The sequence below is a fragment of the Leuresthes tenuis genome, unplaced genomic scaffold (genome assembly GCF_036924035.1).
Source record: "Leuresthes tenuis unplaced genomic scaffold, fLeuTen1.0.hap1 SCAF_22, whole genome shotgun sequence".
In the NCBI taxonomy this organism is placed as follows: domain Eukaryota; kingdom Metazoa; phylum Chordata; class Actinopteri; order Atheriniformes; family Atherinopsidae; genus Leuresthes; species Leuresthes tenuis.
Window position 1 is genome coordinate 20,400,867 of NW_027325376.1, and position 64,973 is coordinate 20,465,839.

The 64,973-nt window shown below is 43.0% G+C and overlaps 8 non-coding genes across 8 annotated transcripts; 1 reads left to right on the top strand and 7 right to left on the bottom strand.

The window, feature by feature from the left end:
• Nucleotides 1-7,849: 7,849 nt before the first annotated feature.
• Nucleotides 7,850-7,962, bottom strand: LOC140282444 (U5 spliceosomal RNA). Its single transcript, XR_011909878.1, has one exon. It is a non-coding gene; the product is annotated as a U5 spliceosomal RNA (small nuclear RNA).
• Nucleotides 7,963-8,350: 388 nt separating this feature from the next.
• Nucleotides 8,351-8,541, bottom strand: LOC140282488 (U2 spliceosomal RNA). The gene has a single exon (XR_011909917.1). It is a non-coding gene; the product is annotated as a U2 spliceosomal RNA (small nuclear RNA).
• Nucleotides 8,542-10,959: 2,418 nt separating this feature from the next.
• LOC140282470 (U5 spliceosomal RNA) lies at nt 10,960-11,073 on the bottom strand. The gene has a single exon (XR_011909900.1). It is a non-coding gene; the product is annotated as a U5 spliceosomal RNA (small nuclear RNA).
• Nucleotides 11,074-35,197: 24,124 nt separating this feature from the next.
• LOC140282464 (U2 spliceosomal RNA) lies at nt 35,198-35,388 on the bottom strand. The gene has a single exon (XR_011909895.1). It is a non-coding gene; the product is annotated as a U2 spliceosomal RNA (small nuclear RNA).
• A 308-nt stretch (nt 35,389-35,696) lies between these two features.
• LOC140282478 (U5 spliceosomal RNA) lies at nt 35,697-35,806 on the bottom strand. The gene has a single exon (XR_011909908.1). It is a non-coding gene; the product is annotated as a U5 spliceosomal RNA (small nuclear RNA).
• Nucleotides 35,807-36,108: 302 nt separating this feature from the next.
• LOC140282418 (U2 spliceosomal RNA) lies at nt 36,109-36,299 on the bottom strand. The gene has a single exon (XR_011909855.1). It is a non-coding gene; the product is annotated as a U2 spliceosomal RNA (small nuclear RNA).
• Nucleotides 36,300-38,711: 2,412 nt separating this feature from the next.
• LOC140282415 (U5 spliceosomal RNA) lies at nt 38,712-38,827 on the bottom strand. Its single transcript, XR_011909852.1, has one exon. It is a non-coding gene; the product is annotated as a U5 spliceosomal RNA (small nuclear RNA).
• A 23,307-nt stretch (nt 38,828-62,134) lies between these two features.
• Nucleotides 62,135-62,248, top strand: LOC140282439 (U5 spliceosomal RNA). The gene has a single exon (XR_011909874.1). It is a non-coding gene; the product is annotated as a U5 spliceosomal RNA (small nuclear RNA).
• The last annotated feature ends 2,725 nt before the right edge of the window (nt 62,249-64,973 follow it).

Consider the following 64,973-nt stretch of genomic DNA (forward strand, 5'->3'; position numbering starts at 1 on the left):
GGACGTTCACACCTTCTTGCAGCCGAACATCTCCGCTTCCGCTTTTGATGGTATATATTCGGGCATTCGAACCTTTTCTTAACCGGTTTTTACAAATTATGGTTGGACAATCAGACCTTGCAGTCTAACACCTCTGCTCCCTGTTTTGATCATGTATGGTCTGGCAATACTACCTTTTCTTACCCGTTTGTGAGTAATTATGGCTGGACATTCAAACCTACTTGCAGTCGAACAGCTCTGCTGCCGCTTTTGATTATGTTTGGTTGGATATTCTAACCTTTTTTTAACTGCTTTTTACAAACTTTGGTCGGACGTTCATACCTTCTTCCAGCCGAACACCTCCGCTTCCGCTTTTGATCATACATTGTCGGGCATTCGCACCTTTTCTTACTCGCTTTTTACAAACCATGGTCGGACTTTCACACCTGTTAGTAGCCGAACAACTCCGCTCCCGCTATTGATTCTGTACAGTCGGGTATTTTAACCTTTTCTTACCCGCTTTCTACCAACTATGGTCGGACATTCACACCTTCTTACAGCGGAACACCTCCGCTCCCTCCTTTGATGGTGTATGTTCGGGCATTCGAACCTTTTGTTACCCGCTTTTTACAAACTATGGTCAGACTTTCACACCTTCTTGTAGCCGAACAACTCCGCTCCCGCTATTGATTGTGTACAGTAGGGTATTTTAACCTTTTCTTAACTGCTTTTTACAAACTTTGGTCGGACGTTCACACCTTCTTGCAGCCGAACATCTCCGCTTCCGCTTTTGATGGTATATATTCGGGCATTCGAACCTTTTCTTATTCAGTTTTTACAAATTATGGTTGGACAATCAGATCTTGCAGCTGAACCACCTCCGCTCCCTGTTTTGATCATGTATGGTCTGGCAATACTACCTTTTCTTACCCGTTTGTGAGTAATTATGGCTGGACATTCACACCTACTTGCAGTCGAACAGCTCTGCTCCCGCTTTTGATTATGTTTGGTTGGATATTCTAACCTTTTTTTAACTGCTTTTTACAAACTTTGGTCGGACGTTCACACCTTCTTCCAGCCGAACACCTCCGCTTCCGCTTTTGATCATACATTGTCGGGCATTCGCACCTTTTCTTACTCGCTTTTTACAAACCATGGTCGGACTTTCACACCTGTTAGTAGCCGAACAACTCCGCTCCCGCTATTGATTCTGTACAGTCGGCTATTTTAACCTTTTCTTACACGCTTTCTACCAACTATGGTCGGACATTCACACCTTCTTACAGCGGAACACCTCCGCTCCCTCCTTTGATGGTGTATGTTCGGGCATTCGAACCTTTTGTTACCCGCTTTTTACAAACTATGGTCAGACTTTCACACCTTCTTGTAGCCGAACAACTCCGCTCCCGCTATTGATTGTGTACAGTAGGGTATTTTAACCTTTTCTTAACTGCTTTTTACAAACTTTGGTCGGACGTTCACACCTTCTTGCAGCCGAACATCTCCGCTTCCGCTTTTGATGGTATATATTCGGGCATTCGAACCTTTTCTTAACCGGTTTTTACAAATTATGGTTGGACAATCAGACCTTGCAGTCTAACACCTCTGCTCCCTGTTTTGATCATGTATGGTCTGGCAATACTACCTTTTCTTACCCGTTTGTGAGTAATTATGGCTGGACATTCAAACCTACTTGCAGTCGAACAGCTCTGCTGCCGCTTTTGATTATGTTTGGTTGGATATTCTAACCTTTTTTTAACTGCTTTTTACAAACTTTGGTCGGACGTTCATACCTTCTTCCAGCCGAACACCTCCGCTTCCGCTTTTGATCATACATTGTCGGGCATTCGCACCTTTTCTTACTCGCTTTTTACAAACCATGGTCGGACTTTCACACCTGTTAGTAGCCGAACAACTCCGCTCCCGCTATTGATTCTGTACAGTCGGGTATTTTAACCTTTTCTTACCCGCTTTCTACCAACTATGGTCGGACATTCACACCTTCTTACAGCGGAACACCTCCGCTCCCTCCTTTGATGGTGTATGTTCGGGCATTCGAACCTTTTGTTACCCGCTTTTTACAAACTATGGTCAGACTTTCACACCTTCTTGTAGCCGAACAACTCCGCTCCCGCTATTGATTGTGTACAGTAGGGTATTTTAACCTTTTCTTAACTGCTTTTTACAAACTTTGGTCGGACGTTCACACCTTCTTGCAGCCGAACATCTCCGCTTCCGCTTTTGATGGTATATATTCGGGCATTCGAACCTTTTCTTATTCAGTTTTTACAAATTATGGTTGGACAATCAGATCTTGCAGCTGAACCACCTCCGCTCCCTGTTTTGATCATGTATGGTCTGGCAATACTACCTTTTCTTACCCGTTTGTGAGTAATTATGGCTGGACATTCACACCTACTTGCAGTCGAACAGCTCTGCTCCCGCTTTTGATTATGTTTGGTAGGATATTCGAACCTTTTTTTAACTGCTTTTTACAAACTTTGGTCGGACGTTCACACCTTCTTCCAGCTGAACACCTCCGCTTCCGCTTTTGATCATACATTGTCGGGCATTCGCACCTTTTCTTACTCACTTTTTACAAACCATGGTCGGACTTTCACATCTTTTAGTAGCCGAACAACACCGCTCCCGCTATTGATTGTGTACAGTCGGGTATTTTAACCTTTTCTTACCCGCTTTCTACCAACTATGGTCGGACATTCACACCTTCTTACAGCGGAACACCTCCGCTCCCTCTTTTGACGGTGTATGTTCGGGCATTCAAACCTTTTCTTACCCGCTTTTTACAAACTATGGTCGGATATTCAAACCTTCTTGTAGCCGAACACATCCATTCCTGCTTTTGATGATGTATGGTTGGGCATTCGCACCTTTTCTTAACCATTTTTCAGTAATTATTGGTGGAAATTCAGACCTTCTTGCAGCTGAACACCTCCGCTCCCGCTTTTGATGGTGTATAGTCGGGCTTTCGAGCCTTTTCTTCCCCGGTTTTTACAAATTATGGTTGGACATTCAGACCTTGCAGCCGAAAACCTCCGCTCCCTCTTTTGATCATACATTGTCAGGCATTCGCACCTTGTCTTACCCGTTTGTGAGTAATTATGGCTGGACATTCACACCTACTTGCAGCCGAACACCACTTCTCCCGCTTTTGATTATGTATGGTCCGGCATTCTAGTCTTTTCTAACACATTTTTCAGCAATTATGGTTTGACATTCACAACTACTCAAAGCCGAACACTTCCGCTCCCCCATCTGATGGTGTATAGTTGGGCATTCTCACCCTTTCTCATCAGCTTTTTGCAAATTATGATCTGACATTCACACCTACTTGCAGTCGAACAGCTCTGCTCCACCTTTTGATTTTGTTTGGTTGGATATTCAAACCTTTTCTTAACTGCTTTTTACAAACTTTGGTCGGACGTTCACGTCTTCTTGAAGCCGAACACCTCCACTTCCGCTTTTGATGGTGTATATTCGGGCATATGAACCTTTTCTTACCCGCTTTTTACAAACCATGGTCGGACTTTCACACCTTCTTGTATGTGAACAACTCCGCTCCCTCTTTTGATTGTGTACAGTCGGGAATTTTAACCTTTTCTTACCCGCTTTTTACCAACTATGGTCGGACATTCACACCTTCTTGCAGCCGAACACCTCCGCTTCCACTTTTGATGGTATATTTTCGGGCATACGAACCTTTTCTTACCCGCTTTTTACAAACCATGGTCGGACTTTCACACCTTCTTGTAGCCGAACAACTCCGCTCCCGCTATTGATTGTGTACAGTCGGGTATTTTGACCTTTTCTTACCCGCTTTTTACCAACTATGGTCGGACATTCACACCTTCTTACAGCGGAACACCTCCGCTCCCTCTTTTGATGGTGTATATTCGGGAATTCGAACCTTTTCTTACCCGCTTTTTACAAACTATGGTCGGACATTCAAACCCTCTTGCAGCCGAACACCTCCGCTTCCACTTGTGATGGTATATATTCGGGCATACAAACCTTTTCTTACCCGCTTTTTACAAACCATTGTCGGACTTTCACACCTTCTTGTAGCCGAACAACTCCGCTCCCGCTATTGATTGTGTACAGTCGGGTATTTTGACCTTTTCTTACCCGCTTTTTACCAACTATAATCGGACATTCACACCTTCTTACAGCGGAAAACCTCCGCTCCCTCTTTTGATGGTGTATATTCGGGAATTCGAAACTTTTCTTACCCGCTTTTTACAAACTATGGTCGGACATTCAAACCTTCTTGTAGCCGAACACATCCACTCCTGCTTTTGATGATGTATGGTTGAGCTTTCGAGCCTTTTCTTCCCCGGTTTTTACAAATTATGGTTGGACATTCAGACCTTGCAGCCGAAAACCTCCGCTCCCTCTTTTGATCATACATTGACAGGCATTCGCACCTTGTCTTACCCGCTTTTTACAAACTTTAGTCAGACATTCACACCTTGCAGCTGAACCACCTCCGCTCCCTGTTTTGATTATGTATGGTCTGGCAATACTACTTTTTCTTACCCGTTTGTGAGTAAATATGGCTGGACATTCACAGGTTCTTGAAGCCGAACACCACATCTCCCGCTTTTGATTATGTATGGTCCGGCATTCTAGTCTTTTCTAACACATTTTTCAGCAATTATGGTTTGAAATTCACAACTACTCAAAGCCGAACACTTCCGCTCCCCCATCTGATGGTGTATAGTTGGGCATTCTCACCCTTTCTCATCAGCTTTTTGCAAATTATGATCTGACATTCACACCTACTTGCAGCTGAACACCTCCGCTCCCGCTTTTGATTTTGTTTGGTTGGATATTCGAACCTTTTCTTACCCGCTTTTTACAAACTATGGTCGGACATTCAAACCTTCTTGTAGCCGAACACATCCACTCCTGCTTTTGATGATGTATGGTTGGGTATTCTCACCTTTTCTTACCCATTTTTCAGTAATTATGGGTGGACATTCACACCTTCTTGCAGCCGAACAGCTCCGCTTCCACTTTTGATGGTATATATTCGGGCATACAAACCTTTTCTTACCCGCTTTTTACAAACCATGTTTGGACTTTCACACCTTCTTGTAGCCCAACAACTCCGCTCCCGCTATTGATCGTGTACAGTCGGGTATTTTGACCTTTTCTTACCCGCTTTTTACCAACTATGGTCAGACATTCACACCTTCTTACAGCGGAAAACCTCCGCTCCCTCTTTTGATGGTGTATATTCGGGAATTCGAACCTTTTCTTACTCGCTTTTTACAAACTATGGTCGGACATTCAAACCTTCTTGTAGCCGAACACATCCACTCCTGCTTTTGATGATGTATGGCTGGGTATTCTCACCTTTTCTTACCCATTTTTCAGTAATTATGGGTGGACATTCACACCTTCTTGCAGCTGAACACCTCCGCTCCTGCTTTTGATGGTGTATAGTCGGTCTTTCGAGCCTTTTCTTCCCCGGTTTTTACAAATTATGGTTGGACATTCAGACCTTGCAGCCGAAAACCTCCGCTCCCTCTTTTGATCATACATTGTCAGGCATTCGCACCTTGTCTTACCCGCTTTTTACAAACTTTAGTCAGACATTCACACCTTGCAGCTGAACCACCTCCGCTCCCTGTTTTGATCATGTATGGTCTGGCAATACTACCTTTTCTTACCCGTTTGTGAGTAATTATGACTGGACATTCACAAGTTCTTGCAGCCAAACACCTCTCCCGCTTTTGATGATGAATTGTCCGGCATTCTTACTTTTCTAACACATTTTTCAGTAATTATGGTCGGACATTCACACTTACTCACAGCCGAACACCTCCGCTCCCAAATTTGATGGTGTACAGTCTGGCATTCTCACCCTTTCTCATCAGCTTTTTGCAAATTATGATCTGACATTCACACCTTCGTGCAGCTGAACACCTCCGCTCCCGCTTTTGATGGTGTATAGTCGGGCTTTCGAGCCTTTTCTTCCCTGGTTTTTACAAATTATGGTTGGACATTCAGACCTTGCAGCCGAAAACCTCCGCTCCCTCTTTTGATCATACATTGTCGGGCATTCGCACCTTGTCTTACCCGCTTGTTATAAACTTTAGTCGCACATTCACACCTTCTTGCAGCTGAACCACCTCTGCTCCCTGTTTTGATCATGTATGGTCTGGCAATACTATCTTGTCTTACACGCTTGTTATAAACTTTAGTCGCACATTCAAACCTACTTGCAGCCGAACACCACCTCTCCCGCATTTGATGATGTATGGACCGGCATTATTACCTTTTCTAACACATTTTTCAGCAATTATAGTCGGAGATTTACACCTACTCACAGCCGAACAGCTCCGCTCCCCCATTTGATTGTGTATAGTCGGGCATTCTCACCCTTTCTCATCAGCTTTTTGGAAATTATGATCTGACATTCACACCTACTTGCAGTCGAACAACTCTGCTCCCGCTTTTGATTATGTTTGGTTGGATATTCAAACCTTTTATTAACTGCTTTTTACAAACTTTGGTTGGACGTTCATGTCTTCTTGAGGTCGAACACCTCCGCTTCCGCTTTTTGATGGTGTATATCCGGGCATATGAGCCTTTTCTCACCTGCTTTTTACAAACCATGGTCGGACTTTCCCACCTTCTTGTAGCTGAACAACTCCGCGCCCACTATTGATTGTGTACAGTCGGGTATTTTCATCTTTTTTTATCCGCTTTTTACCAACTATTGTCGGACATTCACACCTTCTTACAGCGGAACACCTCCGCTCCATCTTTTGATGGTGTATGTTCGGGCATTCGAACCTTTTCTTACCCGCTTTTTACAAACTATGGTCGGACATTCAAACCTTCTTGTAGCCGAACACATCCAGTCCTGCTTTTGATGATGCAACTTTTCTTACCCATTTTTCAGCAATTATGGGTGGACATTCACACCTTCTTGCAGCTGAACACCTCCTCTCCCGCTTATGATCATGTGCGGTTTGATATTCGAAAATTCTCTTTCATGTTTTCTAGCAATTATTGATGGACATTCAGACCTTCTTGCTGCTGAACACCTCCGCTCCAGCTGTTGATGGTGTATAGTCGGGCTTTCGAGCCTTTTCTTCCCCGGTTTTTACAAATTATGGTTGGACATTCAGACCTTCTTTCAGCCGAAAACTTCACCTCCCTCTTTTGATCATACATTGTCGGGCATTCGCACCTTTTCTTAACCGCTTTTAACAAACCATGGTCGGACTTTCACCCCTTTTAGTAGCCGAATAACTCCGCTCCCGCTATTGATTGTGTACAGTCGGGTATTTTAACCTTTTCTTACCCGCTTTTTACCAACTATGGTCGGACATTCACACCTTCTTACAGCGGAACACCTCCGCTCCCTCCTTTGATGGTGTATGTTCGGGCATTCGAACCTTTTCTTACTCACTTTTTACAAACTATGGTCAGACATTCAATCCTTCTTGTAGCCGAACACATCCACTCCTGCTTTTGATGATGTATGGTTGGGCATTCGAACCTACTCGTTGCCCGCTTTTCATTAATTATGGGTGGACATTCACACCTTGTCGCGGCCAAACACCTCCGCTCCCTGTTTTGATCATGTATGGTTTGACATTTGCACCTTTTCTCAACCGCTTTTTACTATGGCCCACCCGCTGCAATGAGCACACTTCAGCCCTTTTAAATGGTATAACTTTGCACTCCCGCACGCTCCAGCAAGCACCATTCAAGCAAAACCTTTGCACTCCAGCTTCAAACATCGGCACAGTCGCAACAGGTAAGGCGACTCTACTCAGAGAAGTCACTCTTCACAGTAACAAGATTTTTTTTGCACAGACAGAAATGGCTTCACCCGCAAAGGTAAAGCCTGCTAAAAATAGAAACAACTCATTAGTGCTGCTCTCCAGGGAAAGTCTAATAAAATGCGAAAGAGTTGTACGTTATGAAGAGAAACCAGAGTACGATTATCCGTCACTGCGGGAGCAGGGCATCAGGCTAGTTGGCATAGCCACCTTCCCCATGGTGAGCTTTGCTTGATTGAGACGCTTTCTCCCCCCCCTTGCTCCTCGGCTGACCAAGTAGGAACAATCGGGCCCTATTCGATGGCTGCCTTGTCTTTTACTATGTGCAAAAGACAAGGCAGCCACAAACACCACGGGAACACCGTATTGAGGCTTTGTTCTGACCGCTCATTCGGTGTTGCGTATCTTTCAAGCAATTCTCCCGGTTAGCCCGCACTCGGCTCGCTCCCAGAGCCGTGTTAAAGTCTACTTCGCATTCACTCTCTTTTCTCAGCAGACTAATAGAAACTTCCATCCTGCACCGCTGTTTGCTTTTTCACAAGAGCAGAGAAGAGAGCACCATTCCCAGCGGCACTGCAGTACCGGGTCGATGCTTGGAGTAAACGGAGCAAGCTCCTTTTTCAACTCCTATTGCTAAAAATCCATTTAAGATGTAGTCCTCGTACAGAGGACATATCAGATATTAAACTGATAAGAACAGATACTACACTTGATCTTAGCCAAAAGGCCGAGAAGCGATAACTGTCCACTGGTTCACGTCCGAGGGCCCTTCCTGTTTATGTTTATGTTTGTGTATTTAGCAGACGCTTTTATCTAAAGCGACTTACAATTGAAGATTTAACAAGCTATATAAAGCTAACAATAAACTACATAGAAGGAACCCACTAGTCTGACTATGTGAGAGGTGACAGAGTAGAGATAGGGTGTAGGCATAGAAAGAAGTGCAGAAAGATAAAGTGCAGAGATAGAGGGGATAGGGAAGTACAAGGTAAGTGCTAGGATAGGAGATGCTCTCTGAAGAGCTGGGTTTTCAAGAGCTTCTTGAAGACAGACAGGGACGCCCCTGTTCTGGTAGCGCTCGGTAGGTCATTCCACCATCGTGGGACGACACGTGAAAAGAGTTTGGATTGTCTTAGGCGTGGTGTAGGCACTGCTAGACGACAATCCTGGGACGAACGGAGGGACCGAGTTGTGACATAAGCCTTTGCAAGAGCATTCAAGTAGATGGGAGCCGTTCCATTAAGCACTTTGTAGGCTAACATCAGTGACTTGAATTTGATGCGGGCGGCTAAAGGTAGCCAGTGGAGTTCAATGAACAGAGGGTTGACGTGTGCTCTTTTAGGCTGATTGAAGACCAGACGCGCCGCCGCGTTCTGGATCATCTGCAGAGGTTTCACAGCAAAGGCTGGGAGACTAGTTAGGAGAGCGTTGCAGTAGTCAAGGCGGGAGATGACCATGGCCTGCACCAGGAGCTGGGTGGCATGTTGGGTCAGGTATGGTCTGATCTTTCTTATGTTTAGTAATACAAAGCGGCATGAACGAGCAACCGAGGTAACGTGATCTTTGAAGGTTAGTTGGTCATCAATCATGACACCCAAGTTTCTAGCAACCTTTGATGGAGCAAGAGATAGGGATTCGGTTTGGATGCAGATGCTGTGTTGTATGGTTGGTTTGGCTGGAAAGACAAGCAGTTCAGTTTTTGGGAGGTTAAGTTGGAGATGATGGGCTTTCATCCATGCTGATATGTAAGAGAGACAGTCTGAGATTCGTGCTGAGACCGTGTGGTCATCAGGTGGGAATGACAGATAGAGCTGGGTATCATCAGCATAACATTGGTATGAGAAGCCATGTGATCGGATGATCTGTCCCAGTGAGTTGGTGTATATGGCAAAGAGAAGAGGTCCCAGTACTGAGCCTTGGGGGACCCCTGTGGCAAGGTGGAGTTCTCGCTGCAGAAGTGTGACCAAGCCAGGATACTTTGAAGGACCGACCAGTGAGGTATGATTCAAACCAGGAGTGTGCTCTCCCTGTGATGCCCATGCTTGAGAGCATGGACAAAAGAATACTGTGGTTGACAGTGTCAAATGCAGCCGATAAGTCGAGCAGGATAAGTACAGAGGACTTAGCTGTCGCTCTGGCTTCTTTTAAGGCTTCTGTCACAGCTAACAGAGCCGTCTCGGTGGAGTGTCCACTTTTAAACCCAGATTGGTTTGGGTCAAGGAGGTTGTTATGAGAGAGGTAATCGTTGACCTGCTTAAAGACCGCCCTTTCAATGATTTTAGACAGAAACGGGAGGAGAGAGACCGGCCGATAATTCTCCACATGAGTTGGAGGGAGGGAAGGTTTCTTGAGCAGCGGTGTAACCTGAGCTTGTTTGAAGGTGGTAGGAAATGTGCCCGATGTCAGTGAAGCATTAATCACATGCGTGACTGCTGCAGTTACAGTAGGAGCAATGGATTGGAGAAGATTAGTAGGAACGGCGTCCAGCGGGCATGTAGTAGGACGGCTAGATGTGAGAAGTTTAGACACACTGCTCTGAGTCAGAGGGGTAAATGAGGAAAATGATGCAGTAGGACTTCTGCATGCAGCTTTTGTGGTAACAGGTTTGGTAAACTGTTTGCTTATAGCTGCCACTTTGTCAGTAAAAAATGAGGCGAAGCTGTCTGCTGTTAGATTGGTAGCAGGTGGCGGAGGCGGAGGATTAAGTAGAGTTTTGAAGGTGGAAAAAAGTTTCCGGGTGTCAGTAGTACTATGCATCTTGTTGATGTAGAAAGACTTTTTTGCATCAGTGACACTGGATGCGAATGATGACAGTAGCACCTGGAATTTAGCTAGATCTGCCGGATCTTTTGACTTTTGCCAATTCCTTTCGGCAGCCCTTCCTGGCACAATGCGCACTGGTAGCGGTGTTCTTTTTATGGCCATAGGTGGCCAGAGTGTCACTTTGCACCTCCGCCCACCCGCTGCAATGAGCACTCTTCAGCCCTTTTAAATGGTATAACTTTGCACTCCCGCACGCTCCAGCGAGCACCATTCAAGCAACAACTTTGCACTCCTGCTTCGAACATCGGCACAGTTGCAACAAGTAAGGCGACTCTACTCAGAGAAGTCATTCTGCACAGTAACAAGATTTCTTTTGCACAGACAGAAAGGGCTTCACCCACAAAGGTAAAGCCTGCCAAAAATAGAAACAACTCATTAGTGCTGCTCTCCACGGAAGTCTTTAGTAAAAGGTGAAAGACTTGTACGTTATGAAGAGAAACCAGAGTACGATTATCCGTCACTGCGGGAGCAGGGCATCAGGCTAGTTGGCATAGCCACCTTCCCCATGGTGAGCTTTGCTTGGTTGAGACGCTTGCTCCCCCCCCTTGCTCCTCAGCTGACCAAGTAGGAACAATCGGGCCCTATTCGATGGTTGCCTTGTCTTTTACTCTGTGCAAAAGACAAGGCAGCAACAAAAACACCACGGGAACACCGTATTGAGGCTTTGTTCTGACCGCTCATTTGGTGTCGCGTTTCTTTCAAGCAATTCTCCCGGTTAGCCCGCACTCGGCTCGCTCCCAGAGCCGTGTTAAAGTCTACTTCGCATTCACTCTCTTTTCTCAGCAGACTCTTGGGATTTTATCTATAAAATGAATTCCTTCACTCAAACTATGTTAAAACTGCTTTGTCCTTCATATTTACCATGTCTAGAAAGATTTAAACAAAAAAAAACAACGTTGTACTTTGCAATAAAAGAAAGAGCAAATCTAAAGTTTCAGTAATCCGAGAATAAGCTTACTTTCATGAGTTCTTCATGATTTCGGATTTTGCTATAAAATGAATTCCTTCAGTCAAACTAAATTAAAACTGCTATACCGCTAATCTGTTACATGTAAGGCAGATGTCAAATTCACCGAAATAGGATCTAAGGGTATTCTGCCAATCGAGCTGTAGCAGCTTTGGTAAAAGAGTATAAGTTGAAGAGTTTGTGAATAAAGGTGTGCGCACACATAGTGAGCTGTAGGAAAATAGGCAGAGAGCAATGCCGGCAGGGGTATATGTTCTTGTATGTTGTCTGACTGTTTGATTTGAATGTGTTGTGTAAGTGTCCTTTTGAATATTACATGTTTGGGCTTTGACAAGCTTCACTGTGGTTTTTAACTGTGTGGTGTGTCCTGAAATGTTATATGTTTGGGCTGTGTGACATGCTTAATGCTTGTCAGTAGCTACCCACTTATTCATATATAGCAACTGACAACATAAGAAGTCCGGACATACTTTGATAGTAGTTGTAGAAGTATCCTTATTGATTATAGATAAACTAATTCATAGTGATAGAATAGTAGATGAACAGGTGCCTGCACATGTCTCACGAAAATAAAATGGGTGTATGATTGCTGACGGCAGAGCAATACTGCCAAACTTATGAGTTCTTGTGGCAAACTTGATTCAGTGTCTTGACGTGTATACGCTGTTTTGCTGACTTGATTGTCACAAGAAACAAAGTGTGTTTGATAAGATCCGACCATTTTATTACGGGAGGATCAGTATGTATGGATTCGGATGTGACTGATAAACCCATTCGTATCTTAAGCATAATCTAATACGTGAGACAACGCCCTGGCACACAATCAAAAAAAAAAAAGAGAGAGCGGTTTTGTGTCCCCACAGTCCATAATGTAGAAAAGAGAGAAAAAAGCCTTTCTGATTTGGTGTGTGTGCTCACAGTGCAGAGTGTAGAGAAAAGAGAGAAAAGAAAGCCGTTTTGGTGTCACGGGTGTTGTGACTTACACACACACATTTCTGAATTGAGAAAATAAATTATTTTAGAGGAAGCAGTAGAGTTTAGATCCCACATTTGTTGATAGGCATTCATTTATTTTTTCTTTTAATCAGTTTTAAAGTGAATACTAACTGAGAAATGAAAAAGGTGAAGAGTTTAGAAGCTTGGTTCAAGAGCAAAACTTGGTTTATGATCAGCTGAGTCTCTAAACAGAACAGCAAAGGGCTTCATTGAACATTTAAAAAAGATTCAGATTGTTAGAATATCCAGAATCTATAGGAATGGTGGTGATTACTCTTATTTTCTAGAATGGAAATAACTGCACCATGTCTGTTTTATGAATTTAAGGGGCTAAAAAGTTTTGTTCTCGTTTTTGTATGATTAACCGAATGTATGTGAGAGTCCAAACAGACAGAAGGGTTACGGCCGAGCGCTGGACCTTCCAAAAAAGATGAGACAGGCTGGACCCGTGCCATACTAGTTAAGACCTGCCTGTGGATAACAGGTTCTTTAAACTCTCACACACACAAACTCACACACACGTTCGCACACATACACCCATACACACACACATTCTTGAGCTTGCTGCAAGATTAAACCTTTGCATTAACTGACTCCAGCAACTCTGAGTCTCATTGAGAGAATTTTCTCAACAATTGGGTCCTCAAACCAGATCTCGACGTTTTTTCCGCCGTCCAGGGTCGGAGCTGAAACCGTGCACGGGGGAGTCCAGTACTCCAAATGAAAGACCCCCTGCTGAATTGCGGTAATTAGGGGCCAGTGTCCACTGAAAGGGGGAAAAAGTGACGAGATCGTACTTTTGAATCAATGGCCAGAAGCCATTGGCAGTGCAGGCATCAACAATTATGGTGTTATTTCACCCATTAACACTTAAGGTACCTCATGCAGTGGCTGTGATATGGTTACTTAACAAAATATCTTTACCAGACATCTCTCCTACATAACTGTTCTTCTTTCACAGCCACACCTTGTTGTCGAGAGATATGCTACACTTAATCCATCCACACTGCTACCTACCCCACAGATGGAAAGCCTCATGATTGTATGTCAGAAATAACCATCAGTGTTTTACCCAGGCCAGACTTAACTGATATACGTTATGAAAATGTAGAAATAACTATATATATTCGACAGGTCAACCAAAAAACCCTGATGGCACAAATGGTACAGGATTTGCAGTAGTAACAGAAACTGAAGTTTTCTTAAAACAACCACTACCAAAAAATTACTCTGTTCAAGCAGTCGAATTGGTAGCTTTAACTGAAGCTTGTAAATTAAATAACAAAAAGGTTGTTAACGTTTACACTGACAGTCAGTATGCCTTCTCAACTGTACATGTGCTAACACAGCATTGGAAAAACAGGTATGTTGACATCCACAGCTAAATGTTTAAACTGCAAATATTTTAGCATTATTAGATGTTATTCAATTGTCATCTACAATAGACTCGTATGAATGACCGGAAGGAAAACCATACTGCCAAAGAGTTTGTTTAAATATGCTGCAATTGAGCCATGGACCATGTCATGTCTCAACAGGAGGGATGGAAGCAATAATGAACAAGGTTTTTACAGCATATGGTTTTACTAATTATTGAAATTTTTTTTTTAGAATAAATAAATGAATAAAGTTTTGTCTAGCAGGTCAAATATGTGCAAAATACAATCCACAGGGCAATCTAAGACCAAAACAAAGATAATTCCGTAAGCCAGTGTATCTTTTTCAACATATTTGTTTGGATTTCATTATTGTGTAGATTTCATTGAACTAAATTAATGTTAAGGGAAACACAGTCATCAACTGACATGATGAAGAAAAAAAGAAAAAGAGAAGAAACCTTAGCAGAATACAAATATTAACAAGTAGAGAGATTTCTTCTGTTTAGTCTGTTCCAGTTGAACCGGTGAAGGAATCTCTGAAGACAGTAAAACCCAGGGACTGGATCATCATCAAAGTGATAAAGAAAAAGAACTGGTCCAGCCCAAGGGGGGAAGGTCCATTTCAGGTTCTACTTACATCACCCACAGCAGCTGAAGGACTTCTTGGATTCACTTATCACATTGTACCACGACCTTTAGAAGTAGGGAAAGATTAGTTACCCACCACTGTTTTCTGAGGCAAAAGTGTGACTACAAAGGGGAATTCTCTCTACAGGAGGGAGTTCATCTCAACCTCAGTGAAGAAAACAACGGCTACCATGAGAACATAGGGTGTGACTAAAATAAGACAGGGAAAATGGATGGACAAAGGCCGTGGCATCCATTCAGATTACCAGGATTTTGTGGGTTAAGAGGAACCAGCTGTGTATTATTAATCATTACTCTTATTATAGTATTCCCAATTTTATGGTATGAAGCATGGATTAGCAGAAATAAAGATGATGCAGGACAGAGTACCACCACTGTCCCCTTGACATAGAAAGTGCCACACTAGTAATAACATTTATTTAAACTTGGAGATAAATGGAGAAAATAATCTCATATACAATAGCTGAGACAGAAAAAACAGAAAACTTTTGAAGACACGATTAAAACAACATTAAGAACACACAATAAGCTTAAAAGGAGTGACAAATCTGCGACTGCGAAGGCATAGAAGTCTAATTAAAAACAGGAGCAGTAGGACAGACTTTTGTGAAATCTGAGTAAGCTCTGGGAATCAAATTTAGATAATGATCAGACTTGGCCTTTCTTATTTCTGCTGTACATTTATTTCTAAGCTTCCTAAAAGCAAGGCAATGACCCGGGTCCCTCATATGCCCAGCTAGCATCCAAGGTTTATTTATTTTTTAAGTAATTTTAAGTCATTTTTTAAGTTCTGCCGAAAGCCAGGGACTAGACCTGTTCTAAGTTCTATACTTTTTAAAAGGGGCGTATTTATCAACTATGGAATTAGAAGATTTACAAAAAGTGCTAGATCTTCATCTGGGATTTTAACAGTGTCATGAGTATAACTATTCAACAGATCAGTTAAAAAAAAGCCTGCTCATGGAGATGTTTCAGGATCTGGATACCAAGCGTGGACCTAATGTTTTAATTTTTGCAATTCTGATAGAGGCTATTGAGCAGTGATAACTAACACCAAGTTCAGATACTGCGGATTTTCTACCTTTGATTTGTTAAGATTGAGCCAATCAGGGACAACCTTGAAGGATCTCTTAAGTTTGGTTTTGTAGGATCAGTAATTACCTGAGAAAGGTTGATATTGGTACACACCTTTTTTAAATGATCAGAGGCAGAGTTCAACTTGTTTAAATTAAATTTGCCACACAGAGATTGGGTTTAGGCCACATGCACACAGAATGACATCAACAAATATAAGAAATATTGAACATTTACACATAGATTTTTGAATACATGCAGAGGAATGATACTTTGAAATGTGCTCATTGCGGAGTTACGATCAGTTGAGTAATGAAGGTTGAACTATTCTGGAAAAGAGGTTCTATTCCCAGCATCATGATGGACACTCCTGATATAGAAGGTTTCGCTAACGCATTGGAATTGTTTTACTATTTTCATATGCATGTGCAATGAAGAATTGATTGCTGCTGATAAATGCATAGAAGAACAGCTTACACATAGATGCTCACATATAGGCTGCTGAATGCAATGAAGACCTGCTTATCCAGCAAAGTTCAATGTCAATGTGTAATATTCAATTAGGATTTACAAAACAGTGAAGTTAAACAATGAATGGGTCCATAGTCGGTATGAGAAGACTACAGGAATATTTACCTGGGTGTACGTTCAAACAGAGATGAGAAAATTGCGATAAATAATTGTTTGTTTGTTTGTTAGTATGTATATGAATGTTATGTGTATAAACTGTGTTGAGTTGTAGTTACTCAGTAGTGTCTCAGTGAAACAACCGACGGGGGTAGCCTTGCGGTGACAACAAAAGCAGTGTTTTACTGATCAGTCAGGTTGCTCCAGTGTACTCCATACAAACTGGTTGGCTACTGAAGGGATAGAAAATGGGGAATACTTGTTTTAAAGCAAACAAGGAATTAGATGGGAAAAATACATGTTTTAACGGGACCCAGACAATATTAAATACTCAGACAGATGGAAGAAGAAGTGTAGTTTTGTAGGAAATCACAAAATTATTACATAAAATTAGTGAAATCAATTGAAGAATGCCTTTCTGAAGAGCTGTTTACCACAGATGAGCAGCTTTGCGACCAAGCACATTGTAGATCGCTTTACTGCCAAAATGATCTAATTTAATGGATTGGTTTAGATATGCATTACAGCATTTTAAGAACAAAGAGAGAAACAAAAAGGGACAACGCTTCATGGTGGAAGGTGATGTATAAATAACTGTGTATATGATGAAGGAGAGACCATTTGAGCAGCACAGCCATTTCGCAGCACAGGGACAGCAGTCCAAGTTAAAGGATCTCCCACATGATATCACCTGTCACACTGTGTAAGGCATCAAAAGAAGAAAAAATCACCAAACTCAAGGACAAAGAGACGAAGACTCCGGTGAACGAAGAGAGAGGACTGACAAACCACAAATACAAAAGGATGCTCGATATCAAGATCCAGAAGAAGAGACTAACAATGCCACGAACACATACGATGCTGGGAATGATGCTAGCAATGAACAGAGAAGAAGATTCAGTGTCATCAATCTGCAACACGTGCCTCTAATGAGGGGGTGAATATAGAATCCTCAACGATTACAACGGGAACTGTGACAACAACAAGGTTTAAACCATTTTGATACATATTGTAACCTATTGGCTAAGGAATAGTGCTGAAAATGAGGTAAATCTAATCCACCACTGTCCTTGGTCTTCTGTAGGGTTTTTAAACTAATACGTGGTGGTTTGTTTTTCCACAGAAATTTGGAGATGCATGAATCTAGTGACTTAAACCAAGTAGCAAATGGTTTTATGGGGATCATTGAGAACAAATAGTTAACTTTTGGTGGTATCATCATTTTAATGGTTGTAACTCTCCCCATAAGTGATATAGGTAAGGACTTCCAACGAGAGAGATCGTCCTCTACTCTCTTTAATAATTGCACATAATTTAGCTTTGTTAGCTCTGAGAGCCTGGAGGAAATGTTTATGCCTAAATATCTAATATTTCTTGACTGTAAAGTGATCGCAGGTATATTATGGACCCTACAGTTAATGGGCAGAACTGTGGTCTTAGACCAGTTGATAGAGTAGTCAGAAAGTGCTGAGAAATTATTTATGAGTGTGATCGTGTGAGTGAGAGACGTCTGTGAGTTCTGAAGGAAAAGTAATACATCATCAGCATAAAGACTTATTTTATGCTCAATATTTTGGGATTGGATGCCTTTAATATTTCTATCTTGTCTGATAGAAGCTGCTAAAGGTTTGATGAAAATAGCAAAAAGTGAGGGAGAAAGTGGGCAACCCTGTCTTGTACCTCTCTGCAGACTGAAGCTTGGAGATGTATGATCATTTGTCCTGACACTTGCATTTGGGGAGCTATATAATATCCTTATCCAGTTGATGAAGTGTGACCCAAATTCGAATTTGTTTAATGCTGCGAACAAAAATTTCCAGTTCACTCCATCAAATGCTTTTTCTGCATCTAGAGAGTCGATTGTGGTTTCCAAGTTGTTGATGGTAGAATAGTCTATGAGATTAATGATCCGGTTTGTGAACGAACTGTTGTGCCTACTGCTCTTCAGCCTGTCAAATGAAACGTAGAATTTGAAACGTGACAAATGAACAAAGACCCAAGGAGTTGAGTCGTAAACGAATCAATACTGTTTCCTGTGCGAGGACCCGTCAGCTGAGGAGTTGAGTCGTGAACGAATCAATACTGTTTCCTGTCCTGCTGACTGAGCTTATGAAGCTGCCGCCTGCCATGTGGTGAGGAAGGGTACTGCATGAAAATGAACGAATCACTCACTGAGACAACTCGTTACTCCCGAGTCATATAAAAAATTAGTTCATATCGAACGAATCGCTCACGAATGACACATCACTATCTATTTGACGAGTTATGCACGAATTCAGATTTTCCTATAAAATGAAATCCTTAACTCAAACCAAGTTAAGACTGCTTTGTCCTTCATATTTATTCATGTCTAATCAAGTTTCAACGATAAACAACGTTGTACTTTGTAGAATGAGAAAAACCTTCTTCAGCAATAAGCATCTTTCGACATATGACGAAATACAGATTTTGCTATAAAATTAATTCCTTCTATCAGCCTGACTTAAAACTGTTTGTCCTCCTTATTTATCCACTTCAAATCAAGTATCAACAATTAAAAAAATGTTGTAGTTTGAGAAAGAACAACTTAATCTTCAGCAATCAGTATAAAAAGAGGGTAAGAAAAGGTGCAAATGCCAACCATACATCACTAAAAGGTGGAGCGGAAGTATTTGGCTGCAAGTAGGTGTGAATGTTCTACCATAATTTGTAAAAAGCGGGTAAGAAAACGTTCGAATGCCCGACTATATATTAACAAAAGCGGGAGGAGAGGTCTTCGGATGAGAGTGGGTGAGAATTTCCAACCATAATCTATAAAATGCGGTGAAAAGAAGAAAAGGTTAAAATACCCGACTCTACACAATCAATAGCGGGAGCGGAGTTCTTCGGCTACAAGAAGGTGTGAAAGTCCGACCATGGTTTGTAAAAAGCGGGTAAGAAGAGGTTCGAATGCCCGAATATATACCATCAAAAGCGGAAGCGGAGGTGTTCGGCTCCAAGAAGGTGTGAACGTCCGACCAAAGTTTGTAAAAAGCAGTTAAGAAAAGGTTCGAATATCCAACCAAACATTATCAAAACCGGGAGTAGAGCTGTTCGACTGCAAGTAGGTGTGAATGTCAGATCATAAATAGCAAAAAGCTGGTGAGAAAGGGTGAGAATGCCCGAATTTACACCATCAAATGCGGGAGTGGAAGTGTTCGGCTGTGAGTAGGTGTGACTGTCAAACCATAATTGCTGAAAAATGTGTTAGAAAAGACTAGAATGCCGGCCCATACATCATCAAAAGCGGGAGAGGTGGTGTTCGGCTGCAAGTAGGTGTGAATGTCAAGCCATAATTACTCACAAACGGGTAAGAAAAGGTAGTATTGCAAGACCATACATGATCAAAACAGGGAGCGGAGGTGGTTCAGCTGCAAGAAGGTGTGAATGTCCGACTAAAGTTAGAATATATTAACAAAAGCGGGAGGAGAGGTCTTCGGATGAGAGTGGTTGAGAATTTCCAACCATAATCTATAAAATGCGGTGAAAAAAAAGGTGTGATAGAACACTAAAACGTGGAGCGGAAGTGTTCGGCTGCAAGAAGGTGTGAATGTCCGACTATATTTGGTGAAAAGCAGGTGAAGCAAGGTCTGAATGCCCAACCTTACATCATCAAAAGCGAGATCAGAGGTGTTTGGCTGCAAGAAGGCCATAGTTTGCCAAAAGCGGGTAAGGTGCGAATGGCCGACTAAATATCAATAAAAGTGGGGGCCGAGGTCTTCGGATGCAAGTAGATGTGAATATCCCACCAAGAAGGTGCAAGAAGGTGTGAACGTCCGACCAAAGTTTTTAAAAAGCAGTGAAAAGCGAGAAAAAGCTTTTCGTGAGTTCTGCATGATTTGGGATTTTGCTTATAAAATGCATTCCTTCACTCAAACTATGTTAAAACTGATTTGTCCTTCATATTTACCACGTCTAGAAAGATTTAAACAAAAAAAACAAAAAAACAACGCTGTACTTTGCAGTAAAAGAAAGAGCAAATCTAAAGTTTCAGGAATCCGAGTATAAGCTTGCTTTCATGAGTTCTGCACGATTTCGGATTTTGCTATTAAATAAATTCCTTCACTCAAACCGATGTTGTTCTTTGTTGAAGTCGATCTAGACATTGATAAATATGAAGTTAAAAGCAGTTTTAACATAGTTTGAGAGAAGGAATTCATTTCATAGCAAAATCCCAAATCATGCAGAACGTATGAAAATAAGCTTATTCTCGGATTCCTGATCCTTCAGTGTTGTTCTTTCTTCTACTGCAAAATACAATGTTGTTCTTTGTTGAAGTCGATCTAGACATTGATAAATATGAAGGACAAAGCAGTTTTAACTTGGTTTGAGTGAAGGAATTCATTTTATACATAAAATCCCAAATAATGCAGAACGTATGAAAAGAAGCTTATTCTCGGATTCCTGATCCTTCAGTGTTGCTCTTTCTTCTACTGCAAAATACAATGTTGTTCTTTGTTGAAGTCGATCTAGACATTGATAAATATGAAGGACAAAGCAGTTTTCACTTGGTTTGAGTGAAGGAATTCATTTTATACATAAAATCCCAAATCATGCAGAACGTATGAAAAGAAGCTTATTCTTGGATTCCTGATCCTTCAGTGTTGCTCTTTCTTCTACTGCAAAATACAATGTTGCTCTTTGTTGAAGTCGGTCTAGACATTGATAAATATGAAGGACAAAGCAAAGCTTGCACAAGTAAATAAATGAATAAAGTTATGTCTAGCAGTTCAAATATGTGCAAAATACAATCCACAGGGCAATCTAAGACCAAAATGAAGATAATCTTTTTCAACATATTTGTTTGGATTTCAAATATGTTATAGTTATAGTTATAGTCGGACTCACCTCAACGCACGGCTTGGGCTCTGGAACCAGTCCTCTTGAGAGGGGTTGGACTCTCTTCCACTCTGGAGTTGCCCGTGGTGAGAGGCGCAGAGCAGGTGTGGGCATACTTATTGCCCCCCGGCTGTGTGCCAGTACATTGGGGTTTACCCCAGTGAACGAGAGGGTAGCCTCCCTCCGCCTTCGGGTGGGGGGACGAGTCCTGACTGTTATTTGTGCTTACGCGCCAAACAACAGTTCAGAGTACCCACCCTTTTTGGAGTCTCTGGGGGAGGCACTGGAGAGTGCTCCTACCAGAGACTCCCTCGTTCTGCTGGGGGACTTCAATGCTCACGTGGGCAATGACAGTGAGACCTGGAGGGGTGTGATTGGGAGGAACGGCCCCCCCGTTCTGAATCAGAGTGGTGTTATGTTGTTGGACTTCTGTGCCAGTCATGGACTGTCCATAACGAACACCATGTTCAGGCATAAGGGTGTCCATATGTGCACTTGGCACCAGGACACCCTTGATCGACTTTGTGGTTGTATCATCGGACTTGCGGCCGTATGTCCTGGACACTCGGGTGAAGAGAGGGGCGGAGCTGTCAACTGATCACCACCTGGTGGTGAGTTGGCTCCGCTGGTGGGGGAGGATGCCGATCAGACCTGGCAGGCCCAAACATATTGTGAGGGTCTGCTGGGAGCGTTTGTCAGAATCCCCCATCAGAAGGAGCTTTAACCATATCCCGGGGGAGGTGGGGGACATTGAGTCCGAATGGGCCACTCCATTGCCGAGGCAGCTGATCGGAGTTGTGGCCGTAAGGTTGTCGGTGCCTGTCGTGGCAGCAACCTTCGAACCTGCTGGTGGACACCAGTGGTGAGGGAAGCCGTCAAGCTGAAGTTGGAGTCCTATCGGGCCTTTTTGGCCAGTGGGACCCTGGAAGCAGCTGATAGGTACCGACAGACCAGACGGGCCGCGGCTTCGGCGGTTGCTGAGGCAAAAACTCGGGCCTGGGAGGAGTTCGGTGAGACCATGGAGAACGATTTCCGGACGGCCTCGAAGAGATTCTGGTCCACCATCCGGCGTCTCGGGGGGGGGAAGCGGCTCACAGTCAACACTGTTTACAGTGGGGACGGGGCTTTGCTGACCTCAACTAGGGATGTTGTGAGTTGGTGGGGGGAGTACTTCGAGGAACTCCTCAATCCTACCAACACGTGCTCGGAAGAGGCACAGTCGGAGAGCTCGGAGACGGGGCCTCCCATTTCTGGGGCTGAGGTTGCCGAGGTGGTCAAAAAGCTCCTCGGTGGCAAGGCCCCGGGGGTAGATGAGGTCTGTCCTGAGTTTCTCAAGGCTCTGGATGTTGTAGGGCTGTCTTGGCTGACACGCCTCTGCAGCATCGCGTGGACATCGGGGACAGTGCCTCTGGGATGGCAGATTGGGGTGGTGGTCCCCCTCTTTAAAAAGGGGGACCGGAGGGTGTGTTCCAACTATAGGGGTATCACACTCCTCAGCCTCCCTGGTAAGGTCTATTCGGGGGTATTGGAGAGGAGGATCCGTCGGATAATCGAGCCTCGGATTCAGGAGATGCAGTGTGGCTTTCGTCCTGGCCGTGGAACAGTGGACCAGCTCTATACCCTCGGCAGGATCCTGGAGGGTGCATGGGAGTTCGCCCAACCAGTCTACATGTGTTTTGTGGACTTGGAGAAAGCGTTCGACCGTGTCCCTCATGGAGTCCTGTGGGGGGTGCTCCGGGAATATGGAGTTCCGGACCCCTTGATAGGGGCCGTTCGGTCTCTGTATGACCGGTGCCAGAGTTTGGTCCGCATTGCCGGCAGTAAGTCGGATACGTTTCCGGTGAGAGTTGGACTCCGTCAGGGCTGCCCTTTGTCACCGATTCTGTTCCTAACTTTTATGGACAGAATTTCTAGGCGGAGCCAGGACGTTGAGGGTGTCCGATTTGGCGACCTCAGAATCGGGTCTCTGCTTTTTGCAGATGATGTGGTTCTGTTAGCGTCGTCAGGCCGTGACCTTCAGCTCTCACTGGAGCGATTCGCAGCCGAGTGTGAAGCGGCTGGGATGAGAATCAGCACCTCCAAATCCGAGACTATGGTTCTCAGCCGGAAAAGGGTGGAATGCTCTCTCCGGGTCGGGAATGAGATCCTTCCCCAAGTGGAGGAGTTCAAGTATCTCGGGGTCTTGTTCACGAGTGAGGGACGAATGGAGCGGGAGATTGATGGGCGGATCGGTGCGGCGTCTGCAGTGTTGCGGGCTCTGCACGACCCGTCGTTGTGAAGAGGGAGCTGAGCCAGAAGGCGAAGCTCTCTACTTACTGGTCAATCTTTGTTCCCATCCTCACCTATGGTCACGAGTTGTGGGTAGTGACCGAAAGAACAAGATCGCCAATACAAGCGGCCGAAATGGATTTCCTCCGCAGGGTGTCTGGGCTCTCCCTTAGAGATAGGGTGAGAAGCTCAGTCATCCGGGAGGGGCTCGGAGTAGAACCGCTGCTCCTCCGCATTGAGAGGAGTCAGATGAGGTGGCTCGGGCATCTGGTTAGGATGCCCCCTGGACGCCTCCCTGGGGAGGTGTTCCGGGCCCGTCCCACTGGGAGGAGACCCCGGGGGAGACCCAGGACACGTTGGAGAGACTATGTCTCTCGGCTGGCCTGGGAACGCCTCACGGTCCCCCCGGAAGAGCTGTAGAAAGTGGCCGGGGACAGAGACGTCTGGGTTTCTCTGCTCAAGCTGCTGCCCCTGCGACCCGACCCCCGGATAAGCGGCAGATGATGGATGGATGGATGGATGGATGGATGTTTGGATTTCATTATTTCATTATTGTGTAGATTTCATTGAACTAAATTAATGTTAAGGGAAACGATTCTGCTCAGTGACAACAGAGGTTTTTACCAAATGGACTGAAATATTTCCATGTGCACAAGCAGATGCACTCTCAGTAGCAAAAGCACGGGTAAAATAAATCATTTCTAGATTTGAAATTCCTGAAAAGATCTTCAGTGATAATTTGACACACTTTGTAAACAATGTCTTCTCACTGATGGCAAAGAACTTAAAATAGACCTTAGAAACCACTGTGCATATCATCCACAATCAGCAGGTTTCGTGGAGAGACACAATGGAATAATTAAGTCAAGACTGAAAAAAATCATGGAAGAAATGGGAAATATTGGGTTTACTGTTTACCATCCTAAAAATGCATCCTCCAACTAGCACAAGATGAACTCCATTTGAGAAAAGGTATGGAAGATCATTTGTACTCCCACAGTCAAAACACAGTCATCAACTGACATGATGAAGAAAAAAAAGAAAAAGAGAAGAAACCTTAGCAGAATACAAATATTAACAAGTAGAGAGATCTCTTCTGTTTAGTCTGTTAACTATCACTATCTATTTGTATCTATTTGCTCAGCCTGTTACAGCTCCAGACAAAGAGGTGTAGCCATTCTGATAAATAGAAGAGTAAATTTAACCATAAACAACACAGTTATAGATCCAGAAGGTAGATTTCTAATAGTTAATTTATCTATTCAAAATATGAATTTATGCATTGCAAATATATATGGTCCAAATGTGGATGACTCCTCATTTTTTCACTCCTTTTTCACTTCACTCTCTGATCACTCAGATAACACACTCATCATAGGAGGGGACTTTAACATGGTATTAGACTCAGGAGTAGACAGACTCAGTACTTCAGGAAGTCAGCGGAACTGGCAATCCACGAATATTGTTAAACAGTATATGAAAGATTTTGGTCTTTGTGATGCTTGGCGCTCCCACCACCCCACTCTTAGAGAATACACCTTCTTCTCACCGGTACACCACTCATATTCAAGAATAGATTATTTCTTAGTTAGCAGTTCCTTGATGAGGGATATTTCAGACACCAAAATCCACCCCATCACTATCAGTGATCACGCTCCAGTTTCTATCACTCTGAAGAATAACAGTTACACCACCAGCTAGGAATTGGAGATTTAATACATCATTACTAAAAGACCCTGATTTTATTAATTATTTCAAAAGGGAATGGTCTGTATATTTAGAAAACAATGACCTGCCGGGAATGTCAGCTTGTACTCTCTGGGAACCCGGAAAAGCAGTTATGAGAGGCAAAATAATCTCTTTTTCATCAAATAAGAAAAAGAGGGAAAGTTCAAGGATATCAGATTTAGAACTCAGGATTAAATCATTAGAAATTGTCTACAGTACCTCCAAAGAGGAACACATAATGAATGAACTAAGAAAAGCTAAACTTGAATTAAACAAAATTATTGATAAACAAACACAGTTTCTGATACAAAGACTTCGCTTGGAGAACTTTGAGCACGGCAATAAATCTGGAGGGTTCCTAGCTAACCAACTAAAGAGAAACAAAGAGAAAACAACAATCACTTCTGTTAAAGACTCAAAAGGAAATGTCACCCATGACCCCGATGTAATCAATAATGCTTTTAGGGACTTCTATAAAACCTTATATTCATCACAAAATGATCCATCAGACAGTAACATAGATCAGTTTCTTAGTAATATCAACTTTCCAAAATTACAAATCGAACAGGCAATGGCTCTGGATTCACCTCTTTCAATAGCAGAACTCCATGAAGCCCTTCAATATATGCCTAGTAACAAAGCCCCGGGACTAGATGGTTTTCCAGCAGAGTTCTACAAAGAATTTTGGACTGTTTTGACACCTGCATTTCACAAAATGGTATTACAAGTTAAGCAGAATGGAAGATTATCCCCACACATGAACTCTGCTAACATTATCTTGCTACAGAAAAAAGGAAAAGACCCCATACTTCCATCCAGCTACTGCCGGACCTAATTTTCAGCAATAAGCTTCTCTCGAGGAGATATGAAGGAATACAGATTTTGCTATAAAATGAAATCCTTCTATCAAACTGACTTAAAACGGTTTGTCCTTATTTCTTCACTTCTGATGAAGTTTCAACAATAAACAACAAACTTTGTATTATGAGAAAGAACCAGACTCATTCTTCAGGAATCCGAAAATAAGCTCTATTTTACGAGTTATGCACGAATTCGGATACTCCTATAAAACGAATTCCTTAACTCAAACCGAGTTAAGACTGGTTTGTCCTTCATATTTTTTCATGTCTAATCAAGTTTCAACGATAAACAACGTTGTACTTTGTAGAATGAGAAAGAACTACTTCAGCAATAAGCATCTCTCGATATATGACGAAGTACAGATTTTGCTATAAAATTAATTCCTGACTTAATTCCCTGACTTAAAACTGTTTGTCCTCCTTATTTATCCACTTCAAATCAAGTTTCAACAATTAAAAAAATTTTGTAGTTTGAGAAAGAACAACTTAATCTTCAGCAATCAGTATAAAAAGAGGGTAAGAAAAGGTGCATATGCCAACCATACATCACTAAAAGGTGGAGCGGAAGTATTCGGCTGCAAGTAGGTGTGAATGTCCGACCATAGTTTGTAAAAAACGGGTAAGAAAAGGTTCGAATGCCCGACTATATATTAACAAAAGCGGGAGGAGAGGTCTTCGGATGAGAGTGGTTGAGAATTTCCAACCATAATCTATAAAATGCGGTGAAAAAAAAGGTGTGAATGCCCCATAGAACACTAAAAGGTGGAGTGGACGTGTTCAGCTGCAAGAAGGTGTGAATGTCCGACTATATTTGGTGAAAAGCAGGTGAAGCAAGGTCTGAATGCCCAACCTTACATCATCAAAAGCGAGATCAGAGGTGTTTGGCTGCAAGAAGGCCATAGTTTGCCAAAAGCGGGTAAGGTGCGAATGACCGACTAAATATCAACAAAAGTGGGGGTGGAGGTCTTCAGATGCAAGTGGGTGTGAATATCCCACCATACAAGTATGGTGGAGAGGAAGCTGTGAATGGCCGACCATAGTAAAAAGCGGGTGAGAGAAGGTGCGAATGTCAAACCATACATAATCAAAACAGGGAGCTGAGGTGTTAAGCTGCGACAAGGTGTGAATGTCCACCCATAATTAATGAAAAGCGGGAAACAAGTAGGTTCGAATGCCCAACCATACATCATCAAAAGCAGGAGTGGATGTGTTCGGCTACAAGAAGGTTTGAATATCCGACCATAGTTTGTAAAAAGCGGGTAAGAAAAGGTTTGAATGCCCGAACATACACCATCAAAAGAGGGAGCGGAGGTGTTCCGCTGTAAGAAGGTGTGAATGTCCGACCATAGTTGGTAAAAAGCGGGTAAGAAAAGTTTAAAATACCCGACTGTACACAATCAATAGCGGGAGAGGAGGTTTTCGGCTGCAAGAAAGTCTGAATGTCCAACCATAATTTGTAAAAACTGGGGAAGAAAAGGCTCGAAAGCCCGATTATACACCATCAAAAGCAGAAGCGGAGGTGTTCAGCTTCAAGAAGACGTGAACGTCCGACCAAAGTTTTTAAAAAGCAGTTAAGCAAAGGTTCGAATATCCAACCAAACATAATCAAAAGCGGGAGCAGAGCTGTTCGACTGCAAGTAGGTGTGAATGTCAGATCATAATTTGCAAAAAGCTGATCAGAAAGGGTGAGAATGCCCGACTATACACCATCAAATGCGGGAGCGGAGTTGTTCGGCTGTGAGTAGGTGTGAATCTCTAACCATGATTGCTGAAAAATTTGTTAGAAAAGGTAAGAATGCCGGTCCATACATCATCAAAAGCGGGAGAGGTGGTGTTCGGCTGCAAGTAGGTGTGAATGTCCATCCATAATTACTGAAAAATGGTTGAGAAAAGGTACGAATGCCCAACCATACATCATCAAAAGCAGGAGTGGATGTGTTCAGCTGCAAGAAGGTTTGAATATCCGACCATAGTTTGTAAAAAGCGGGTAAGAAAAGGTTCGAATGTCCGACTATACACCATCAAATGCGGGAGCGGAAGTGTTCGGCTGTGAGTAGGTGTGAATATCCGACCATAATTGCTGAAAAATGTGTTAGAAAAGGTAAGAATGCCGGTCCATATATCATGAAAAGCGGGAGTGGAGGTGTTCGGCTACAAGAAGGTGTGAACGTCCGACCAAAGTTTGTAAAAAGCAGTTAAGCAAAGGTTCGAATATCCAACCAAACATAATCAAAAGCGGGAGCAGAGCTGTTCGACTTCAAGTAGGTGTGAATATCAGATCATAATTCTCAAAAAGCTGATGAGAAAGGGTGAGAATGCCCGACTATACACCATCAAATGCGGGAGCGGAAGTGTTAGGCTGTGAGTAGGTGTGAATATCCAACCATAATTGCTGAAAAATGTGTTAGAAAAGGTAAGAATGCCGGACCATATATCATCAAAAGAGGAAGCAGAGGTTTTCGGCTACAAGAAGGTTTGAATGTCCGACCATAGTTTGTAAAAAGCGGGTAAGAAAAGGTTCGAATGCCTGACTATACACCATCAAAAGCGGGAGCGGAGGTGTTCCGCTGTAAGACTGTGTGAATTTCCGACCATAGTTGGTAAAAAGCGGGTAAGAAAAGGTTAAAATACCCTACTGTACACAATCAATAGCGGGAGTGGAGTTGTTCGGCTACAAGAAGGTGTGAAAGTCCGACCATGGTTTGTAAAAAGCGGGTAAGAAAAGGTTCGAATTTCCGAATATATACCATCAAAAGCGGAAGCAGAGGTTTTCGGCTGCAAGAAGGTGTGAACGTCCAACCAAAGTTTGTAAAAAGCAGTTCAGGAAAGGTTCGAATATCCAACCAACCATAATCAAAAGCGGGAGCAGAGCTGTTCGACTGCAAGTAGGTGTGAATGTCAGATCATAATTTGCAAAAAGCTGATGAGAAAGGGTGAGAATGCCCGGCTATACATCATCAAAAGCAGGAGAGGTGTTTGGCTGCAAGAACCTGTGAATGTCCAGCCATAATTACTCACAAACGGGTAAGAAAAAGTAGTATTGCCAGACCATACATGATCAAAACAGGGAGCGGAGTTGGTTCAGCTGCAAGAAGGTATGTATGTCCGACTAAAGTTTATAAAAAGCGGGTAAGACAAGGTGCGAATGCCCGACAATGTATGATCAAAAGAAGAAGCGGAGGTTTTCGGCTACAAGAAGGTTTGAATGTCCGACCATAGTTTGTAAAAAGCGGGTAAGAAAAGGTTCGAATGCCTGACTATACACCATCAAAAGCGGGAGCGGAGGTGTTCCGCTGTAAGACTGTGTGAATGTCCGACCATAGTTGGTAAAAAGCGGGTAAGAAAAGGTTAAAATACCCGACTGTACAAAATCAATAGCGGGAGCGGAGTTGTTCGGCTCCAAGAAGGTGTGAAAGTCCGACCATGGTTTGTAAAAAGCGGGTAAGACAAGGTGTGAATGCCTAACAATGTATGATCAAAAGAGGGAGCGGAGCTGTTCGGTTGCAAGGTCTGAATGTCCAACCATAATTTGTAAAAACCGGCTAAGAAAAGGCTCGAAAGCCCGACTATACACCATCAAAGCGGGAGCGGAGGTGTTCAGCTGCAAGAAGGTGTGAATGTTCGACTAAAGTTTGTAAAAAGCTGGTAAGACAAGCTGCGAATGCCCGACAATGTATGATCAAAAGCGGGAGCGGAGGTTTTCAGCTGCAAGAAGGTCTGAATGTCCATCAATAATTGCTAGAAAACATGAAAGAAAATTTTCAAAAATAAAACCGAACATGATCATAAGTGGGAGAGGATGTGTTCAGCTGCAAGAAGGTGTGAATATCCACCCGTAATTCCGTAAAAATGGGTAAAAAAAAGGTGCGAAAGCCCAACCATACATCATCATAAGCAGGATTGGATGTGTTCGGCTACAAGAAGGGGTGAACAGCCAACCAAAGTTTTTAAAAAGCAGTTAAGAAAAGGTTCGAATATCCAACCAAACATAATCAAAAGCGGGAGCAGAGCTGTTCGACTGCAAGTAGGTGTGAATGTCAGATCATAATATGCAAAAAGCTGATGAGAAAGGGTGAAAATCCCCGACTATACACCATCAAATGCGTTAGCGGAGTTTTTCGGCTGTGAGTAGGTGTGAATCTCCGACCATAATTGCTGAAAAATGTGTTAGAAAAGGTAAAAATGCCGGTCCATACATCATCAAAAGCGAGAGAGGTGGTGTTCGGCTGCAAGTAGGTGTGAATGTCCAGCCATAATTACTCACAAACGGGTAAGAAAAAGTAGTATTGCCAGACCATACATGATCAAAACAGGGAGCGGAGTTGGTTCAGCTGCAAGAAGGTATGTATGTCCGACTAAAGTTTATAAAAAGCGGGTAAGACAAGGTGCGAATGCCCGACAATGTATGATCAAAAGAAGAAGCGGAGGTTTTCGGCTACAAGAAGGTTTGAATGTCCGACCGTAGTTTGTAAAAAGCGGGTAAGAAAAGGTTCGAATGCCTGACTGTACACCATCAAAAGCGTGAGCGGAGGTGTTCCGCTGTAAGACTGTGTGAATGTCCGACCATAGTTGGTAAAAAGCGGGTAAGAAAAGGTTAAAATACCCGACTGTACACAATCAATAGCGGGAGCGGAGTTGTTCGGCTCCAAGAAGGTGTGAAAGTCCGACCATGGTTTGTAAAAAGCGGGTAAGAAAAGGTGTGAATGCCCAACAATGTATGATCAACAGAGGGAGCGGAGGTTTTCGGCTAAAAGAAGTTTTGAATGTCCGACCATAGTTTGTAAAAAACGGGTAAGAAAAGGTTCGAATATCCAACCAAACATAATCAAAAGCCGGAGCAGAGCTGTTCGACTGCAAGTTGGTGTGAATGTCCAGCCATAATTACTCACAAAATGGTAAGAAAAGGTAGTATTGCCAGACCATACATGATCAAAACAGGGAGCGGTGGTGGTTCAGCTGCAAGGTGTGAATGTCTGACTATAGTTTGTAAAAGGCGGGTAAGACAAGGTACGAATGCCCCAAAATGTATGATCAAAAGAGGGAGCGGAGGTTTTCGGCTGCAAGGTCTGATTGTCCAACCATAATTTGTAAAAATCGGATAAGAAAAGGCTCGAAAGCCCGACTATACACCATCAAAAGCGGGAGCGGAGGTGTTCAGATGCAAGAAGGTGTGAATGTTTGACTAAAGTTTGTAAAAAGCTGGTAAGACAAGGTGCGAATGCCCGACAATGTATGATCAAAAGCGGGAGTGGAGGCTTTCAGCTGCAAGAAGTTCTGAATGTCCATCAATAATTTTTAGAAAACATGAAAGAAAATTTTCAAAAATCAAACCGCACATGATCATAAGTGGGAGAGGATGTGTTCAGCTGCAAGAAGGTGTGAATGTCCACCAATAATTACTGATAAATGGGTAAAAACAAGGTGCGAATGCCCAACCATACATCATCAAAAGCAGGATTGGATGTGTGCGGCTACAAGAAGGGGTGAACGTCCCACAAAAGATTTTAAAAAGCAGTTAAGAAAAGGTTTGAATATCCAACCAAACATAATCAAAAGCGGGAGCAGAGCTGTTCGACTGCAAGTAGGTGTGAATGTCAGATCATAAATAGCAAAAAGCTGGTGAGAAAGGGTGAGAGTGTCCAACCATACATGATCAAAACAGGGAGCGGAGGATTTCAGCTAGGACAAGGTGTGAATGTCCACCCATAATTAATGAAAAGCGGGCAACAAGTAGGTTCGAATGCCCAACCATACATCATCAAAAGCAGGAGTGGATGTGTTCGGCTACAAGAAGGTTTGAATGTCCGAGCATAGTTTGTAAAAAGCGTGTAAGAAAAGGTTCGAATGCCCGAACATACACCATCAAAAGCGGAAGCGGATGTGTTCGGCTACAAGAAGATGTCAAAGTCCAACCATGGTTTGTAAAAAGCGGGTAAGAAAAGGTGCGAATGCCCAACAATGTATGATCAACAGAGGGAGCGGAGGTGTTCGGCTGTAAGAATGTGTGAATGTCCGACCAAAGTTTTGAAAAAGCAGTTAAGAAAAGGTTCGAATATCCAACCAAACATAATCAAAAGCGGGAGCAGAGCTTTTCGACTGCAAGTAGGTGTGAATGTCAGATCATAATTTGCAAAAAGCTGATGAGAAAGGGTTAGAATGCTTGACTATACACCATCAAATGCGGGAGCGGAAGTGTTCGGCTGTGAGTAGGTGTGAATTTCCAACCATAATTGCTGAAAAATGTGTTAGAAAACATAAGAATGCTGGACCATACATCATCAAAGGCCTCCCGCCTTTGGTGGTGTTCGGCTGCAAGAAGGTGTGAAAGTCCGACCATGGTTTGGAAAAAGCGGGTAAGAAAAGGTTCGAATGCCTGAATGTACACCATCAAAAGTGGAAGCGGAGGTGTTCGGCTGCAAGAAGGTGTGAACGGCCGACAAAAGTTTGTAAAAAGCAGTGAAAAGCGAGAAAAAGCTTTTCGTAAGTTCTGCATGCTTTGGGATTTTCTTTATAAAATGCATTCCTTCACTCAAACTATGTTAAAACTTATTTGTCCTTCATATTTACCACGTTTAGAAAGATTTAAACAAAAAAAAACAACTTTGCAGTAAAAGAAAGACCAAATCTAAAGTTTCAGGAATCCGAGTATAAGCTTGCTTTCATGAGTTCTGCACCATTACGGATTTTGCTATAAAATTAATTGCTTTGCTCAAACCAAGTTAAAACTGCTTTGTCCTTCCATATTTATCAATGTCGAGATAGATTTAAACAAAACATAAAACCACATTGTACTTTGCAATATAAGAAAGAGCAACACTGAAGGATCAGGAATCCGAGAATAGGCTTTTCATGTGTTCTGCATGTTTTGGGATTTTGTTTTGAAATTCCTTCACTCAAACTATGTTAAAACTGCTTTGTCCTTCATAGTTATCCATGTTTAAAAATGTTTGAAGCATAAACCTCCTCATATTACCCTGAATGAGAAAGAACCACACTTGTGATTAAGTCTCCTTTAGAGGAGTTCTGCATGATTGGGGATTTTGCTATTAAATAAATTCCTTCACTCAAACCGAGTGAAAACTGCTTTTACCTTCATATTTATCAATGTCTAGATCGACTTCAACAAAGAACAACATTTTTCTTTCCACAGTTTCCACTTGGTTTGAGTGAAGGAATGAATTTTATAGCAAAATCCGAAATTATGCAAAACTCCTCAAAAGGAACGTATTGCTATTTTACTGCAAAGTACAATGTTGTTTAGGTGGACATTTACTCTTTCTTGCAGCTGAACCAACTCCGCTCCCTGTTTTTATCATGTATGGTCTGGCAATACTACCTTTTCTTACCCGTTTGTGAGTAATTATGGCTGGACACTCACACCTATTTGCAGCCGAACACCACCTCTCTCGCTTTTGATGATGTATGGACTGGCATTCTTACCTTTTCTAACACATTTTTCAGCAATTATGGTTGGAGATTCACACCTACTCACAGCCGAACAACAATGTTGTTCTTTGTTGAAGTCAATGTAGACATTGATAAATATGAAGGACAAAGCAGGTTTAGCTTGGTTTGAGTGAAGAAATTCATTTTATACATAAAATCCGAAATCGTGCAGAACTCATGAAAGCAAGCTTATACTCGGATTCCTGAAACTTTAGATTTGCTCTTTCTTTTACTGCAAAGTACAACGTTGTTTTTTTTGTTTCTTACCAGCTTTTTACAAACTATGGTCGGACATTCACACCTCCGTACAGCGGAACACCTCTGCTCCCTCTTTTGATGGTGTATGTTCGGGCATTCGAACCTTTTCTTACCCGCTTTTTGCAAAATATGCTCGGATATTCAAACCCATTTTTCAGTAATTATGGGTGGATATTCAGACCTTCTTACAGCCGAACACCTCCGCTGCTGCTTTTGATGGTGTATAGTCTAGCTTCCGAGCCTTTTCTTCCCCGGTTTTTACAAATTATGGTTGCACTTTCAGACCTTCTTGCAGCCGAAAACCTCCACTCCCTGTTTTGATCATGTATGGTCTGGCAATACTACCTTTTCTTACCCGTTTGTGAGTAATTATGGCTTGACATTCACACCTACTTTCAGCCGAACACCACTTCTACCGCTTTTGATGATGTATTATCCGGCATTCTAGTCTTTTCTAACACATTTTTCAGCAATTATGGTGTGACATTCACACCCAATCACAGCCGAACACTTCCGCTCCCGCATTTGATGGTGTATAGTCAGGCATTCTCACCCTTTCTCATCAGCTTTTTGCAAATTATGATCTGATATTCACACCTACTTGCAGTCGAACAGCTCTGCTTCCGCTTTTGATTATGTTTGGTTGGATATTCGAACCTTTTCTTAACTTCTTTTTACAAACTTTCGTCGGACGTTCACACCTTCTTGCAGCCGAACACCTCCGTTTCCGCTTTTGATGGTATATACTTGGGCATTCGAACCTTTTCTTACCCTCTTTTTACAAACCATGGTCGGACTTTCACACCTTGTAGCCGAACAACTCCAATCCTGCTATTGATTGTGTACAGTCGGGTATTTTAACCTTGTCGCGGCCAAACACCTCCGCTCCCTGTTTTGATCATGTATGGTTTGACCTTCGCACCTTTTCTCACCCGCTTTTTACTATGGCCCACCCGCTGCAATGAGCACTCTTCAGCCCTTTTAAATGGTATAACTTTGCACTCCCGCATGCTCCAGCAAGCACCATTCAAGCAACACCTTTGAACTCCAGCTTCGAACATCGGCACAGTCGCAACAAGTAAGGCGACTCTACTCAGAGAAGTCACTCTGCACAGTGACAAGCCACCTTCCCCATGGTGAGCTTTGCTTGATTGAGACGCTTTCTCCCCCCCCTTGCTCCTCGGCTGACCAAGTAGGAACAATCGGGCCCTATTCGATGGCTGCCTTGTCTTTTACTCTGTGCAAAAGACAAGGCAGCCACAAACACCACGGGAACACCGTATTGAGGCTTTGTTCTGACCGCTCATTCGGTGTTGCGTATCTTTCAAGCAATTCTCCCGGTTAGCCCGCACTCGGCTCGCTCCCAGAGCCGTGTTAAAGTCTACTTCGCATTCACTCTCTTTTCTCAGCAGACTAAAAGAAACTTCCTTCCTGCACCGCTGTTTGCTTTTTCACAAGAGCAGAGAAGAGCGCACCGTCCCCAGCGGCACTGCAGTACCGGGTCGATGCTTGGAGTGAACGGAGCAAGCTCCTTTTTCAACTCCTATTGCTAAAAATCCATTTAATATGTAGTCCTCGTATAGAGGACATATCAGATATTAAACTGATAAGAACAGATACTACACTTGATCTTAGCCAAAAGGCCGAGAAGCGATAACTGTCCACTGGTTCACGTCCGAGGGCCCTTCCTGGCATAATGCGCACTTGTAGCGGTGTTCTTTTTATGGCCATAGGTGGCCAGAGTGTCACTTTGCACCTCCGCCCACCCGCTGCAATGAGCACTCTTCAGCCCTTTTAAATGGTATAACTTTGCACTCCTGCACGCTCCAGCAAGCACCATTCAAGCAACAACTTTGCACTCCAGCTTCGAGCATCGGCACATTCGCAACAAGTAAGGCGACTCTACTCAGAGAAGTCACTCTGCACAGTGACAAGATTTCTTTTGCACAGACAGAAAGGGCTTCACCCGCAAAAGTAAAGCCTGCCAAAAATAGAAAAAACTCATTAGTGCTGCTCTCCACGGAAGTCTTTAGTAAAAGGCGAAAGACTTGTTATGAAGAGAAACCAGAGTACGATTATCCGTCACTGCGGGAGCAGGGCATCAGGCTAGTTGGCATAGCCACCTTCCCCATAATGAGCTTTGCTTGGTTGAGACGCTTGCTCCCCCCCCGTTGCTCCTCTGCTGACCAAGTAGGAACAATTGGGCCCTATTCGATGGCTTTTACTCTGTGCAAAAGACAAGGCAGCCACTCGGCTCGCTCCCAGAGCCGTGTTAAAGTTTACTTCACATTCACTCTCTTTTCTCAGCAGACTAAAAGAAAGTTTCATCTTGGGCTCCCTGAAACTTCCATCCTGCACCGCTGTTTGCTTTTTCACAAGAGCGCACCGTTCCCAGCGGCACTGCAGTACCGGGTCAATGCTTCGAGTGAACGGAGCAAGCTCCTTTTTCAACTCCAATTGCTAAAAATCCATTTAATATGTAGTCCTCGTACAGAGGACATATCAGATATTAAACTGATAAGAACAGATACTACACTTGATCTTAGCCAAAAGGCCGAGAAGCGATAACTGTCCACTGGTTCACGTCCGAGGGCCCTTCCTGTTTATGTTTATGTTTGTGTATTTAGCAGACGCTTTTATCTAAAGCGACTTACAAATGAAGATTTAACAAGCTATTTAAAGCTAACAATAAACTACATAGAAGGAACCCACTAGTCTGACTATGTCAGAGGTGACAGAGTAGAGATAGGGTGTAGGCATAGAAAGAAGTGCAGAAAGATAAAGTGCAGAGATAGAGGGGGTAGGGAAGTACAAGGTAAGTGCTAGGATAGGAGATGCTCTCTGAAGAGCTGGGTTTTCAAGAGCTTCTTGAAGATAGACAGGGACGCCCCTGTTCTGGTAGAACTAGGTAGGTCATTCCACCATCGTGGGACGACACGTGAAAAGAGTTTGGATTGTCTTAGGCGTGGTGTAGGCACTGCTAGACAACAATCCTGGGACGAACGGAGGGACCGAGTTGTGACATAAGCCTTTGCAAGAGCATTCAAGTAGATGGGAGCCGTTCCATTAAGCACTTTGTAGGCTAACATCAGTGACTTGAATTTGATGCGGGCGGCTAAAGGTAGCCAGTGGAGTTCAATGAACAGAGTGGTGACGTGTGCTCATTTAGGCTGATTGAAGACCAGACACGCCGCCGCGTTCTGGATCATCTGCAGAGGTTTCACAGCAAAGGCTGGGAGACTAGTTAGGAGAGCGTTGCAGTGGTCAAGGCGGGAGATGACCATGGCCTGCACCAGGAGCTGGGTGGCATGTTGGGTCAGGTATGGTCTGATCTTTCTTATGTTTAGTAATGCAAAGCGGCATGAACGAGCAACCGAGGTAACGTGATCTTTGAAGGTTAGTTGGTCATCAATCATGACACCCAAGTTTCTAGCAACCTTTGATGGAGCAAGAGATAGGGATTCGGTTTGGATGCAGATGCTGTGTTGTATGGTTGGTTTGGCTGGAAAGACAAGCAGTTCAGTTTTTGGGAGGTTAAGTTGGAGATGATGGGCTTTCATCCATGCTGATATGTAAGAGAGACAGTCTGAGATTCGTGCTGAGACCGTGTGGTCATCAGGTGGGAATGACAGATAGAGCTGGGTATCATCAGCATAACATTGGTATGAGAAGCCATGTGATCGGATGATCTGTCCCAGTGAGTTGGTGTATATGGCAAAGAGAAGAGGTCCCAGTACTGAGCTTTGGGGGACCCCTGTGGCAAGGTGGTGCGCTGCAGAAGTGTGACCAAGCCAGGATACTTTGAAGGACCGACCAGTGAGGTATGATTCAAACCAGGAGTGTGCTCTCCCTGTGATGCCCATGCTTGAGAGCATGGACAAAAGAATACTGTGGTTGACAGTGTCAAATGCAGCCGATAAGTCGAGCAGGATAAGTACAGAGGACTTAGCTGTCGCTCTGGCTTCTTTTAAGGCTTCTGTCACAGCTAACAGAGCCGTCTCGGTGGAGTGTCCACTTTTAAACCCAGATTGGTTTGGGTCAAGGAGGTTGTTATGAGAGAGGTAATCGTTGACCTGCTTAAAGACCCCCCTTTCAATGATTTTAGACAGAAACGGGAGGAGAGAGACCGGCCGATAATTCTCCACATGAGTTGGAGGGAGGGAAGGTTTCTTGAGCAGCGGTGTAACCTGAGCTTGTTTGAAGGTGGTAGGAAAAGTGCCCGATGTCAGTGAAGCATTAATCACATGCGTGACTGCTGCAGTTACAGTAGGAGCAATGGATTGGAGAAGATTAGTAGGAACAGGGTCCACCGGGCACGTAGTAGGACGGCTACATGTGAGAAGTTTAGACACACTGCTCTGAGTCAGAGGGGTAAATGAGGAAAATGATGCAGTAGGACTTCTGCATGCAGATTTTGTGGTAACAGGTTTGGTAAACTGTTTGCTTATAGCTGCCACTTTGTCAGTAAAAAATGAGGCGAAGCTGTCTGCTGTTAGATTGGTAGCAGGTGGCGGAGGCGGAGGATTAAGTAGAGTTTTGAAGGTGGAAAAAAGTTTCCGGGTGTCAGTAGTACTATGCATCTTGTTGATGTAGAAAGACTTTTTTGCATCAGTGACACTGGATGCGAATGATGACAGTAGCACCTGGAATTTAGCTAGATCTGCCGGATCTTTTGACTTTTGCCATTTCCTTTCGGCAGCCCTTCCTGGCACAATGCGCACTGGTAGCGGTGTTCTTTTTATGGCCATAGGTGGCCAGAGTGTCACTTTGCACCTCCGCCCACCCGCTGCACTGAGCACTCTTCAGCCCTTTTAAATGGTATAACTTTGCACGCCCGCACGCTCCAGCGAGCACCATTCAAGCAACAACTTTGCACTCCAGCTTCGAACATCGGCACAGTCGCAACAAGTAAGGCGACTCTACTCAGAGAAGTCATTCTGCACAGTAACAAGATTTCTTTTGCACAGACAGAAAGGGCTTCACCCGCAAAGGTAAACCCTGCCAAAAATAGAAACAACTCATTAGTGCTGCTCTCCACGGCAGTCTTTAGTAAAAGGTGAAAGACTTGTACGTTATGAAGAGAAACCAGAGTACGATTATCCGTCACTGCGGAAGCAGGGCATCAGGCTAGTTGGCATGGCCACCTTCCCCATGGTGAGCTTTGCTTGGTTGAGACGCTTGCTCCCCCCCCTTGCTCCTCGGCTGACCAAGTAGGAACAATCGGGCCCTATTCGATGGTTGCCTTGTCTTTTACTCTGTGCAAAAGACAAGGCAGCAACAAAAACACCACGGGAACACCGTATTGAGGCTTTGTTCTGACCGCTCATTCGGTGTCGCGTTTCTTTAGAGCAATTCTCCCGGTTAGCCCGCACTCGGCTCGCTCCCAGAGCCGTGTTAAAGTCTACTTCGCATTCACTCTCTTTTCTCAGCAGACTCTTGGGATTTTATCTATAAAATGAATTCCTTCACTCAAACTATGTTAAAACTGCTTTGTCCTTCATATTTTCCATGTCTAGAAAGATTTAAACAAAAAAACAACGTTGTACTTTGCAATAAAAGAAAGAGCAAATCTAAAGTTTCAGTAATCCGAGAATAAGCTTACTTTCATGAGTTCTTCACGATTTCGGATTTTGCTATAAAATGAATTCCTTCACTCAAACTAAATTAAAACTGCTAAACCGCTAATCTGTTACATGTAAGGCAGATGTCAAATTCACCGAAATAGGATCTAAGGGTATTCGGCCAATCGAGCTGTAGCAGCTTTGGTAAAAGAGTATAAGTTGAAGAGTTTGTGAATAAAGGTGTGCGCACACATAGTGATCTGTAGGAAAATAGGCAGAGAGCAATGCCGGCAGGGGTATATGTTCTTGTATGTTGTCTGACTGTTTGATTTGAATGTGTTGTGTAAGTGTCCTGTTGAATGTTACATGTTTGGGCTTTGACAAGCTTCACTCTGGTTGTTAACTGTGTGGTGTGTCCTGAAATGTTATATGTTTGGGCTGTGTGACATGCTTAATGCTTGTCAGTAGCTACCCACTTATTCATATATAGCAACTGACAACATAAGAAGTCCGGACATACTTTGATAGTAGTTGTAGAAGTATCCTTATTGATTATAGATAAACTAATTCATAGTGATAGAACAGTAGATGAACAGGTGCCTGCACATGTCTCACGAAAATAAAATGGGTGTATGATTGCTGACGGCAGAGCAATACTGCCAAACTTATGAGTTCTTGTGGCAAACTTGATTCAGTGTCTTGACGTGTATACGCTGTTTTGCTGACTTGATTGTCACAAGAAACAAAGTGTGTTTGATAAGATCCGACCATTTTATTACGGGAGGATCAGTATGTATGGATTCGGATGTGACTGATAAACCCATTCGTATCTTAAGCATAATCTAATACGTGAGACAACGCCCTGGCACACAATCAAAAAATAAAAAGAGAGCGGTTTTGTGTCCCCACAGTCCATAATGTAGAAAAGAGAGAAAAAAGCCTTTCTGAATTGGTGTGTGTGCTCACAGTGCAGACTGTAGAGAAAAGAGAGAAAAGAAAGCCATTTTGGTGTCACGGGTGTTGTGACTTACACACACACATTTCTGAATTGAGAAAAGAAATTATTTTAGAGGATGCATGTGTATGTGAGAGTCCAAACAGACAGAAGGGTTACGGCTGAGCGCTGGACCTTCCAAAAAAGATGAGACAGGCTGGACCCGTGCCATACTAGTTAAGACCTGCCTGTGGATAACAGGTTCTTTAAACTCTCACACACACAAACTCACACACACGTTCGCACACATACACCCATACACACACACATTCTTGAGCTTGCTGCAAGATTAAACCTTTGCATTAACTGACTCCAGCAACTCTGAGTCTCATTGAGAGAATTTTCTCAACAATTGGGTCCTCAAACCAGATCTCGACGTTTTTTCCGCCGTCCAGGGTCGGAGCTGAAACCGTGCACGGGGGAGTCCAGTACTCCTAATGAAAGACCCCCTGCTGAATTGCGGTAATTAGGGGCCAGTGTCCACTGAAAGGGGGAAAAAGTGACGAGATCGTACTTTTGAATCAATGGCCAGAAGCCATTGGAAGTGCAGGCATCAACAATTATGGTGTTATTTCACCCATTAACACTTAAGGTACCTCATGCAGTGGCTGTGATATGGTTACTTAACAAAATATCTTTACCAGACATCTCTCCTACATAACTGTTCTTCTTTCACAGCCACACCTTGTTGTCGAGAGATATGCTACACTTAATCCATCCACACTGCTACCTACCCCACAGATGGAAAGCCTCATGATTGCATGTCAGAAATAACCATCAGTGTTTTACCCAGGCCAGACTTAACTGATATACGTTATGAAAATGTAGAAATAACTATATATATTCGACAGGTCAAGCAAAAAACCCTGATGGCACAAATGCTACAGGATTTGCAGTAGTAACAGAAACTGAAGTTTTCTTAAAACAACCACTACCAAAAAATTACTCTGTTCAAGCAGTCGAATTGGTAGCTTTAATTGAAGCTTGTAAATTAAATAACAAAAAGGTTGTTAACGTTTACACTGACAGTCAGTATGCCTTCTCAACTGTACATGTGCTAACACAGCATTGGAAAAACAGGTATGTTGACATCCACAGCTAAATGTTTAAACTGCAAATATTTTAGCATTATTAGATGTTATTCAATTGTCATCTACAATAGACTCGTATGAATGACCGGAAGGAAAACCATATTGCCCAAGAATTTGTTTAAATATGCTGCAGTATTGAGCCATGGACCATGTCATGTCTCAACAGGAGGGATGGAAGCAATAATGAACAAGGTTTTTACAGCATATGGTTTTACTAATTATTGAAATTTTTTTTTTAGAATAAATAAATGAATAAAGTTTTGTCTAGCAGGTCAAATATGTGCAAAATACAATCCACAGGGCAATCTAAGACCAAAACAAAGATAATTCCCTAAGCCAGTGTATCTTTTTCAACATATTTGTTTGGATTTCATTATTTCATTATTGTGTAGATTTCATTGAACTAAATTAATGTTAAGGGAAACGATTCTGCTCAGTGACAACAGAGGTTTTTACCAAATGGACTGAAATATTTCCATGTGCACAAGCAGATGCACTCTCAGTAGTAAAAGCACGGATACAATAAATCATTTCTAGATTTGAAATTCCTGAAAAGCTCTTCAGTGATAATTTGACACACTTTGTAAACAATGTCATCTCACTGATGGCAAAAAAACCTAAAATAGACCTTAGAAACCACTGTGCATATCATCCACAATCAGCAGGTTTCGTGGAGAGACACAATGGAATAATTAAGTCAAGACTGAAAAAAATCATGGAAGAAATGGGAAATATTGGGTTTACTTTTTACCATCCTAAAAATGCATTTAGCACAAGATGAACTCCATTTGAGAAAAGGTATGGAAGACCATTTGTACTCCCACAGTCAAAACACAGTCATCAACTGACATGATGAAGAAAAAAAGAAAAAGAGAAGAAACCTTAGCAGAATACAAATATTAACAAGTAGAGAGATTTCTTCTGTTTAGTCTGTTCCAGGTGAACCGGTGAAGGAATCTCTGAAGACAGTAAAACCCAGGGACTGGATCATCATCAAAGTGATAAAGAAAAAGAACTGGTCCAGCCCAAGGGGGGAAGGTCCATTTCAGGTACTACTTACATCACCCACGGCAGCTGAAGGACTTCTTGGATTCACTTATCACATTGTACCACGACCTTTAGAAGTAGGGAAAGATTAGTTACCCACCACTGTTTTCTGAGGCAAAAGTCTGACTACAAAGGGGAATTCTCTCTACACTAGGGAGTTCATCTCAACCTCAGTGAAGAAAACAACGGCTACCATGAGAACATAGGGTGTGACTAAAATAAGACAGGGAAAATGGATGGACAAAGGCCGTGGCATCCATTCAGATTACCAGGATTTTGTGGGTTAAGAGGAACCAGCTGTGTATTATTAATCATTACTCTTATTATAGTATTCCCAATTTTATGGTATGAAGCATGGATTAGCAGAAATAAAGATGATGCAGGACAGAGTACCACCACTGTCCCCTTGACATAGAAAGTGCCACACTAGTAATAACATTTATTTAAACTTGGAGATAAATGGAGAAAATAATCTCATATACAATAGCTGAGACAGAAAAAACAGAAAACTTTTGAAGACACGATTAAAACAACATTAAGAACATACAATAAGCTTAAAAGGAGTGACAAATCTGCGACTGCGAAGGCATAGAAGTCTAATTAAAAACAGGAGCAGTAGGACAGACTTTTGTGAAATCTGAGTAAGCTCTGGGAATCAAATTTAGATAATGATCAGACTTGGCCTTTCTTATTTCTGCTGTACATTTATTTCTAAGCTTCCTAAAAGCAAGGCAATGACCCGGGTCCCTCATATGCCCAGCTAGCATCCAAGGTTTATTTATTTTTTAAGTAATTTTAAATCATTTTTTAAGTTCTGCCGAAAGCCAGGGACTAGACCTGTTCTAAGTTCTATACTTTTTAAAAGGGGCGTATTTATCAACTATGGAATTAGAAGATTTACAAAAAGTGCTAAATCTTCATCTGGGATTTTAACAGTGTCATGAGTATAACTATTCAACAGATCAGTTAAAAAAAAGCCTGCTCATGGAGATGTTTCAGGATCTGGATACCAAGCGTGGACCTAATGTTTTCATTTTTGCAATTCTGATAGAGGCTATTGAGCAGTGATGACTAACACCAAGTTCAGATACTGCGGATTTTCTACCTTTGATTTGTTAAGATTGAGCCAATCAGGGACAACCTTGAAGGATCTCTTAAGTTTGGTTTTGTAGGATCAGTAATTACCTGAAAAAGGTTGATATTGGTACACACCTTTTTTAAATGATCAGAGGCAGAGTTCAACTTGTTTAAATTAAATTTGCCACACAGAGATTGGGTTTAGGCCACATGCACACAGAATGACATCAACAAATATAAGAAATATTGAACATTTACACATAGATTTTTGAATACATGCAGAGGAATGATACTTTGAAATGTGCTCATTGCGGAGTTATGATCAGTTGAGTAATGAAGGTTGAACTATTCTGGAAAAGAGGTTCTATTCCCAGCATCATGATGGACACTCCTGATATAGAAGGTTTCGCTAACGCATTGGAATTGTTTTACTATTTTCATATGCATGTGCAATGAAGAGTTGATTGCTGCTGATAAATGCATAGAAGAACAGCTTACACATAGATGCTCACATATAGGCTGCTGAAAGCAATGAAGACCTGCTTATCCAGTAAAGTTCAATGTCAATGTGTAATATTCAATTAGGATTTACAAAACAGTGAAGTTACACAATGAATGGGTCCATAGTCAGTGTGAGAAGACTACAGGAATATTTACCTGGGTGTACGTTCAAACAGAGATGAGAAAATTGCGATAAATAATTGTTTGTTTGTTTGTTAGTATGTATATGAATGTTATGTGTATAAACTGTGTTGAGTTGTAGTTACTCAGTAGTGTCTCAGTGAAACAACCGACGGGGGAAGCCTTGCGGTGACAACAAAAGCAGTGTTTTACTGATCAGTCAAGTTGCTCCAGTGTACTCCATACAAACTGGTTGGTTACTGAAGGGATAGAAAATGGGGAATACTTGTTTTAAAGCAAACAAGGAACTAGATGGGAAAAATACATGTTTTAACGGGACCCAGACAATATTAAATACTCAGACAGATGGAAGAAGAAGTGTAGTTTTGTAGGAAATCACAAAATTATTACATAAAATTAGTGAAATCAATTGAAGAATGCCTTTCTGAAGAGCTGTTTACCACAGATGAGCAGCTTTGCGACCAAGCACATTGTAGATCGCTTCATGGTGGAAGGTTGATCTATAAATAACTGTGTATATGATGAAGGAGAGACCATTTGAGCAGCACAGCCATTTCGCAGCACAGGGACCGCAGTCCAAGTTAAAGGATCTCCCACGTGATATCACCTGTCACACTGTGTCAAGGCATCAAAAGAAGAAAAAATCACCAAACTCAAGGACAAAGAGACGAAGACTCCGGTGAACGAAGAGAGAGGACTGACAAACCAGACATACAAAAGGATGCTCAATATCAAGATCCAGAAGAAGAGACTAACAATGCCACGAACACATACGATGCTTGGAATGATGCTAGCAATGAACAGAGAAGAAGATTCAGTGTCATCAATCTGCAACATGTGCCTCTAATGAGGGGGTGAATATAGAATCCTCAACGATTACAACGGGAACTGTGACAACAACAAGGTTTAAACCATTTTGATATATATTGTAACCTATTGGCTAAGGAATAGTGCTGAAAATGAGGTAAATCTAATCCACCACTGTCCTTGGTCTTCTGTAGGGTTTTTAAACTAATACGTGGTGGTTTGTTTTTCCACAGAAATTTGGAGATGCATGAATCTAGTGACTTAAACCAAGTAGCAGATGGTTTTATGGGGATCATTGAGAACAAATAGTTAACTTTTGGTAGTATCATCATTTTAATGGTTGTAACTCTCCCCATAAGTGATATAGGTAAGGACTTCAAACGAGAGAGATCGTCCTCTACTCTCTTTAATAATTGCACATAATTTAGCTTTGATAGCTCTGAGAGCCTGGAGGAAATGTTTATGCCTAAATATCTAAAATTTCCTGACTGTAAAGTGATCGCAGGTATATTCTGGACCCTACAGTTAATGGGCAGAACTGTGGTCTTAGACCAGTTGATAGAGTAGTCAGAAAGTGCTGAGAATTTATTTATGAGTGTGATCGTGTGAGTGAGAGACGTCTGTGAGTTCTGAAGGAAAAGTAATACATCATCAGCATAAAGACTTATTTTATGCTCAATATTTTGGGATTGGATGCCTTTAATATTTCTATCTTGTCTGATAGAAGCTGCTAAAGGTTTGATGAAAATAGCAAATAGTGAGGGAGAAAGTGGGCAACCCTGTCTTGTACCTCTCTGCAGACTGAAGCTTGGAGAAGTTTGTCCTGACACTTACATTTGGGGAGCTATATAATATCCTTATCCAGTTGATGAAGTGTGACCCAAATCCGAATTTGTTTATTGCTGCGAATAAAAATTTCCAGTTCACTCCATCAAATGCTTTTTCTGCATCTAGAGAGTCGATTGTGGTTTCCAAGTTGTTGATGGTAGAATAGTCTATGAGATTAATGATCCGGTTTGTGAACGAACTGTTGTGCCTACTGCTCTTCAGCCTGTCAAATGAAACGTAGAATTTGAAACGTGACAAATGAACAAAGACCCAAGGAGTTGACTCGTAAACAAATCAATACTGTTTCCTGTGCGAGGACCCGTCAGCTGAGGAGTTGAGTCGTGAACGAATCAATACTGTTTCCTGTCCTGCTGACTGAGCTTATGAAGCTGCCGCCTGCCATGTGGTGAGGAAGGGTACTGCATGAAAATGAACGAATCACTCACTGAGACAACTCGTTACTCCCGAGTCATATAAAAAATGAGTTCATATCGAACGAATCGCTCACGAACGACACATCACTATCTATTTGACGAGTTATGCACGAATTCAGATTTTCCTATAAAATGAATTCCTTAACTCAAACCAAGTTAAGACTGCTTTGTCCTTCATATTTATTCATGTCTAATCAAGTTTCAACGATAAACAACGTTGTACTTTGTAGAATGAGAAAAAACTTCTTCAGCAATAAGCATCTCTCGACATATGACGAAATACAGATTTTGCTATAAAATTAATTCCTTCTATCAGCCTGACTTAAAACTGTTTGTCCTCCTTATTTATCTACTTCAAATCAAGTATCAACAATTAAAAAAATGTTGTAGTTTGAGAAAGAACAACTTAATCTTCAGCAATCAGTATAAAAAGAGGGTAAGAAAAGGTGCAAATGCCAACCATACATCACTAAAAGGTGGAGCGGAAGTATTCGGCTGCAAGTAGGTGTGAATGTTCTACCATAATTTGTAAAAAGCGGGTAAGAAAAGGTTCGAATGCCCGACTATATATCAACAAAAGCGGGAGGAGAGGTCTTCGGATGAGAGTGGATGAGAATTCCCAACCATAATCTATAAAATGCGGTGAAAAAAAAGGTGTGAATGCCCCATAGGACACTAAAAGGTGGAGCGGAAGTGTTCGGCTGCAAGAAGGTGTGAATGTCCGACTATATTTGGTGAAAAGCAGGTGAAGCAAGGTCTGAATGCCCAACCTTACAACATCAAAAGCGAGATCAGAGGTGTTTGGCTGCAAGAAGGCCATAGTTTGCCAAAAGCGGGTAAGGTGCGAATGACCGACTAAATATCAACAAAAGTGGATGCAAGTGGGTGTGAACATCCCACCATACAAGTATGGTGGAGAGGAAGCTGTGAATGGCCGACCATAGTAAAAAGCGGGCAACAAGTAGGTTTGAATGCCCAACCATACATCATCAAAAGCAGGAGTGGATGTGTTCGGCTACAAGAAGGTTTGAATATCCGACCATAGTTTGTAAAAAGTGGGTAAGAAAAGGTTTGAATGCCCGAACATACACCATCAAAAGAGGGAGCTGAGGTGTTCCGCTGTAAGAAGGTGCAAGTTTGTAAAAAGCGGGTAAGAAAAGGTGTGAATGCCCGACAATGTATGATCAAAAGAGGGAGCGGAGGTTTTCGGCTGCAAGAAGGTCTGAATGTCCAACCACAATTTGTAAAAACCGGGGAAGAAAAGGCTGGAAAGCCCGACTATACACCATCAAAAGCGGGAGCGGAGGTGTTCAGCTGCAAGAAGGTCTGAATGTCCATCAATAATTGCTAGAAAACATGAAAGAAAATTTTCGAATATCAAACCGCACATGATCTTAAGCGGGAGAGGAGGTGTTCGGCTGCAAGAAGGTGTGAATGTCCTCCCATAATTCATGAAAAATGGGTAAAAAAAGGTGCGAATGACAAACCATACATTATCAAAAGCAGGTGTGAATGTCAGATCATAATTTGCAAAAAGCTGATGAGAAAAGGTGAGAATGCCCGACTATACACCATCAAATGCGGGAGCGGAGGTGTTCGGCTCTGAGTAGGTGTGAATGTCCGACCATAATTGCTGAAAAATGTGTTAGAAAAGGTAAGAATGCCGGTCCATACATAATAAAAAGCGAGAGAGGTGGTGTTCGGCTGCAAGTAGGTGTGAATGTCCAGCCATAATTACTCACAAACGGGTAAGAAAAGGTAGCATTGCCAGACCATACATGATCAAAACAGGGAGCGGAGGTGGTTCAGCTGCAAGAAGGTGTGAATGTCCGACTAAAGTTCAAATATATTAACAAAAGCGGGAGGAGAGGTCTTCGGATGAGAGTGGTTGAGAATTTCCAACCATAATCTATAAAATGCGGTGAAAAAAAATGTGTGATAGAACACTAAAAGGTGGAGCGGAAGTGTTCGGCTGCAAGAAGGTGTGAATGTCCGACCATAATTAATGAAAAATGTGTTAGAAAAGGTAAGAATGCCGGACCATACATCATCAAAAGCGGGAGAGGTGGTGTTCGGCTGCAAAAAGGTGTGAATGTTCGACTAAAGTTTGTAAAAAGCGGGTAAGACAAGGTGCGAATGCCTGACAATGTATGATCAAAAGCAGGAGCGGAGGTGTTCAGCTGCAAGAAGGTCTAAATGTCCATCAATAATTGCTAGAAAACATGAAAGAAAATTTTCGAAAATCAAACCGCAAATGATCTTAAGTGGGAGAGGAGGTGTTCAGCTGCAAAAAGGTGTGAATGTCCACCCATAATTCCTGAAAAATGGGTAAAAAAAAGGTGCGAATGCCCAACCATACATCATCAAAAGCAGGAGTGGATGTGTTCGGCTACAAGATGGTGTGAAAGTCCGACCGTGGTTTGTAAAAAGCGGGTAAGAAAAGGTGCGAATGCCCGACAATGTATGATCAAAAGAGGGAGCGGAGGTGTTCGGCTGGAAGAAGGTGTGAACGTCCGAAAAAAGTTTGTAAAAAGCAGTTAAGAAAAGGTTTGAATATCCAACCAAACATAATCAAAAGCGGGAGCAGAGCTGTTCGACTGCAAGTAGGTGTGAATGTCCGACCATAATTAATGAAAAATGTGTTAGAAAAGGTAAGAATGCCGGTCCATACATAATAAAAAGCGAGAGAGGTGGTGTTCGGCTGCAAGTAGGTGTGAATGTCCAGCCATAATTACTCACAAACGGGTAAGAAAAGGTAGCATTGCCAGACCATACATGATCAAAACAGGGAGCGGAGGTGGTTCAGCTGCAAGAAGGTGTGAATGTCCGACTAAAGTTCAAATATATTAACAAAAGCGGGAGGAGAGGTCTTCGGATGAGAGTGGTTGAGAATTTCCAACCATAATCTATAAAATGCGGTGAAAAAAAATGTGTGATAGAACACTAAAAGGTGGAGCGGAAGTGTTCGGCTGCAAGAAGGTGTGAATGTCCGACCATAATTAATGAAAAATGTGTTAGAAAAGGTAAGAATGCCGGACCATACATCATCAAAAGCGGGAGAGGTGGTGTTCGGCTGCAAAAAGGTGTGAATGTTCGACTAAAGTTTGTAAAAAGCGGGTAAGACAAGGTGCGAATGCCTGACAATGTATGATCAAAAGCAGGAGCGGAGGTGTTCAGCTGCAAGAAGGTCTAAATGTCCATCAATAATTGCTAGAAAACATGAAAGAAAATTTTCGAAAATCAAACCGCAAATGATCTTAAGTGGGAGAGGAGGTGTTCAGCTGCAAAAAGGTGTGAATGTCCACCCATAATTCCTGAAAAATGGGTAAAAAAAAGGTGCGAATGCCCAACCATACATCATCAAAAGCAGGAGTGGATGTGTTCGGCTACAAGATGGTGTGAAAGTCCGACCGTGGTTTGTAAAAAGCGGGTAAGAAAAGGTGCGAATGCCCGACAATGTATGATCAAAAGAGGGAGCGGAGGTGTTCGGCTGGAAGAAGGTGTGAACGTCCGAAAAAAGTTTGTAAAAAGCAGTTAAGAAAAGGTTTGAATATCCAACCAAACATAATCAAAAGCGGGAGCAGAGCTGTTCGACTGCAAGTAGGTGTGAATGTCAGATCATAATTTGCCAAAAGCCAATGAGAAAGGGTGAGAAGGCCCGACTATACACCATCAAATGCGGGAGCGGAAGTGTTCGGCTGTAAGTAGGTGTGAATCTCCGACCATAATTGCTGATAAATGTGTTAGAAAAGACTAGAATGCCGGACCATACATCATCAAAAGCGGGAGAATTTGTGTTCGGCTGCAAGTAGGTGTGAATGTCCAGCCATAATTACTGACAAACGGGTAAGAAAAGGTTGTATTGCCAAACCATACATGATCAAAACAGGGAGCGGAGGTGGTTCAGCTGCAAAGTGTAAATTTCTGAGTAAAGTTTTTAAAAAGCGGGTAAGACAAGGTGCGAATGCCCGACAATGTATGATCAAAAGTGGGAGCGGAGGTTTTCGGCTGCAAGGTCTGAATGTCCAACCATAATTTGTAAAAACCGGGGAAGAAAAGGCTTGAAAGCCCGACTATACACCATCAAAAGCGGGAGCGGAGGTGTTCCGCTGTAAGGTGTGAATGTCCGACCATAGTTGGTAAAAAGCGGGTAAGAAAAGGTTAAAATACCCGAATGTACACAATCAAAAGACGGAGCGGAGTTGTTCAGCTAAGAGAAGGTGTGAAAGTCCGACCATGGTTTGTAAAAAGTGGGTAAGAAAAGGTTCGTATGCCCGAATATACACCATCAAAAGAGGGGGTGGAGGTGTTCGGCTGCAAGAAAGTGTGAACGTCCGACCAAAGTTTGTAAAAAGCAGTTAAGAAATGGTTCGAATATCTAACCAAACATAATAAAAAGCGGGAGCAGAGCTGTTCGACTGCAAGTAGGTGTGAATGTCAGATCATAATTTGTAAAAAGCTGATGAGAAAGGGTGAGACTGCCGGACTATACACCATCAAATGCGGGAGCGGAAGTGTTCGGCTGTGAGTAGGTGTGAATCTCCGACCATAATTGCTGAAAAATGTGTTAAAAAAGACTAGAATGCCGGACCATACATCACCAAAAGCGGGAGAATTTGTGTTCGGCTGCAAGTAGGTGTGAATGTCCAGCCATAATTACTCACAAACGGGTAAGAAAAGGTTGTATTGCCAGACCATACATGATCAAAACAGGGAGCGGAGGTGGTTCAGCTGCAAAGTGTAAATTTCTGACTAAAGTTTTTAAAAAGCGGGTAAGACAAGGTTCGAATGCCCGACAATGTATGATCAAAAGTGGGAGCGGAGGTTTTCGGCTGCAAGGTCTGAATGTCCAACCATAATTTGTAAAAACCGGGGAAGAAAAGGCTCGAAAGCCCGACTATACACCATCAAAAGCGGGAGCGGAGGTGTTCCGCTGTAAGGTGTGAATGTCCGACCATAGTTGGTAAAAAGCGGGTAAGAAAAGGTTAAAATACCCGACTGTACACAATCAAAAGACGGAGCGGAGTTGTTCAGCTAAGAGGTGTGAAAGTCCGACCATGGTTTGTAAAAAGCGGGTAAGAAAAGGTTCGTATGCCCGAATATACACCATCAAAAGAGGGAGTGGAGGTGTTCGGCTGCAAGAAGGTGTGAACGTCCGACCAAAGTTTGTAAAAAGCAGTTAAGAAATGGTTCGAATATCTAACCAAACATAATAAAAAGCGGGAGCAGAGCTGTTCGACTGCAAGTACGTGTGAATGTCAGATCATAATTTGCAAAAAGCTGATGAGAAAGGCTGAGAAGTCCCAACTTTACAACATCAAATGCGGTAGCGGAGTTGTTCGGCTGTAAGTAGGTGTGAATTTCCGACCATAATTGCTGAAAAATGTGTGAGAAAAGGTAAGAATGCCGGTCAATACATCATCAAAAGCTGGAGAGGTGGTGTTCAGTTGCAAGTAGGTGTGAATGTCCATTCATAATTACTCACACACGGGTAAGAAAAGGTATTATTGCCAGACCATACATGATCAAAACAGGGAGCGGAGTTGGTGCAGCTGCAAGAAGGTGTGAATGTCCGACTAAAGTTTGTAAAAAGCGGGTAAGACAAAGTGCGACTGCCCGACAATGTATGATCAAAAGAGGGAGCGGAGGTGTTCGGCTGCAAGAAGGTCTGAATGTCCAACCATAATTTGTAAAAACCGGGAAGAAAAGAATCGAAAGCCCGACTATACACCATCAAAAGCGGGAGCAGAGGGGTTCAGCTGCAAGAAGAAAACTGAAAACTGATTTTACCTTCATATTTATGAATGTCTAGATCGACTTCAACAAAGAACAACATTGTATTTTGCAGTAGAAGAAGTTGAAATTGATCTAGACATTGATAAATATGTTCAAAGCAGTTTCCACTTGGTTTGAGTGAAGGAATGAATTTTATAGCAAAATCGGAAATCCTGCACTCCTCAAAAGGAACGTATTGCTCAACCAAAGGGATGCTTCTTTCTCATTCAGGGTAATATGAGGAACTTTATGCTTGATACATTTTTAGACATGGATAATTATGAAGGACAAAGCAATTTTAACTTGGTTTGAGCAAAGCAATTCATTTACAGGAAAATCCGAAATCGTGCAGAACTCATGAAAGCAAGCTTTTTCTCGGATTCCTGATCCTCCAGTGTTGCTCTTTCCTATACTGTAAAATACAACGTTATTCTTTGTTGAAATTGATCTAGACATTGATAAATATGTAGGACAAAGCAGTTTTCACTTGGTTTGAGTGAAGGAATTAATTTTATACATAAAATCCCAAATCATGCAGAAAGTATGAAAAGAAGCTTATTCTCGGATTCTTGATCCTTCAGTGTTGCTCTTTCTTCTACTGCAAAATACACTGTTGTTATTTATTGAAGTCGATCTAGACATTGATAAATATGAAGGACAAAGCAGTTTTCACTTGGTTTGAGTGAAGGAATTAATTTTATACATAAAATCCCAAATCGTGCAGAACTCATGAAAATAAGCTTATTCTCGGATTCCTAAAACTTTTGATCTGCTCTTTCTTTTACTGCAAATTACAACGTTTTTTTTTTTAAATCTATCTAGACATTGATAAATATTAAGGTAATAGCCGTTTTAACATAGTTTGAGTGAAGGAATTCATTTTATAGCAAAATCCGAAATCGTGCAGAACTCATGAAAGCAAGCTTATTCTCGGATTCCTGATCCTTCAGTGCTGCTCTTTCTTCTACTGCAAAATACAACGTTGTTCTTTGTTTAAGTCGATGTAGACATTGATAAATATGAAGGACAAAGCAGTTTTAATTTGGTTTGAGTGAAGGAATTCATTTTATAGTAAAATCCCAAATCGTGCAGAACTCATGAAAATAAGCTTATTCTCGGATTCCTAAAACTTTTGATCTGCTCTTTCTTTTACTGCAAATTACAACGGTTTTTTTTTTTTTTTAAATCTATCTAGACATTGATAAATATTAAGGTAATAGCCGTTTTAACATAGTTTGAGTGAAGGAATTCATTTTATAGATAAAATCCTAAATCATGCAGAACTCCTCAAAAGGGGCGTATGGCTTAATCACAAGTGTGGTTCTTTCTCATTCAGGGTAATATGAGAAAGTTTATGCTTGAAATATATGTAGAAATGGGTACATATGAAGGACAAAGCAGTTTTAACTTAGTTTGAGTGAAGGAATTTATTTTATAGCAAAATCCGAAATCGTGCAGAACTCATGAAAGCAAGCTTATACTCGGATTCCTGAAACTTTAGATTTGTTCTTTCTTTTACTGCAAAGTACAAAGTTGTTTTTTGTGGAAATCTATCTAGACATTGATAAATACCAGCCGAACATCTCTGCTGTCCCTTTTGATAATTTATGGTTGGGCATTCTTACCTTTTCTTACCCGCATTTTATAAATTATGATCCGACATTCACACCTACTTGCAGTCGAACACCTTCTCTCCCGCTTTTGATGATGTATGGTTGGGCATTCGCACCTTTTTTTACCCATTTTTCAGAAATTATGGATGGACATTCAGCCCTTCTTACAGCCGAAAACCTCCGCTGCCGCTTTTGATGGTTTATAGTCTGGCTATCGAGCCTTTTCTTCCCCGGTTTTTACAAATTATGGTTGGACATTCAGACCTTGCAACCGAAAACCTCCGCTCCCTCTTTTGATCATACATTGTCGGGCATTCGCACCTTGTCTTACCCGCTTTTTACAAACTTTAGTCGGACATTCACACCTTCTTGCAGCTGAACCACCTCCGCTCCCTGTTTTGATCATGTTTGGTCTGGCAATACTTCCTTTTCTTACCCGTTTAATTATGGCTGGACATTCATATCTTCTTGCAGCTGAACACCTCTCCCGCTTTTGATGATGAATAGTCGGGTATTCTCACCCTTTCTCATCAGCTTTTTGCAAATTATGATCTGACATTCACACCTACTTGCAGTCGAACAGCTCTGCTCCCGCTTTTGATTATGTTTGGTTAGATATTCGAACATTTTCTTAACTGCTTTTTACAAACTTTGGTCGGACGTTCACACCTTCTTGCAGACGAACAACTCCTTCCCGCTATTGATTGTGTACAGTCGGTATTGTAACCTTTTCTTACCCGCTTTTTACCAACTATGGTCGGACGTTCTTATCTTCTTACAACGGAACACCTCCGCTCCCTCTTTTGATGGTGTATATTCGGGCATTCGAACCTTTTCTTACCCGCCTTTTATCTATGGTCGGACATTCAGACCTTCTTGCAGCTGAACACCTCCGCTCCCACTTTTGATGGTGTATAGTCGGGCTTTCGAGCCTTTTCTTCCCCGGTTTTTACAAATTATGGCTGGACATTCAGACCTTGCAGCCGAAAACCTCCACTCCCTATTTTGATCATACATTGTCGGGCATTCGCACCTTGTTTTACCCGCTTTTTACAAACTTTAGTCAGAAATTCACACCTTGCAGCTGAACCACCTCCGCTCCCTGTTTTGATCATGTATGGTCTGGCAATACTACCTTTTCTTACCCGTTTGTGAGTAATTATGGCTGGACATTCACACCTACTTACAGCCGAACACCACCTCTCCCGCTTTTGATGATGTATGGACCGGCATTCTTACCTTTTCTAACACATTTTTCAGCAATTATGGTCAGACATTCACACTTACTCACAGCCGAACAACTCCGCTACCGCATTTGATGGTGTATAGTCCGGACTTCTCACCCTTTCTCATCAGCTTTTTGCAAATTATGATCTGACATTCACACCTACTTGCAGTCGAACAGCTCTTGCTCCCGCTTTTGATTATGTTTGGTTGGATATTCGAAACTTTTCTTAACTGCTTTTTACAAACTTTTGTCGGACGTTCACACCTTCTTGCAGCTGAACACCTCCGCTTCCACTTTTGATGGTGTATATTCGGGCATACAAACCTTTTCTTACCCGCTTTTTGCAAACCTTGGTCAGACTTTCACACTTTGTTGCTGAACAACTCCGTTCCCTCTTTTGATTGTGTACAGTCGGGTATTTTAACCTTTTCTTACCCGCTTTTTACCAACTATGGTCCGGCATTCAAACCTTCTTGTAGCCGAACACATCCACTCCTGCTTTTGATGATGTATGGTTGGGTATTCGCACCTTTTCTTATCCATTTTTCAGTAATTATGGGTGGACATTCACACCTTCTTGCAGCTGAACACCTCCTCTCCTGCTTATGATCATGTGCGGTTTGACATTCGAACATTTTCTTTCACGTTTTCTAGCAATTATGGGTGGACATTCAGACTTTCTTGCAGCTGAAAACCTCCGCTCCCTCTTTCTAGCATACATTGTCGGGCATTCGCACCTTTTCGTACCCGCTATTTAAAAGCCATGGTCAGACTTTCACACCTTTTAGTAGCCTAACAACTCCGCTCCCGCTATTGATTGTGTACAGTCGGGTATTGTAACCTTTTCTTACACGCTTTTTACCAACTATGGTCAGACATTCACACCTTCTTACAGCGGAACACCTCCGCTCCCTCTTTTGATGGTGTATATTCGGGCATTCGAACCTATTCTTACCCCCTTTTTACAAACTATGCTCGGAGATTCACACCTACTCACAGCCGAACAACTCCGCTCCCGCATTTGATGGTGTATAGTCAGGCATTTTCATCCTTGCTCATCAGCTTTTTGCAAATTATGATCTGACATTCACACCTACTTGCAGTCGAACAGCTCTGCTTCCGCTTTTGATTATGTTTGGTTGGATATTTGAACCTTTTCTTAAATGCTTTTTACAAACTTTGGTTGGACATTCACACCTTCTTGTAGCCGGACACATCCACTCCTGCTTTTGATGATGTATGGTTGGGCATTCGCACCCTTTTTTTACCCATTTTTCAGGAATTATTGGTGGACATTCAAACCTTCTTGCAGCTGAACACCTCCTCTCCCACTTATGATCATTGGCGGTTTGATTTTCGAAAATTTTCTTTCATGTTTTCTAGCAATTATTGATGGACATTTAGACCTTCTTGCAGCTGAACACCTCCGCTCCTGCTTTTGATCATACATTGTCAGGCATTCGCACCTTGTTTTACCCGCTTTTTACAAACTTTAGTCGAACATTCACACCTTTTTGCAGCCGAACACCACCTCTCTCGCTTTTGATGATGTATGGACTGGCATTCTTACCTTTTCTAACACATTTTTCAGCAATTATGGTCGGACATTCACACCTATTCAGAGCCGAACACCTCCGCTCCCGCATTTGATGGTGTATAATCGGGCATTCTCACCTTTTCTCATCAGCTTTTTGCAAATTATGATCTGACATTCACACCTGCTTTTGATAATGTATGGTTTGTCATTCGCACCTTTTTTTTACCCATTTTTCATGAATTATGGGAGGACATTCACACCTTCTTGCAGACGAACACCACCTCTCCCGCTTATGATCATGTGCGGTTTGATATTCGAAAATTTTCTTTCATGTTTTTTAGCAATTATTGATGGACATTCAGACCTTCTTGCAGCTGAACACCTCCGCTCCTGCTTTTGATGGTGTATAGTCGGGCTTTCCAGCCTTTTCTTCCCCGGTTTTTACAAATTGGAACCTTCTTGCAGCCGAAAACCTCCGCTCCCTCTTTTGATCATACATTGTCGGGCATTCACACCTTTTCTTACCCGCTTTTTACAAACTTGCACCTTCTTACAGCGGAACACCTCCGCTCCCTCTTTTGATGGTGTATGTTCGGGCATTCAAACCTTTTCTTACCCACTTTTTACAAACTATGGTCGGATATTCAAACCTTCTTGTAGCCGAACACATCCACTCCTGCTTTTGATGATGTATGGTTGGGCATTCAAACCTACTTGTTGCCCGCTTTTTACTATGGTCGGCCATTCACAGCTTCCTCTCCACCATACTTGTATGGTGGGATGTTCACACCCACTTGCATCCACTTTTGTTGATATTTAGTCAGTCATTCGCACCTTACCCGCTTTTGGCAAACTATGGCCTTCTTGCAGCCAAACACCTCTGATCTCGTTTTTGATGATGTAAGGTTGGGCATTCAGACCTTGCTTCACCTGCTTTTCACCAAATATAGTCGGACATTCACACCTTCTTGCAGCCGAACACTTCCGCTCCACCTTTTAGTGTTCTATGGGGCATTCACACCTTTTTTCTCACCGCATTTTAAAGATTATGGTTGGAATTTCTCACCCACTCTCATCCAAAGACCTCTCCTCCCGCTTTTGTTAATATACAGTCAGGCATTCGAACCTTTTCTTACCCGCTTTTTACAAATTATGGTCGGACATTCACACCTACTTGCAGCCGAATATTTCCGCTCCACCTTTTAGTGATGTATGGTTGGTGTTTGCACCTTTTCTTACCCTCTTTTTATACTGATTGCTGAAGATTAAGTTGTTCTTTCTCAAACTACAAAAATTTTTTTATTGTTGAAACTTGATTTGAAGTGGATAAATAAAGAGGACAAACAGTTTTAAGTCAGGCTGATAGAAGGAATTAATTTTTTAGCAAAATCTGTACTTCGTCATATGTCGAGAGATGCTTATTGTTCTTTCTCATTCTACAAAGTACAACGTTGTTTATCGTTGAAACTTGATTAGACATGAATAAATATGAAGGACAAAGCAGTCTTAACTTGGTTTAAGTTAAGGAATTTGTTTTATAGGAGAATCCGAATTCGTGCATAACTCGTAAAATAGAGCTTATTTTCGGATTCCTGAAGAATGAGTCTGGTTCTTTCTCATAATACAAAGTTTGTTGTTTATTGTTGAAACTTCATCAGAAGTGAATAAATAAATGAATGCCTATCAACAAATGTGGGATTTAAACTCTAGTGCTTCCTCTAAAATAATTTCCATCCATCCATCATCTGCCGCTTATCCGGGGGTCAGGTCACGGGGGCAGCAGCTTGAGTAGAGAAACCCAGACGTCTCTGTCCCCGGCCACTTCCTCCAGCTCTTCCGGGGGGACCCCGAGGCGGAGAGACATAGTCTCTCCAGCGTGTCCTGGGTCTTTCCCGGGGTCTCCTCCCAGTGGGACGTGCCCGGAACACCTCCCCAGGGAGGCGCCCAGGGGGCATCCTAACCAGATGCCCGAGCCACCTCATCTGACTCCTCTCAATGCGGAGGAGCAGCGGTTCTACTCCGAGCCCCTCCCGGATGACTGAGCTTCTCACCCTATCTCTAAGGGAGAGCCCAGACACCCTGCGGAGGAAACCCATTTCGGCCGCTTGTATTCGCGATCTTCTTCTTTCGGTCACTACCCACAACTCGTGACCATAGGTGAGGATGGGAACGTAGATTGACCAGTAAGTAGAGAGCTTCGCCTTCTGGCTCAGCTCCCTCTTAACAACGACGGGTCGGTGCAGAGCCCGCAACACTGCAGACGCCGCACCGATCCGCCCGTCAATCTCCCGCTCCATTCGTCCCTCACTCGTGAACAAGACCCCGAGATACTTGAACTCCTCCACTTGGGGAAGGATCTCATTCCCGACCCGGAGAGAGCATTCCACCCTTTTCCGGCTGAGAACCATAGTCTCGGATTTGGAGGTGCTGATTCTCATCCCAGCCGCTTCACACTCGGCTGCGAATCGCTCCAGTGAGAGCTGAAGGTCACGGCCTGACGACGCTAACAGAACCACATCATCTGCAAAAAGCAGAGACCCGATTCTGAGGTCGCCAAATCGGACACCCTCAACGCCCTGGCTGCGCCTAGAAATTCTGTCCATAAAAGTTAGGAACAGAATCGGTGACGAAGGGCAGCCCTGACGGAGTCCAACTCTCACCGGTAACGTATCCGACTTACTGCCGGCAATGCGGACCAAACTCTGGCACCGGTCATACAGAGACCGAACGGCCCCTATCAAGGGGTCCGTTACTCCATATTCCCGGAGCACCCCCCACAGGACTCCACGAGGGACACGGTCGAACGCTTTCTCCAAGTCCACAAAACACATGTAGACTGGTTGGGCGAACTCCCATGCACCCTCCAGGATCCTGCCGAGGGTATAGAGCTGGTCCACTGTTCCACGGCCAGGACGAAAGCCACACTGCATCTCCTGAATCCGAGGCTCGATTATCCGACGGATCCTCCTCTCCAATACCCCCGAATAGACCTTACCAGGGAGGCTGAGGTGTGTGATACCCCTATAGTTGGAACACACCCTCCGGTCCCCCTTTTTAAAGAGGGGGACCACCACCCCAATCTGCCAGTCCAGAGGCATTGTCCCCGATGTCCACACGATGCTGCAGAGGCGTGTCAGCCAAGACAGCCCTACAACATCCAGAGCCTTGAGAAACTCAGGACGGACCTCATCCACCCCCGGGGCCTTGCCACCGAGGAGCTTTTTGACCACCTCGGCAACCTCAGCCCCAGAAATGGGAGGCCCCGTCTCCGAGCTCTCCAACTCTGCCTCTTCCGAGCACGTGTTGGTAGGATTGAGGAGTTCCTCGAAGTACTCCCCCCACCGACTCACAACATCCCTAGTTGAGGTCAGCAAAGCCCCGTCCCCACTGTAAACAGTGTTGACTGTGAGCCGCTTCCCCCCCCTGAGACGCCGGATGGTGGACCAGAATCTCTTCGAGGACGTCCGGAAATCGTTCTCCATGGTCTCACCGAACTCCTCCCAGGCCCGAGTTTTTGCCTCAGCAACCGCCGAAGCCGCGGCCCGTCTGGCCTGTCGGTACCTATCAGCTGCTTCCAGGGTCCCACTGGCCAAAAAGGCCCGATAGGACTCCTTCTTCAGCTTGACGGCTTCCCTCACCACTGGTGTCCACCAGCAGGTTCGAGGGTTGCCGCCACGACAGGCACCGACCACCTTACGGCCACAACTCCGATCAGCTGCCTCGGCAATGGAGTCACGGAACATGGCCCATTCGGACTCAATGTCCTCCACCTCCCCCGGGATATGGTTGAAGCTCTGCTCTGAAGGGGCCGTTCCTCTCAATCACACCCCTCCAGGTCTCACTGTCATTGCCCACGTGAGCATTGAAGTCCCCCAGCAGAACGAGGGAGTCTCCGGTAGGAGCATTCTCCAGTGCCTCCCCCAGATACTCCAAAAAGGGTGGGTACTCTGAACTGCTGTTTGGCGCATAGGCACAAACAACAGTCAGGACTCGTCCCCCCACCCAAAGGCGGAGGGAGGCTACCCTCTCGTTCACTGGGGTAAACCCCAATGTACTGGCACACAGCCGGGGGGCAATAGGTATGCCCACACCTGCTCTGCACCTCTCACCACGGGCAACTCCAGAGTGGAAGAGAGTCCAACCCCTCTCAAGAGGACTGGATCCAGAGCCCAAGCCGTGCGTCGAGGTGAGTCCGACTATATCTAGCCGGAACCGCTCAGCCTCGCGCACCAGCTCCGGCTCCTTCCCCAACAGAGGTGACATTCTAAAATAATTTCCTTTCTCAATTCAGAAATTTGTGTGTGTAAGTCACAACACCCGTGACACCAAAACGGCTTTCTTTTCTCTCTTTTCTCTACACTCTAAACTGTGAGCACACACACCAAATCAGAAAGGCTTTTTTCTCTCTTTTCTACATTATGGACTGTGGGGACACAAAACCGCTCTCTCTTTTTTTTTTTGATTGTGTGCCAGGGCGTTGTCTCACGTATTAGATTATGCTTAAGATACGAATGGGTTTATCAGTCACATCAGAATCCATACATACTGATCCTCCCGTAATAAAATGGTCGGATCTTATCAAACACACTTTGTTTCTTGTGACAATCAAGTCAGCGAAACAGCGTATACACGTCAAGACCCTGAATCAAGTTTGCCACAAGAACTCATAAGTTTGGCAGTATTGCTCTGCCGTCAGCAATCATATACCCATTTTATTTTCGTGAGACATGTGCAGGCACCTGTTCATCTACTGTTCTATCACTATGAATCAGTTTATCTATTATCAATAAGGATACTTCTACAACTACTATCAAAGTATGTCCGGACTTCTTATGTTGTCAGTTGCTATATATGAATAAGTGGGTAGCTACTGACAAGCATTAAGCATGTCACACAGCCCAAACATATAACATTTCAGGACACACCACACAGTTAACAACCACAGTGAAGCGTGTCAAAGCCCAAACATGTAACATTCAACAGGACACTTACACAACACATTCAAATCAAACAGTCAGACAACATACAAGAACATATACCCCAGCCGGCATTGCTCCCTGCCTATTTTCCTACAGCTCACTATGTGTGTGCACACCTTTATTCACAAACTCTTCAACTTATACTCTTTTACCGAAGCTGCTACAGCTCGATTGGCCGAATACCCTTAGATCCTATTTCGGTGAATTTGACATCTGCCTTACATGTAACAGATTAGCGGTTTAGCAGTTTTAATTTAGTTTGAGTGAAGGGATTCATTTTATAGCAAAATCCGAAATCGTGAAGAACTCATGAAAGTAAGCTTATTCTCGGATTCCTGAAACTTTAGATTTGCTCTTTCTTTTACTGCAAAGTACAACGTTGTTTTTTTTTTGACAGTTTTAACATAGTTTGAGTGAAGGAATTCATTTTATAGATAAAATCCCAAGAGTCTGCTGAGAAAAGAGAGTGAATGCGAAGTAGACTTTAACACGGCTCTGGGAGCGAGCAGAGTGTGGGCTAAGCGGGAGAATTGCTTGAAAGAAACGCGACACCGAATGAGCGGTCAGAACAAAGCCTCAATACTGTGTTCCCGTGGTGTTTTTGTTGCTGCCTTGTCTTTTGCACAGAGTAAAAGACAAGGCAGCCATCGAATAGGGCCCGATTGTTCCTACTTGGTCAGCCAAGGAGCAAGGGGGGGGAGAAAGCGTCTCAATCAAGCAAAGCTCACCATGGGGAAGGTGGCTATGCCAACTAGCCTGATGCCCTGCTCCCGCAGTGACGGATAATCGTACTCTGGTTTCTCTTCATAACGTACACCTCTTTCGCCTTTTATTAAAGACTTCCGTGGAGAGCAGCACTAATGAGTTGTTTCTATTTTTGGCAGGCTTTACCTTTGCGGGTGAAGCCCTTTCTGTCTGTGCAAAAAAAATCTTGTTACTGTGCAGAGTGACTTCTCTGAGTAGAGTCGCCTTACCTGTTGCGACTGTGCCGATGTTTGAAGCTGGAGTGCAAAGTTGTTGCTTGAATGGTGCTTGCTGGAGCGTGCGGGAGTGCAAAGTTATACCATTTAAAAGGGCTGAAGAGTGCTCATTGCAGCGGGTGGGCCATAGTAAAAAGCGGTTGAGAAAAGGTGCGAATGTCAAACCATACATGATCAAAATAGGGAGCGGAGGTGTTTGGCCGCGACAAGGTGTGAATGTCCACCCATAATTAATGAAAAGCGGGCAACGAGTAGGTTCGAATGCCCAACCATACATCATCAAAAGCAGGAGTGGATGTGTTCGGCTACAAGAAGGTTTGAATGTCTGACCATAGTTTGTAAAAAGCGGGTAAGAAAAGGTTCGAATGCCCGAACATACACCATGAAAGGAGGGAGCGGAGGTGTTCCGCTGTAAGAAGGTGTGAATGTCCGACCATAGTTGGTAAAAAGCGGGTAAGAAAAGGTTAAAATACCCGACTGTACACAATCAATAGCGGGAGCGGAGTTATTCGGCTACTAAAAGGTGTGAAAGTCCGACCATGGTTTGTAAAAAGCGGGTAAGAAAAGGTTCGAACGCCCGACAATGTATGATCAAAAGAGGGAGCAGAGGTTTTCGGCTGAAAGAAGGTCTGAATGACCAACCATAATTTGTAAAAACTGGGGAAGAAAAGGCTCGAAAGCCCGACTATACACCATCAACAGCTGGAGCGGAGGTGTTCAGCTGCAAGAAGGTCTGAATGTCCATCAATAATTGCTAGAAAACATGAAAGAGAATTTTCGAATATCAAACCAAACATGATCATAAGCGGGAGAGGAGGTGTTCAGCTGCAAGAAGGTGTGAATGTCCAGACCATAATTACTGAAAAATGGGTAAGAAAAGTTGCGAATGCCCAACCATACATCATCAAAAGCAGGAGTGGATGTGTTCGGCTACAAGAAGGTTTGAATGTCCGACCATAGTTTGTAAAAAGCGGGTAAGAAAAGGTTCGAATGCCCGAACATACACCATCAAAAGAGGGTTCCGCTGTAAGAAGGTGTGAATGTCCGACCATAGATGGTAAAAAGCGGATAAAAAAAGGTGAAAATACCCGACTGTACACAATCAATAGTGGGAGCGGAGTTGTTCAGCTACAAGATGGTGTGAAAGTCCGACCATGGTTTGTAAAAAGCGGGTGAGAAAAGGCTCGTATGCCCGGATATACACCATCAAATGCGGAAGCGGAGGTGTTCGGCTTCAAGAAGACATGAACGTCCAACCAAAGTTTGTAAAAAGCAGTTAAAAAAAGGTTTGAATATCCAACCAAACATAATCAAAAGCAGGAGCAGAGCTGTTCGACTGCAAGTAGGTGTGAATGTCAGATCATAATTTGCAAAAAGCTGATGAGAAAGGGTGAGAATGCCCGACTATACACAATCAAATGCGGGAGCGGAGTTGTTCGGCTGTGAGTAGGTGTAAATCTCCGACCATAATTGCTGAAAAATGTGTTAGAAAAGGTAAGAATGCCGGTCCATACATCATCAAAAGCGGGAGAGGTGGTGTTCGGCTGCAAGTAGGTGTGAATGTGCGACTAAAGTTTATAACAAGCGTGTAAGACAAGATACTATTGCCAGACCATACATGATCAAAACAAGGAGCGGAGGTGGTTCGGCTGCAAGAAGGTGTGAATGTGCGACTAAAGTTTATAAGAAGCGGGTAAGACAAGGTGCGAATGCCCGACAATGTATGATCAAAAGAGGGAGCGGAGGTTTTTGGCTGCAAGGTCTGAATGTCCAACCATAATTTGTAAAAACCAGGGAAGAAAAGGCTCGAAAGCCCGACTATACACCATCAAAAGCGGGAGCGGAGGTGTTCAGCTGCAAGTAGGTGTGAATGTCAGATCATAATTTGCAAAAAGCTGATGAGAAAGGGTGAGAATGCCCGACTGTACACCATCAAATTTGGGAGCGGAGGTATTCGGCTGTGAGTAAGTGTGAATGTCCGACCATAATTGCTGAAAAATGTGTTAGAAAAGTAAGAATGCAGGACAATTCATCATCAAAAGCGGGAGAGGTGTTTGGCTGCAAGAACCTGTGAATGTCCAGCCATAATTACTCACAAACGGGTAAGAAAAGGTAGTATTGCCAGACCATACATGATCAAAACAGGGAGCGGAGGTGGTTCAGCTGCAAGGTGTGAATGTCTGACTAAAGTTTGTAAAAAGCGGGTAAGACAAGGTGCGAATGCCTGACAATGTATGATCAATAGAGGGAGCGGAGGTTTTTGGCTGCAATGTCTGAATGTCCAACCATAATTTGTAAAAACCGGGGAAGAAAAGGCTCGAAAGCCCGACTATACACCATCAAAAGCGGGAGCGGAGGTGTTCAGCTGCAAGAAGGTCTGAATGTCCACCAATAATTACCGAAAAATGGTTAAGAAAAGGTGCGAATGCCCAACCATACATCATCAAAAGCAGGAGAGGTGTTTGGCTGCAAGAACCTGAGAATGTCCAGCCATAATTACTCACAAACGGGTAAGAAAAGGTAGTATTGCCAGACCATACATGATCAAAACAGGGAGCGGAGGTGGTTCAGCTGCAAGGTGTGAATGTCTGACTATAGTTTGTAAAAAGCGGGTAAGACAAGGTGCGAATGCCCGACAATGTATGAT